Source organism: Salvelinus alpinus, chromosome 2, assembly GCF_045679555.1.
Source record: "Salvelinus alpinus chromosome 2, SLU_Salpinus.1, whole genome shotgun sequence".
Lineage (NCBI taxonomy): Eukaryota > Metazoa > Chordata > Actinopteri > Salmoniformes > Salmonidae > Salvelinus > Salvelinus alpinus.
This window is the reverse complement of record NC_092087.1, coordinates 14,298,433-14,370,521: the sequence shown is the minus strand read 5'-3', so window position 1 is coordinate 14,370,521 and position 72,089 is coordinate 14,298,433. Positions and strand designations below refer to the sequence as shown.

The 72,089-nt window shown below is 42.1% G+C and overlaps 2 protein-coding genes across 2 annotated transcripts; both read right to left on the bottom strand.

Moving 5' to 3' along the window:
• Positions 1-34,625: 34,625 nt before the first annotated feature.
• On the bottom strand, positions 34,626-52,155 carry LOC139554462 (troponin I, slow skeletal muscle-like). The gene is made up of 7 exons (XM_071367276.1): positions 51,880-52,155; positions 48,444-48,476; positions 48,077-48,118; positions 47,843-47,974; positions 47,659-47,748; positions 46,130-46,306; positions 34,626-35,112 (listed from the first exon to the last, which is right to left on the bottom strand). Exons 3-7 carry the CDS (start codon positions 48,083-48,085, stop codon positions 35,008-35,010), a joined length of 513 nt encoding a protein of 170 aa, XP_071223377.1. The 5' UTR covers positions 48,086-48,118; positions 48,444-48,476; positions 51,880-52,155; the 3' UTR covers positions 34,626-35,007.
• An 8,375-nt stretch (positions 52,156-60,530) lies between these two features.
• On the bottom strand, positions 60,531-68,634 carry LOC139554451 (cysteine and glycine-rich protein 1-like). The gene is made up of 6 exons (XM_071367264.1): positions 68,309-68,634; positions 65,610-65,719; positions 62,342-62,510; positions 61,857-61,986; positions 61,533-61,626; positions 60,531-61,207 (listed from the first exon to the last, which is right to left on the bottom strand). The coding sequence occupies exons 2-6, from the start codon at positions 65,716-65,718 to the stop codon at positions 61,131-61,133; spliced, it is 579 nt and encodes a 192-aa protein (XP_071223365.1). The 5' UTR covers position 65,719; positions 68,309-68,634; the 3' UTR covers positions 60,531-61,130.
• Positions 68,635-72,089: the final 3,455 nt, after the last annotated feature.

The following is a 72,089-nucleotide window of genomic DNA, read 5'->3' as shown; positions in this document are numbered from 1 at the left end:
CCCCCAGGGCTCTGTTCTAGGCCCTCTCCTATTCTCGCTATACACCAAGTCACTTGGCTCTGTCATAACCTCACATGGTCTCTCCTATCATTGCTATGCAGACGACACACAACTAATCTTCTCCTTTCCCCCTTCTGATGACCAGGTGGCGAATCGCATCTCTGCATGTCTGGCAGACATATCAGTGTGGATGACGGATCACCACCTCAAGCTGAACCTCGGCAAGACGGAGCTGCTCTTCCTCCCGGGGAAGGACTGCCCGTTCCATGATCTCGCCATCACGGTTGACAACTCCATTGTGTCCTCCTCCCAGAGCGCTAAGAACCTTGGCGTGATCCTGGACAACACCCTGTCGTTCTCAACTAACATCAAGGCGGTGGCCCGTTCCTGTAGGTTCATGCTCTACAACATCCGCAGAGTACGACCCTGCCTCACACAGGAAGCGGCGCAGGTCCTAATCCAGGCACTTGTCATCTCCCGTCTGGATTACTGCAACTCGCTGTTGGCTGGGCTCCCTGCCTGTGCCATTAAACCCCTACAACTCATCCAGAACGCCGCAGCCCGTCTGGTGTTCAACCTTCCCAAGTTCTCTCACGTCACCCCGCTCCTCCGCTCTCTCCACTGGCTTCCAGTTGAAGCTCGCATCCGCTACAAGACCATGGTGCTTGCCTACGGAGCTGTGAGGGGAACGGCACCTCAGTACCTCCAGGCTCTGATCAGGCCCTACACCCAAACAAGGGCACTGCGTTCATCCACCTCTGGCCTGCTCGCCTCCCTACCACTGAGGAAGTACAGTTCCCGCTCAGCCCAGTCAAAACTGTTCGCTGCTCTGGCCCCCCAATGGTGGAACAAACTCCCTCACGACGCCAGGACAGCGGAGTCAATCACCACCTTCCGGAGACACCTGAAACCCCACCTCTTTAAGGAATACCTAGGATAGGATAAAGTAATCCTTCTCACCCCCCCCCTTAAAAGATTTAGATGCACTACTGTAAAGTGGCTGTTCCACTGGATGTCATAAGGTGAATGCACCAATTTGTAAGTCGCTCTGGATAAGAGCGTCTGCTAAATGACTTAAATGTAATGTAAATGTAAGTGTTTCCTTTATTTTGGGAGTTACCTTAAATCTAGGTTATGTCTTTGTACTCACACTTTCTGATGATCACTGACTCGATTCCTCAGCACAGAGACTTACATAATGAGTTTTGACAGTGAATACATACATCTATCATATTTATAACATACAGTGCATTTGGAAAGTATTTAGACCCCTTGACTTTTTCCACAATTGTTACGTTACAGCCTTATTCTAAAATAGATTAAATAAATACAAATTCTCATCAATCTACACCCAAAACCCCATAATGACAAATCAAAAACAGGTTTCTAGAAATTTTAGCAAATGTTTTAAATATATAAAATGTAAATACTTTATTTTCATAAGTTTTCAATCCTTTTGCTATGAGACTCATGAGACTCAAAATTGAGCTCAGGTGCATCCTGTTTCCATTGATCATCCTTGAGATGTTTCTACAACTTGATTGGAGTCCACCTGTGGTAAATTAAATTGATTGGACATGATTTGGAAAGGCACACACCTGTGGTTGACAGTGCATGTCAGAGCAAAAACCAAGCCATGATGTCAAGGGATTGTCTGTAGAGCTCTGAGACAGGATTGTGTTGAGGCACAGATCTGGGGGAAGGGTACCAAAACATTTCTGCAGCATTGAAGGTCCCCAAGAACACAGTGGCCTCCATCATTCTTAAATGGAAGAAGTTTGCATCCACCATGACTCTTCCAAGAGCTGGCCGCACGGCCAAACTGAGCAATCGGGGGAGAAGGGCCTTGGTCAGGGAGGTGACCAAGAACCCAATGGTTACTCTGACAGAGCTCAGGAGTTCCCCTGTGGAGATGGGAGAAACTTCCAGAAGGACAACCATCTCTGCAGCACTCCATCATTCAGGCCTTCATGGTACGCCGGCCAGACAGAAGCCACTCCTAAGTAAAAGGCACATGACAGCCCACTTGGAGTTTGCCAAAAGGAACCTAAATACTCCCAGACCATGAGAAACAAGATTCTCTGGTGTGATGAAACCAAGATTGAACTCTTTGGCCTGAATGCCAAGTGTCACATCTGGAGGAAACCTGGCACCCTCCCTACGGTGAAGCATGGTGGTGGTAGCATCATGTTGTGTGGATGTTTTTCAGCGGCAGGGAGTGGGACTAGTCAGGATCGAGGGAAAGATGAATGGAGCAAAGTATAGAGTGATCCTTGATGAAAACCTGCTCCAGAGCACTCAAGACCTCACACCTTCCAACAAGACAACAACCCTAAGCACATAGCCAAGACAACGCAGGAGTGGCTTCGGGACAAGTCTCTGAATGTCCTTGAGTGGCCCAGCTAGAGCCCGAACTTGAACCCGATCTAACATCTCTGGAGAGACCTGAAAATAGCTGTGCATTAACACTCTCCATCCAACCTGAGAGCTTGAGAGGATCTGCAAAGAAGATTGAGAAACTCCCCAAATACATGCGTGCCAAGCTTATAGCGTCATACCCAAGAAGACTCAAGGTTGTAATCGCTGCCAAAGGTGCTTCAACAAAGTACTGAGGAAAGGGCCTGAATACTTATCTGAATGTGATATTTTTATTTTTTATACATTTGCAAAAAAATCGAAAAAGCAGTTTTTGCTTTGTCATTATTGGGTGCTGTGTGTAGATAGATAGATAGATAGATTTTAGAATTGGGATGTAACGTAACAAAATGTGGAAGAAGCAAGGTATCTGAATACTTTCCGAACGCACTGCATGTCTATGTATTTCTCTTGGATCACAGCCAACAGACTTTTCTATGTCTCCCTGTCAAGTCCATTCAAGTGAGATATACAGTAGTTCCAGTAATGAAGAGGGTGTGGTTTTGTGGTATTGTGTATGCGTGTTAATTTTATGAGAAAGCAGTATATGTACTCATGTCACTTTATAGTACATGTGTTAGCAATGCTGTTGTAAAAAGAAAATGACCTAGATCCCCACTTTCTCTTTCATGTGAATCGTATGCACATACTATTTACTCAGTTTGACACTATGGCCTAAAGTCTAGAAAGAAAAGTAAGTGTCAACCTTACATCATATTTCTGCCGTGAGTGTTGGTTCTGCAGATCAATTTTCTCTGCCTCAAGTTGATATATCCACTTCCACAGTTCAGTAGCCTTCTCCCTATATGAGGGAGAGAGTGGAAATCATAGAACAAAGGGGAAATTAGGAACACCCTATAATTCTGCTCAGTGGTTAACTGAACATCTGTGGCATAATAATAATAATAATAATAATAATAATTTGGTGGGAGTCTTATATTTGTCCTATTTCACACATATACAAGTGTGTATAATTAATAATGAGAGAGTAGTCTTTCATCTAGTTAGAGTAAGATTTTAACATGAATTATTGGAGAATGTCCCTCATACTGTTATCAGAACTACCTGACTGTGTAAAGTTCTTCTGAACCTAGTTACATAGAGAGGATTTAATTCTAACTGAACCCAGTTACATAGAGAGGATTGAATTCTAACTGTTACATTAGCTTGTCCTCTTTGAGATGGTCAATATTCAGATCCTTTTGTCGTCCACTTAAGATCGCTCTCTTCTTCTCTCACTGTTTTCTTTTTTGGCCTGCCATTCTTTTCTGTCTTTAGTTATAATAAAAAGAACAGACATTAGCTCTGATAACACTTCATTAAAACTGCCGCTGTAATGGTGTTTGAAATGTGCTCCTGAACCTTTTTTGAGTTCAATTTATCGAGTATAATTTTAGTTCAGTATACTTACTTTGGTTTAGATTTTGCTCCATCTTCTTCCCAGGTGGGAAAAGGGAGAATTCAGTTATTGACACAATTAAATTTAGGTAGAACATTGCAAAACTGGTTTCCACAACCCAACAATATCTGTTTCAATTTCACACGAAAATATACCCCTCCACCCATAATAAGGTATTGATTAACAACTGTTCCAGTTCTACTACCCGCCTCCCCCAGCCAGTTCTACTACCCCCCCCCCCCCGCCCAGTTAGCCCTACTACCCCCCAGCCAGCCCTACTGCCCCACCCCAGCCAGTCATACTATCCACCCAGTCAGTACCACCCCCCCAACAGCCAGTACTACTTCGCCCTCCCTAACCAGTCCTTCTACCCCCCAGCCAGTCCTACTCCCCCCCAGCCAGTCCTACTCCTCCCCCCGAGCCAGTCCTACTACCCCCCAGCCAGTCCTACTACCCCCCCAGCCAGTCCTCCTACCCCCCAGCCAGTCCTGCTACCCCCCAGCTCACTTCTCTCCTCTTCTGGGTGTTCTGTCCCTTGTCCATATACAGGCTTTTCGAACACAGGCTCTGTCATGCATGTCAAGCAGTTGCTGTCAATAGTGATGGAGTTAGCCAGTGAGGTATTTAACCCGCGGGTTATAGACCTATGACTTGCCATGTTGTTGTTTTAGATAATCAGAAGAGATGAGACCACTGCATTGTCTGGTTCAGCCTGAATCTGTGTGAGTCATACTACATAAGGAAGGTGTGCAGGTGTGGTTTAGGTGTGTCCATACCTGCATCACTTTTACCTTCCTGAGCCCCTAGGGACAGAAACAGATCCTCCAGTCTTTTACCACTCTGCTTAAACACTCTCTTACACACTGTAAACACTCTCTCTTTCAACTCAGGGCAGATTCAATTAATATAGGGACACACCCGCCTAACAAAAAAAGTACACTTTTAACAACACACCACATACAGTAGATACCATTTTCTGAATAAGGTTTTGGCGCTCACTTTGTTATGCTGAATTTAACCAGACCTTTTTTATTTACGCTCAGATCGGAAGCATTTAAGGCCATTTGTCTTGAACTCAGGTTTCAAGAGCCATAAACAGAGTTGAATTCTACTATCCTATATCCTATTCTACTGTTCTATATCCTATTCTACTGTCCTATTCCAGATTTAGAATATATGGAATTGCATTTCACTGAAACAGCCACACATGTTGTCATGATCAACACACATGGGTGCATGAAACGAGTATGTGTGTGTGTGAACACGAAGTGAACAAAACATTAGGAACACCTGATCTTTCCATGACATAGACTGACCAGGTGAATATAGGTGAAAACTATGATCCCTTATTGATGTAATTTGTTAAATCCACTTCAATCAGTGTAGATTAAGCGGAGGAGACAGGTTAATGAAGGATTATTTAAGCCTTGAGACAATTGAGACATGGATTGTGTATGTGTGCATTTCAGAAGGTGAATGTGCAAGACAAAAGATTGAAGTGCCTTTGAACAGGGTATGGTGGTAGGTGCCAGGCACGCCGGTTTGAGTGTGTCAAGAACTGCAACTTTTCTGGGTTTTTCACGCTCAACAGTTTCCTGTGTGTATCAAGAATGGTCCTCTACCCAGAAGATATCCAGCCAACTTGCACAACTGTGGGAAGCGTTGGAATTAACATGGGTCAGCATCCCTTTGGAAAGCTTTCGACACCTTGTTGAGTCCATGTACCAATGGACTGTGGCTGTTCTGAGGGCAGAAGGGGGTGCAACTCAACATTAGGAAGGTCAAATCAAATAAACTGTTATTTGTCACAATACCTTACCGTGAAATGCTTACTTACAAGCCCTTAAAACCTCTTTGAGCCAGGCATCTAGCTAGGACAACGGGACAACTTCCGGTTAAACTGGAGGGCACGCAATTCAAATAAATAATCATCACCATTATGGATATTAAACATGTATGTACATACAAGTGTCTTATATCGCTTTAAAGCTTAAATTCTTGTTCATCTAACTGCACTGTCCGATTTACAGTAGGCTTTAGAGCGAAAGCATGCCATGCGATTGTTTGAGGACAGCGCCCCACATCAAAATATTTTTCCACGGCACAGGTTTTATAAATTCACAAATAGCGATTAAAAATTCACTTACTTTTTGAAAATCTTCCTCTGATTTGTCATCCAAAGGGTCCCAGCTATGACATGTAGTTTCGTTTTTTTAGATTAAATCCTTCTTTATATCCCCAAAAGTCTGATTCGTTAGCGCCATCGATTTGAGAAATCCACTCGTTCAACATGCCAAGATAGGATTCCGAAAATCTACCCCTAAACTTTGTTTCAACAAGTAGAAATACATTTCTATTTAATCCTCAGATACCCTAAAATGTAATCAAACTATAATATTTCATACGGAAAGAAGTATGTTCAATAGGAAAGTGATATTAGCAGGTGTGCGTTGTCTTCATGGCGCGGCCACACACGAATATCCAAGCAGATGTCCTTCTACTAAAACTCATTATTCTTACTCGTTTTGGAAGAAACAAGCCTGAAACATTGAACAAAGACTACTGACACCCAGTGGAAGCCATAGGAATTGCATACTGGGAGTTAGATGTATTATTTCCCTATACTTTCCATTGGAAGAGCATGGGCTCTCAAAAGAAAACATTCCAGTTGGTTTTTCTTTGGAATTTCTTCTACCATATCGATTGTTTTATAGTCTCCTACATTATTTTAACATTTCTACAAACTTCCAATGGTACCAATTATATGCATATCCTGGCTTCAGGGCCTGAGCAACAGGCAGTTTACTTTGGGCACATCAGTCAGGCGGAAATTTAGAAAAAAGGACCCTAGCCCTGCAGTTCAAGAAATAGAGTAAAGAAAATATTTACAAAATAAATAAAATAAAGTACAAATAAAAAGTAACACAGTAGAAATACCAGTACCGAGTAAATGTGAGGGTTGTACAGGTTAGTCGAGGTAATTTGTACATGTAGGTAGGGGTAAAGTGACTATGCATAGATGATAAACAGCGAGTAGCAGCAGGGGGGGGGGGGGTGTCAATGTAAATAGTCCGGGTGTCATTTGATTAATTGTTCAGCAGGCTTATAGCTTGGGGGTAGAAGCTGTTAAGGAGCCTTTTGGACCTAGACTTGGCACTCCGATACCACTTGTCGTGTGGTAGCTGCGAGAACAATCTATGACATGGGTGACTGGAGTCTTTGACAATTTTGACACCGCCTGGTATATAGGTCCTGGATGGCCCCAGTGATGTATTGGGCCGTACGCACTACCCTTTATAGTGCCTTACGGTTAGATACCTAGCAGTTGCCATACCAGGCGGTGATGCAACCGTTCATGATGCTCTCGATGGTGCAGCTGTAGAACGTTTTGTGGATCTGGGGACCCATGCCAAATCGTATCAATCTCCTGAGTTGGAAAAGGTGTTGTCGCGCCCTCTTCACGACTATCTTGGTGTGTTTGAACCATGATAGCTTGTTGGTGATGTGGACACCAAGGAACTTGAAACTCTCAACCCGCTCCACTTCTGCCCGGTCGATGTAAATGGGGGTCTGTTTGGCCCTCCTTTTCCTGTAGTCCATGATCATCTCCTTTGTCTTGCTCACATTGAGGGAGAGGTTGTTGGCCTGGCACTACACTATAGGCTGTCTCATCATTGTCGCTGATCAGGCCTACCACGGTTGTGTCATCAGCAGACTTAATGATGGTGTTGGAGTCGTGCTTGGCCACACAGTCAAATCAAATGTATTTATATAGCCCTTCTTACATCAGCTGATATCTCAAAGTGCTGTACAGAAACCCAGCCTAAAACCCCAAACAGCAAGCAATGCAGGTGTAGAAGCACAGTGGCTAGGAAAAACTCCCTAGAAAGGCCAAAACCCAGGAAGAAACCTAGAGAGGAACAAGGCTATGAGGGGTGGCCAGTCCTCTTCTGGCTGTGCCGGGTGGAGATTATAACAGAACATGGCCAAGATGTTCAAATGTTCATAAATGACCAGCATGGTCAAATAATAACAACAGTAGTTGTCGAGGGTGCAACAAGTCAGAGAAATACTCCAGATATAACAGACTGACCCTAGCCCCCCGACACATAAACTACTGCAGCAGTTGGTTTGTGGTGGTATATAGACGGCTACGAATAATACAAATGCAAACTCTCTTGGTAGATTGTGGTCTACAGCTTATCATGAGTTACTCTACCTCGGGTGACCAATACCTCGAGACTTCTTTAACAATAGACGTCGCGCACCAGCAGTTGTTGGCAAATAGACACATACCCCGCCCCTCGTCTTACCAGACATACCTACTCTGTCCTGGCGATACACAGAAAACCCAGCCAGCTCTATATTATCCGTGTTGTCGTTCAGCCACGACTCGGTGAAACATAAGATATTACAGATTTTAATGTCCCGTTGGTAGGATAGTCTCGACCGTAGATCATCGAGTTTGTTTTCCAGTGATTGCACATTGGCCAATATAACCGATGGTAATGGTGATTTACTCACTCGCCTACGAATCCTAACAAGGCATCCCGACCTTCTCCCTAGTTATCTCTGTCTTTTCTTCATGCAAATGACTGGGATTTGGACCTGTTCTTGGGAAAGCAGTATATCCTTCACGTCGGACTCATTAAAGAAGAAATCTTCATCCAGTTCGAGGTGAGTAATCGCTGTTCTGATGTCCAGAAGCTCTTTTCAGATATAAGAGACGGTAGCAGTAACTTTCTGTACATACAAAGTTACAAACAATGTGAAAAAACTAAATAGCCCAGTTGGTTAGGAGCCCGTAAAACGGCAGCCTTCCCGTCCGGCACCATTATTTTTGTTCCTAATGTTTTGTACACTTTCAGTGTTACTAAGCTAGCTAGGATGCATGCATGAGCACAAACAGTATTACCACAGATAGGACAATGAGACAGATTTGTTTATTTATTATTATTTTAAAAAATCCCAATATATTTTCTGGGTAAATATATATATCCATATACATACATACATACATACACATTCATACCAATATATATATGTGTGTGTACATAATCATTCAAACATATACACATATATACATACATACATATACATATTTTTTTTTTGAATATACCTTTATTATTCCCCACAAACCCTACCACCCCTCCCCCAATTGGAGTAAACTAATAAACAATAACACTTAGGCTTCTACTTTTTTATACATATTATCCACATTTTTCATACACAATCTATTTTACAATAGTTATATTTGGTTTGTTTTTAGTCCTTCCTCTATTTCTGATGCCCATCCAGTTTGATTTCTATTTGTAACTGTGCTATTTCCCAACATTTCTGAACCTATATACATTGTACAGACCCTGTATGTTTTACATTGGTTATCTTGCTATTAGTCCCACCCTTCAGCTCCATTCAACCCCTCCCATGTATCTCTTAACACCATCCATTTTGGATTTCTATTTGCCATATATTTTTCAACTGTGCTGTGACACTTCACAAAAATACTGAACCTCTCTATTCTCATATCTTCTACAGATTGTAAATTAAAGATAAACATTTTGCTAAAATTATTATTAAACTATTGATTAATTGACTATGACTTTTCAAATCACCCAGAGACAGATATTTTACTGGATGTATAAATGTGAAGCATCCGCTTGGCGTTTCCACTCACTACCAAATATGGTAAAGAGAGGAAGCCCAGTGGCCGGTAGTGGGAGAAGATGGAACGTGATGGATTTTGGCCAATATTCTACTAATGTTCTCATCGATGAAACATTCGATCTCAATGTAGTTTTCTGTTCACAAAACTAGAATCTGTTATGAACAGAGTGGACTAAGATGTGTAGACTTTACATTTTGCCAAAGTTTTAAAAATGTAGTTGTGTAGAAGAAATGCAAAAGCGAATTGAGTTATTGCCTACGCGCACTTCACCGAGTAGGGGTTCCCTAATGGAAATATGCAAATGCTACCTCCTCCTCTACCTCCTCCTTCTCCTCTGCAAACTCCTCCTCCTCTATATCCTCCTCTGTAACCTCCTCTACCTCCTTCTCCTCTGCAACCTCCTCACCCCCTACCTCCTCTACCACCTCTTCTTCAACCTCTTCTCTTCTACCTCCTCCTTCTCCTCTACAACCTCGTCCTCCACGGCCTCCTCCACCTCCTCTGTTGCAAAACAAGCACATATTGTGAGACAGCAGAGCATTCTCCAACCAAGACAGTAGGGTCCTAACTAATGTACTAACAGAAGAGCAAAGTCATAAATCTAAATATTCTATACAGTATTCTATTATTATGTTTCAATCAATGGATCAAAGCAATTCTTTTGTGTCAGCCCTTTTCTCACACAGCTTGATGGAGTGCAACAGCACAGCTGAAATGTATCTTCTCATTGGATTGGTGTCCTCAATATGAGCAGCACTCCAGGGAGAGTGATACAGCTCGCTACAGCTCTCTCATTGTTGCAGTCTGTGCATTTCAAGGCTGAAAATCAAAGGTCACCATTGATTCCCCAGTCAGAGTGCCAGTGACAGTGCAGTGGTCGGCAACACTAACTCTGTGGCTCTGCCTAGAGGGAAACATGAACCACATCAACAAACCAAGAGTGGCATTGTGCATCTTTTCTCTAGGGTCCCCTACTCTGGACTAATAGCACTATAACACCAGTTCTACAGTCTCTAGCTCGACGTGGGGTTGAGACAAAAACAGGTGCTGGTTGAAGTCAGGCCTAGCTGGACCACGCTCTAGCCCAACAAGATGGCCACAAGATGGGAAAGGAACAGAGATAGGACCCAAGCACCAGCAAACTTTTGAAGTCAATGACAGAAAGCATCCCCCAGGGAACATCCTTATGAGGCAGTCAGAGACAGAGAGGCAGGCTAGGGTGACCACTTGTCCCGGGTTGTGTGGGACAGTCACCACGCTTTTGACCCACGTCCCACGTCCCGCAACTCAATCAATCTTGTCCTGCAGTTTATTAACAAATTAAAACACCACAAAATTACAAGAAAAATATTGATTTGTCCAACATTTCAGTCAGACTTCCTATTAATTTCAGGATAATTGATTTTCCAATCTGCCTCTTTTGCAGTTCAGGTGTGCTTTTGACAATATACAGTGGGGAGAACAAGTATTTGATACACTGCCGATTTTGCAGGTTTTCCTACTTACAAAGCATGTAGAGGTCTGTAATTTTTATCATAGGTACACTTCAACTGTGAGAGACGGAATCTAAAACAAAAATCCAGAAAATCACATTGTATGATTTTTAAGTAATTAATTTGAATTTTATTGCATGATATAAGTATTTGATACATCAGAAAAGCAGAACTTAATATTTGGTACAGAAACCTTTGTTTGCAATTACAGAGATCATACGTTTCCTGTAGTTCTTGACCAGGTTTGCACACACTGCAGCAGGGATTTTGGCCCACTCCTCCATACAGACCTTCTCCAGATCCTTCAGGTTTCGGGGCTGTCGCTGGGCAATACGGACTTTCAGCTCCCTCCAAAGATTTTCTATTGGGTTCAGGTCTGGAGACTGGCTAGGCCACTCCAGGACCTTGAGATGCTTCTTATGGAGCCACTCCTTAGTTGCCCTGGCTGTGTGTTTTGGGTCTGGAAGACCCAGCCACGACCCATCTTCAATGCTCTTACTGAGGGAAGGAGGTTGTTGGCCAAGATCTCGCGATACATGGCCCCATCCATCCTCCCCTCAATACGGTGCAGTCGTCCTGTCCCCTTTGCAGAAAAGCATCCCCAGAGAATGATGTTTCCACATGTGTTCTTGGGGTTGTTCTTGGGGTTGTACTCATCCTTCTTCTTCCTCCAAACACGGCGAGTGGAGTTTAGACCAAAAAGCTCTATTTTTGTCTCATCAGACCACATGACCTTCTCCCATTCCTCCTCTGGATCATCCAGATGGTCATTGGCAAACTTCAGACGGGCCTGGACATGCGCTGGCTTGAGCAGGGGGACCTTGCGTGCGCTGCAGGATTTTAATCCATGACGGCGTAGTGTGTTACTAATGGTTTTCTTTTTTTTCCTGGTCATTGACCAGGTCCTGCCGTGTAGTTCTGGGCTGATCCCTCAACTTCCTCATGATCATTGATGCCCCACGAGGTGAGATCTTGCATGGAGCCCCAGACCGAGGGTGATTGACCGTCATCTTCAACTTCTTCCATTTTCTCACCAAGCTGCTTGCCTATTGTCCCGTAGCCCATTCCAGCCTTGTGCAGGTCTACAATTACCCCTGATGTCCTTACACAGCTCTCTGGTCTTGGCCATTGTGGAGGTTGGAGTCTGTTTGATTAAGTGTGTGGACAGGTGTCTTTTATACAGGTAACGAGTTCAAACAGGTGCAGTTAATACAGGTAATGAGTGGAGAACAGGAGGGCTTCTTAAAGAAAAACTAACAGGTCTGTGAGAGCTGGAATTCTTAGTGGTTGGTAGGTGATCAAATACTTATGTCATGAAATAAAATGCAAATTAATTACTTAAAAATCATACAATGTGATTTTCTGGATTTTTGTTTTAGATTCCGTCTCTCACAGTTGAAGTGTACCTATGATAACAATTACAGACCTCTACATGCTTTGTAAGTAGGAAAACCTGCAAAATCGGCAGTGTATCAAATACTTGTTCTCCCCACTCTATATATACATTACCAGTCAAAAGTTAAGAACACCCTCTCATTCAAGGGTTTTTCCCTTGAATTTTTACTATTTTCTACATTGTAGAATAATAGTGAAGACATCAAAACTATGAAATAACACAAATGGAATCATGTAGTAACCAAAAAAGTGTTAAACAAATCAAAATACATTTTAAGTTTGAGATTTTTCTAAGTAGCCACCCTTTGCCTTGAAGACAGCTTTGCACACTTTTGGCATTCTTTCAACACCCCTCACCTGGAGTTTTTTTATACATTGTATTCCTTTATTTGACTCAGGAAATTAGTTAAGAATAAATTCATATTTTCAATGACGGCCTAGGAACATTGGGTTAACTGCCTTGTTCAAGGGTAGAACGACAGATTTTTACCTTCCCAGCTCGTGGATTCGATCTTGGAACCTTTCGGATACTAGTCCAACACTCTAACCACTAGGCTACCTGCCACCCCACAATATCTAATGCTGGAATGTTGGAATGCTTTTCCAACAGTGTTGAAGGAGTTCCCACATATGCTGAGCACTTGTTGCCTTCTTTTCCTTCACTCTGCAGTCTGACTCATCCCAAACTTTCTCAATTGGGTTGAGTTGGGGGATTTTGGAGGCAAGGTCATCTGATGCAACACTACATCACTCTCCTTCTTTGTCTAATAGCCCTTATACAACCTGGAGGTGTGTTGGGTCATTGTCCTGTTGAAAAACAAATGATAGTCCCACTAAGCCCAAACCAGATGGGATGGCGTATCACTGCAGAATGCTGTAGTAGCCATGCTGGATAAGTGTGGCTTGAATTCTAAATAAATCAAAGACAGTGTCACCAGCAAAACACCCCCACACCATAACACCTCCTCCTCCATGCTTTATGGTGGGAAATACACATACAGAGATCATCCGTTCACCCACACAGCATCTCACAAAGACACGTCGGTTGGAACCAAAAATCTCCAATTTGGACTCCAGACCAAAGGACAGATTTCCACCGGTCTAATGTCCATTGCTTGTGTTTCTTGGCCCAAGCAAGTCTCTTCTTATTATTGGTGACCTTTAGTAGTGGTTTCTTTGCAGCAATTTGACCATGCAGGCCTGATTCACGCAGTCTTCTCTGAACAGTTGATGTTGAGATGTGTCTGAACTCTGTGAAACATTTAACTGGGCTGCAATTCCTAAAGCTGGTAACTCTAATGAACTTATCCTCTGCTGCAGAGGTAACTCTGGGTCTTCCATTCCTGTGGCGGTCCTCATGAGAGCCAGTTTCATCATAGCGCTTGATGATTTCTGCGACTGCACTTGAAGAAACTTTCAAAGTTCTTGATTTTTTTGGTATTGACTGACCTTCATGTCTTAAACTTCTTGCAACTATAGGGGGTGCTGTTCTGCATTAGCATTTTTTGGTCTCCAAATTAAACTGCCTCGTGCTCAATTCTTGATCGTACAATATGCATATTATTGTTATTATTGGATAGAAAACACTTTCTAGTTTCTATAGCCGTTGGAATTCTGTCTCTGAGTGGTACAGAACTACTTCTACAGCACTTTTCCTGACAGGGAGTCAGATTTCAGAAATGTTGACCCCTGATCTGGGGTCGGTTTTAAGGTGCCTGAAAATGCTATGGAGAAACCGACACTGCCTACGTCTTCCTCTGGGTGTCAGTACGTCATGACGTTTTGAATGGAGTCGATTGCGCAATCAGAGCCACTATAAAACAACAAAACGTGGAAGTACCGTTCTTTTCCTTCGCGCGTCTTACGCAAGATGGACATCGGACTTGCCTCCTTCCAAATGGTTGTTTAGCCAGTAATATTTTCTCCGGTCATGTTTTTACTCGTTATAGTTGTTAAAAACATCATAATGTAGTTAATTTGAACCGTTTTATAGCAATTTATATCCGTTTAGTGCGATTTTGAGGAATTTCTTTGTCGTGCACTTTGAAGCTTTGGGCACGTTTCGGGGTCTCGGTCGATGTTAGTGGACATTTCGAAGGACAGAGGACATCTATCGACCAAAAGAAGATTAGACCCAAGAAAGGATACATTGCCCAAGAATCTGATGGAAAATCACCTCATAGTAAGAAATATTTAATATGATAAATCGTTGTTCTGTCGAAATATTTTAAACGCATAATCCGCCATTTTGTTTGTTATCGCTTCACTTGGCGAACCCTCTATTGCACAGTAAGGATAATTTTAGAAATGTAAATCAGCGGTTGCATTAAGAACTAATTTGTCTTTCGATTCCTGTCAACCCTGTATTTTTTAGTCAAGTATATGATTAGCTTTCGATTAAACTAGATCACTCTGAAAGATGACGTCCGACATTTTGAGGCTTGATTTGCTACTATTTTCATTGTATAACCACGGTTTTGTATGGCTAAATATGCACATTTTCGAACAAACTCTATATGTATGTTGTAAAATGATGTTACAGGAGTGTCATCGGAAGAATTCTGAGAAGGTTAGTGAAAAAATTAATATATTTTGGCGATGATTACGTTATAGCTCTCTTTGGCTTGAATCGATGCTCTGGTAACGTTTGCACATGTGGTATGCTAACTTATCGATTTATTGTGTTTTCGCTGTAAAACGCTTAGAAAATCTGAAATATTGTCTGAATTCACGAGAACTGTGTCTTTCCATTGCTATGCTTTGTCTATTTTTATGAAATGTTTTATGATGAGTAAATTGGTCATACACGTTGCTCTCTGTAGTAATTCTAGTCGAGTTGTGATGGTGGGTGCAATTGTAAACTGTAATTTCTACCTGAAATATGCACATTTCTCTAACAAAACCTATCCTATACCTTAAATATGTTATCAGACTGTCATCTGATGAGGTTTTTTCTTGGTTAGTGGCTATCAATATCTTAGTTTAGCCGAATTGGTGATAGCTACTGGTGGAGAGAAAAAATGGTGGACAAAGAAATTGTGTATTTTGCTAACGTGTTTAGCTAATAGATTTACATATTGTGTCTTCCCTGTAAAACATTTTAAAAAACAGAAATGATGGGTTTATTCACAAGATCTGTATCTTTCATCTGGTGTCTTGGACTTGTGATTTAATGATATTTAGATGCTACTATCTACTTGTGAAGCTATGCTAGCTATGCTAATCAGTGTGTGAGGGGGTGGGGGGTGATCCCGGACCCGGGGTAGAGGCTCATGAAAGGTTAAAGTAATGATGGACTGTCGTTTCTCTTTGCTTATTTGAGCTGTTCTTGCCATAATATGGACTTGGTCTTTACCAAATAGGGCTATCTTCTGTATACCACCCCTACCTTGCCACAACACAACTGATTGGCTCAATAAGAAGGAAAGCAATTCCAAAAATTAACCTTTAAGAAGGCACACCTGTTAATTTTGATGTCTTCACTATTTGTCCACATTGTGGAAAATAGTGGAAATAAAGAAAAACCCTTGAAGTGTTCTCAAACTTTTGACCGGAAGTGTATATATGAACACACAGCATGCAGAGTTACCCAGAGGGGTGCGGTGTGGGCTTGAGATAAGGACACAATGTAGGATTGTATTGCAAGATTGTATTGTATGCCAAGCTCTGTGGGAGCCATAGGTTTTTAAACCCTGTTGAGGATCACATGGCCTTCTCTGAATGTCTACAGCCTGTGGACACCAATTCGCTAACAGATGGTAGCCAGCATCACATGCAATGAGTAGTCCATGCCCCTGCTAATACTGTACATGATGACCCGTCCACAAACACAAAAAAGCATTTGCACAGGAACATTTTAACACCTTACCTCAGAACGAAGTCTGACATCACTTTAAATCAAATCACATTGTATTGGTCACATACACATATTTAGCAGATGTTATTGCAGGTGTGGTGAAATGCTTGTGTTACTAGATACAACAATGCAATAATATCTAACAACTCACAGCAATACACACATCTAAAAGTAAAAGAATGAAATTAAGAAATATATAAATATTAGGACGAGCAATGTCGGAGTGGCACTGACTAAATACAGTAGAATAGAATACAGTATATACATTTGAGATGAGTAAACATTATTAAAGTGACTAGTGTTCCATTATTAAAGTGGCAAGTGATTCCATGTCTATGCATATAGGGCAGCAGGCTCTTGTTGTTGCAGGGTTGAGTAACCGGGGGATAGCCGGCTAGTGATGGCTATTTAACAGTCTGATGGTCTTGAGATAGGAGCTGTTTTTCAGTGTCTCGGTCACAGCTTTGATGCACCTGTACTGACCTCACCTTCCGGATGATAGCGGGGTGAATAGGCCGTGGTTCGGGTGGTTAATGTCCTTGATGATCTTTTTTGCCTTCCTGTGACATCGGGTGTAGTAGGTGTCCTGGAGGGCAGGCCGCACCACCCTCTGGAGAGGCCTGCGGTTGCGGGCGGTGCAGTTTCCGTGATACAGCTCGACAGGATGCTCTCAATTGTACATCTATAAAAGTTTCTGAAGATTTTAGAGGCCAAGCCAAATTTCTTCAGCCTCCTGAGGTTGAAGAGGCACTGTTGCACCATCTTCACCACACTGTCTGTGTGGGTGGACCATTTCAAATTGTCAGTGATGTGTACGCCGGGGAACTTGAAGATTTCCACCTTCTTCACTGCGGTCCAGTGGATAGGGGGGTTCCCCTTCTGCTGTTTCCTGAATTCCACGAACAGCTACTTCGTTTTGTTGACATTGAGGGAGAGGTTATTTTCCTGGCACCACTCCGCCAGGAAGAACTCTGCAGGCACCACTCCAACGAGCACTGTTCAACATTAGGCTACCTCTGACTTGTGACCTCTGACCTGAGTTATTGCAGGTCCAGTCTCTTCCAAGTTGTGGTCACCAGATAGCATGAGGGACAGCACAGCATAGCCCTGATACACATCACATACAGTACAGAACTAACTGGACATATCTAGATGTGTGGGTCAATCTACTGTTGTTTCTGATTATGAAATGTGACCCTCATCGAATGAATATTATTGATCTGCTTAATCTGCTCATCTGTTATTCATTGGCAACAATTATCGTATATAATATTTTCCAATTAGGAACAACAGTAAGAAAGAATCAACTGTCAGATTAGGAAATAAATGTGCCGACAGATGTATGATCTTAATTTGACCACCCCGTTGCAGGAACATTTGCAGTGTATTTGAGGTGTAAAAAGGCTTCTGAAGTTTGGAATTTCCACTTTTTGAAATTTCAGACTTGATTTTCCCTTACGGAAAATGTATCAACCCCTGCAAAAACGTCCATTAATTATAACCCATGTAACAAATCACATTTCCTGTTGCTACAGGATTATTTTGGAGCAAACTGTCTCAAATTCCAAATCAAATTACATTTTATTGGTCACATACACATGTTTAGAAGATGTTATTGTGGGTGTAGACAAATGCTTGTGTTTCTAGCTCCAAGAGTGCAGTAATATCTAACCAGTAATATCTAACAATTTCACAACAATACACACAAATCTAAGTAAAGGAATGCAATTAAGAATATGTAAATATATGGACGAGCAATGTCAGAGCGGCATAGACTAAGATACAGTAGAATAGAGTAGAATACAGCGTATACATATGAGATGAGTAATGCAAAATATGTAAACATTATTAAAGTGACTAGTGTTCCATTATTAAAGTGGCCAGTGACTTCAAGTCTACGTATATAGGCAGCATCCTCTAATGTGCTAGTGATGGCAAATTAAAATCTTACATCTGTATATTCCCATTGGATATAAAAGTATTGTTACACAACAGTTGAAGGGTATAGGCCTATTTCCATTCTTCAGACTCTTGAACGGCTGCTCCCTCTGCTGCACCTCCATTGTTCAGTGTCTTATTCCTCTGGCCTCACTTGCATCAGCATGTTAGCAGCACTCTTTATCTCCCTGCCAAACCTTTTAAAACACCCCAGCGTTCTCTGTGACCCCACACGTATCATATCTGATGTGACATTATGATTCAGAACATGCCTCCACAGCCTTTCAACGTTTTTTATAGCTACCCATGTTGCCACAAATATTTACAGTGTGTTTCTGGCCTGTAAATGTAGTGTAATATAGAACACCCCCATCAACTGAATGAGTCACCATATAGTGTGGTGGAAATTGCCCAACCATTATGTGGGTTGGTGGATGGGTTGGTGGAAATTGCCCAACCATTATGTAGTTGGTGGAAATTACCATCAGTTGAGGATGACGGGGTCTCCTTTATGTAGACGTGTAAAAATGATGTTGAATAATAATAAACAACGTTTATCAACCGGACTCCATTACTATGTGAATGCTATAGGTCCATAATCATATCCAGTGGGTATAGCCAAGGTTGTGAGCCTTGCGTCACCACTCGGATACTATAAGATGCATGTGTCTAAGTTTACCGTTTTGCAGTTATTAAGCCTGCTGTTGTGTTCGTTTCATGTTATTTCATTCTGTGTTCCCGGTCCAAAATGACCGCCCCATTATAGCTGATTATAAATCCATAATAATACAAATATTGTCACCTTCCTTTGTGTTAGATCTTTTTATCAACTTAAGTTCTTGTGAACATTACAAGTTTTGAACTTCTATTTTCTATTTATGGCCTGTAGGCCTCATTGACCTGAGCTCATACAACTCGTTTTGAAGTAAAAAAACATAATGCATGGATTATTTTGACTATAACAAATACTCAGATGAAACATATTGTGCTATTTATCACAGACTGTTTTCTGTCAAAGTTTAACAAGGACGCTCTCCTCCTCACCAGTGTCATGATCAAAGATATGATCAAGAGCCTCACATACAGTATATCTATATATTATTGAAACAATGTTGAAATTGTTTGTGAGAATGCCAACAGGTTTGGTTCCCGTGGTGGAAAGATTCTATTTGGGAAAGGTTCCCGTGGGAGTTGCCATGGAAGCCAAGAAGGGGAGTGAGGTGTGTGTGCATGTGCTCAAACACACATGCATTTTTATTTCATTTTTTACCTTTATTTAACTAGGCAGGTCAGTTAAGAACTAATTCTTATTTACAATGACAGCCTACCAGGGACCAGTGGGTTAACTGCCTTGTTCAGGGGCAGAACGACAGATTTTTACCTTGTCAGTTCGGGGATTCAATCCAGCAACCTTTTGGTTACGGGTCCAATGCCCTAAACGTGGCTACCTGCCGTCCCAAATGCATCTGGGAGCTCTGGGAGAGGAAGTGTGTCCATCTGATGAATGGGCATGTGCCTGAACTCAATTTTATACACTAATTGTAGTCTCACCCATTCATTTCTAATGACTGGTCATTTTTGACCGGGAACACCACAGGTGTACAAAAGTTAAATAAAACACCCAAAAGGTAATGAAAATCATCAAAATGTATCTTGTGTTTTCAGATGCCCTGTGTGGACAGAGTCATGGAACCTTAAATGAACTACATTTTTTAGAGAGAAAACTAAATTGGTCCAATTGACCGGAACACAGCAGGAGGGTTAAGAGGCTAAGGCTCAAAGAGCCAATATCTCCAAATCAATGTCCAAGCATTAAATGACTGAGTTACCCATAGCTCAGAGATGCACAGTTAGAGACCGAGCATATACTCTATGTATATTATGAACAACATTTCACCAAATAATAATTCAAGGAATATTACTCAGAAATGTGAGGACTACGGTTCATGTACATTTAAAAGTAATCATATGTATTACAGTTACAGAAATTAGAATACAATTAACAGATGGCACATACCAGAAATCTTCACAATAAAAATAATACAAAATATCTTAAATCTTAACAGCATAGAAAATTCACCACTAAGACATAGAAATGTTTACCAATAACTCCATGATCTAAGTTAATACCCTGCCATCATTCTTCCAAGAGCGTCCCAGTATGTCCTACTATCGAGTTAAAATCACTTTGCATGGCCCAAAACATGACAAAATAAATAAAACTTAACATGCATTCTCCAATCTAATCAGCCACCACACCTCAACACTTTATGATAGGAGCACACCCCGTGTGTTGCTCCTTTTTGAACTATCCTTTGTCCGACAAACAGAATAACACAGTGTTTCTGTAACAATAAATCCATAGCACTTAAAGTACACTGAAACATATCAAAATGCATAGCTCTTTATGAACTCTTGAAACAATCCAAACAATTTATTTCAAACAATAACGTTAATTCTGAATTATGTATGCAACAACACACAACCCGTTATCAGGGAACAAGTGTCCAAAGGGTATTTTCGATAATACTGTCACACCTTCTTCACAGAGAATTGTTAGGCTTTTATGGTGGAATTGATCCGTGGTAATAAAACTGAGATCAGCACTACAGTAAATGAACATCCACATATGCTAATGTGGTTATAGAAAAACAGTCCTCTTGTCTTTGTAACTGAACTGGGTAACACTTTATAATAACCTTCATGAATAAAACTGCCCTTATGCATACATACCTGGCCTTATCATGACAGACATGAGGTTAAATGCTAAATTAGATACAAGTGATATTACAGTATCTAGTGATACTGCATATCCCTCCATACTTGTACTGAAGGACTTGAGGACAAAGCCTGACTGGAAAGCCATGTACTCTTCACAGAAATATCCCATTGAATGAAAAGTCCAAGTTACAGACGATTCAAGTTAGGATGCAGTGCACAGTTAATAAATTCCTTTCAGCTACTAATGCAACATTGTCAGGCCTACTACAAGTTTGAATGGAAATCTGAACACAGACTATCCTACAGCATTGATCGTTCGTTCCGCACTTAGGTAACACTGCCCTCTACCCTCACTGCAGTTACTGCTCTGAGACTGAGGTGGGCCCTGTCGAGACATAACCCCTTAACCCTAATCAAACTCCCTCTGCACTTGTGTAGAGATATGAGAGGAGTGGATGGGTTTGAGCACTATTTCACAAGTAATACCGAGGTTGGTAAATAGGTTAATACCTGGTAACAATAATTGTAACAAAGCACACCCTGTCATGACGACCATTTACATGTTATGACTATGTTTCATTATTTGGGTGTTTTTGGAGCCTTTGCTCATGTTTTTTTTTTCAGAGCACCCGTACTGCACAACGAGGATGAGGAAAGGAATCGCTCATTGGGGTAAGTCTGGACCCTTCTATAAAATACCATTTACATAAAAAAAAAAGATTTGGTTCTGAAAAGCTTACCTTCTGTAATGTTCCACCTGGCCTATCAAAGGGAAAGGCAAGGTGAAACATAAGATATTACAGATTTTAATGTCCCGTTGGTAGGATAGTCTCGACCGTAGATCATCGAGTTTGTTTTCCAGTGATTGCACATTGGCCAATAGAACCGATGGTAATGGTGATTTACTCACTCGCCTACGAATCCTAACAAGGCATCCCGACCTTCTCCCTAGTTATCTCTGCCTTTTCTTCATGCAAATGACTGGGATTTGGACCTGTTCTTGGGAAAGCAGTATATCCTTCACGTCGGACTCATTAAAGAAGAAATCTTCATCCAGTTCGAGGTGAGTAATCGCTGTTCTGATGTCCAGAAGCTCTTTTCAGATATAAGAGACGGTAGCAGTAACTTTATGTACATACAAAGTTACAAACAATGTGAAAAAACTAAATAGCCCAGTTGGTTAGGAGCCCGTAAAACGGCAGCCATCCCGTCCGGCACCATTATTTTTGTTCCTAATGTTTTGTACACTTTCAGTGTTACTAAGCTAGCTAGGATGCATGCATGAGCACAAGCAGTATTACCACAGATAGGACAATGAGACAGATTTGTTTATTTATTATTATTTTTAAAAATCCCAATATATTTTCTGGGTAAATATATCCATATACATACATACTGTACATACATACACATTCATACCAATATATATATGTGGGTGTACATAATCATTCAAACATATACACATATATACATACATACATATACATATTTTTTTTTAGAATATACCTTTATTATTCCCCACAAACCCTACCACCCCTCCCCCAATTGGAGTAAACTAATAAACAATAACACTTAGGCTTCTACTTTTTTATACATATTATCCACATTTTTCATACACAATCTATTTTACAATAGTTATATTTGGTTTGTTTTTAGTCCTTCCTCTATTTCTGATGCCCATCCAGTTTGATTTCTATTTGTAACTGTGCTATTTCCCAAAATTTCTGAACCTATATACATTGTACAGACCCTGTATGTTTTACATTGGTTATCTTGTTATTAGTCCCACCCTTCAGCTCCATTCAACCCCTCCCATGTATCTCTTAACACCATCCATTTTGGATTTTTATTTGACATATATTTTTCAACTGTGCTGTGACACTTCACAAAAATACTGAACCTCTCTATTCTCATATCTTCTACAGATTGTAAATTAAAGATAAACATTTTGCTAAAATTATTATTAAACTATTGATTAATTGACTATGACTTTTCAAATCACCCAGAGACAGATATTTTACTGGATGTATAAATGTGAAGCATCCGCTTGGCGTTTCCACTCACTACCAAATATGGTAAAGAGAGGAAGCCCAGTGGCCGGTAGTGGGAGAAGATGGAACGTGATGGATTTTGGCCAATATTCTACTAATGTTCTCATCGATTAAACATTCGATCTCAATGTAGTTTTCTGTTCACAAAACTAGAATCTGTTATGAACAGAGTGGACTAAGATGTGTAGACTTTACATTTTGCCAAAGTTTTAAAAAATGTAGTTGTGTAGAAGAAATGCAAAAGCGAATTGAGTTATTGCCTACGCGCACTTCACCGAGTAGGCGTTCCCTAATGGAAATATGCAAATGCTACCTCCTCCTCTACCTCCTCCTTCTCCTCTGCAAACTCCTCCTCCTCTATATCCTCCTCTGTAACCTCCTCTACCTCCTTCTCCTCTGCAACCTCCTCACCACCTACCTCCTCTACCACCTCTTCTTCAACCTCTTCTCTTCTACCTCCTCCTTCTCCTCTACAACCTCGTCCTCCACGGCCTCCTCCACCTCCTCTGTTGCAAAACAAGCGCATATTGTGAGACAGCAGAGCATTCTCCAACCAAGACAGTAGGGTCCTAACTAATGTACTAACAGAAGAGCAAAGTCATAAATCTAAATATTCTATACAGTATTCTAATATTATGTTTCAATCAATGGATCAAAGCAATTCTTTTGTGTCAGCCCTTTTCTCACACAGCTTGATGGAGTGCAACAGCACAGCTGAAATGTATCTTCTCATTGGATTGGTGTCCTCAATATGACAATGCAGTGGTCGGCAACACTAACTCTGTGGCTCTGCCTAGAGGGAAACATGAACCACATCAACAAACCAAGAGTGGCATTGTGCATCTTTTCCCTAGGGTCCCCTACTCTGGACTAATAGCACTATAACACCAGTTCTACAGTCTCTAGCTCGACATGGGGTTGAGACAAAAACAGGTGCTGGTTGAAGTCAGGCCTAGCTGGACCATGCTCTAGCCCAACAAGATGGCCACAAGATGGGAAAGAAACAGAGATAGGACCCAAGCACCAGCAAACTTTTGAAGTCAATGACAGAAAGCATCCCCCAGGGAACATCCTTATGAGGCAGTCAGAGACAGAGAGGCAGGCTAGGGTGACCACTTGTCCCGGGTTGTGTGGGACAGTCACCACGCTTTTGACCCACGTCCCACGTCCCGCAAACCAATCAATCTTGTCCTGCAGTTTATTAACAAATTAAAACACCACAAAATTACAAGAAAAATATTGATTTGTCCAACATTTCAGTCAGACTTCCTATTAATTTCAGGATAATTGATTTTCCAACCTGCCTCTTTTGCAGTTCAGGTGTGCTTTTGACAATATACAGTATCAAAGTATTTGATACACTGCCGATTTTGCAGATTTTCCTACTTACAAAGCATGTAGAGGTCTGTAATTTTTATCATAGGTACACTTCAATTGTGAGAGACGGAATCTAAAACAAAAATCCAGAAAATCACATTGTATGATTTTTAAGTAATTAATTTGAATTTTATTGCATAATATAAGTATTTGATACATCAGAAAAGCAGAACTTAATATTTGGTACAGAAACCTTTGTTTGCAATTACAGAGATCATACGTTTCCTGTAGTTCTTGACCAGGTTTGCACACACTGCAGCAGGGATTTTGGCCCACTCCTCCATACAGACCTTCTCCAGATCCTTCAGGTTTCGGGGCTGTCGCTGGGCAATATGGACTTTCAGCTCCCTCCAAAGATTTTCTATTGGGTTCAGGTCTGGAGACTGGCTAGGCCACTCCAGGACCTTGAGATGCTTCTTACGGAGCCACTCCTTAGTTGCTCTGGCTGTGTGTTTTGGGTCTGGAAGACCCAGCCACGACCCATCTTCAATGCTCTTACTGAGGGAAGGAGGTTGTTGGCCAAGATCTCGCGATACATGGCCCCATCCATCCTCCCCTCAATACGGTGCAGTCGTCCTGTCCCCTTTGCAGAAAAGCATCCCCAGAGAATGATGTTTCCACCTCCATCCCAACCATCACGGTTGGGATGGTGTTCTTGGGGTTGTTCTTGGGGTTGTTCTTGGGGTTGTACTCATCCTTCTTCTTCCTCCAAACACGGCGAGTGGAGTTTAGACCAAAAAGCTCTATTTTTGTCTCATCAGACCACATGACCTTCTCCTATTCCTCCTCTGGATCATCCAGATGGTCATTGGCAAACTTCAGACGGGCCTGGACATGCGCTGGCTTGAGCAGGGGGACCTTGCGTGCGCTGCAGGATTTTAATCCATGACGGCGTAGTGTGTTACTAATGGTTTTCTTTTTTTTCCTGGTCATTGACCAGGTCCTGCCGTGTAGTTCTGGGCTGATCCCTCAACTTCCTCATGATCATTGATCCCCAACGAGGTGAGATCTTGCATGGAGCCCCAGACCGAGGGTGATTGACCGTCATCTTCAACTTCTTCCATTTTCTCACCAAGCTGCTTGCCTATTGTCCCGTAGCCCATTCCAGCCTTGTGCAGGTCTACAATTACCCCTGATGTCCTTACACAGCTCTCTGGTCTTGGCCATTGTGGAGGTTGGAGTCTGTTTGATTAAGTGTGTGGACAGGTGTCTTTTATACAGGTAACGAGTTCAAACAGGTGCAGTTAATACAGGTAATGAGTGGAGAACAGGAGGGCTTCTTAAAGAAAAACTAACAGGTCTGTGAGAGCTGGAATTCTTAGTGGTTGGTAGGTGATCAAATACTTATGTCATGCAATAAAATGCTAATTAATTACTTAAAAATCATACAATGTGATTTTCTGGATTTTTGTTTTAGATTCCGCCTCTCACAGTTGAAGTGTACCTATGATAACAATTACAGACCTCTACATGCTTTGTAAGTAGGAAAACCTGCAAAATCGGCAGTGTATCAAATACTTGTTCTCCCCACTGTATATATACATTACCAGTCAAAAGTTAAGAACACCCTCTCATTCAAGGGTTTTTCTTTATTTTTACTATTTTCTACATTGTAGAATAATAGTGAAGACATCAAAACTATGAAATAACACAAATGGAATCATGTAGTAACCAAAAAAGTGTTAAACAAATCAAAATACATTTTATGTTTGAGATTTTTCTAAGTAGCCACCCTTTGCATTGAAGACAGCTTTGCACACTTTTGGCATTCTTTCAACACCCCTCACCTGGAGTTTTTTTTATACATTGTATTCCTTTATTTAACTCAGGAAATCAGTTAAGAAAAAATTCATATTTTCAATGACGGCCTAGGAACATTGGGTTAACTGCCTTGTTCAAGGGTAGAACGACAGATTTTTACCTTCCCAGCTCGTGGATTCGATCTTGGAACCTTTCGGATACTAGTCCAACACTCTAACCACTAGGCTACCTGCCACCCCACAATATCTAATGCTGGAATGTTGGAATGCTTTTCCAACAGTGTTGAAGGAGTTCCCACATATGCTGAGGACTTGTTGCCTTCTTTTCCTTCACTCTGCAGTCTGACTCATCCCAAACTTTCTCAATTGGGTTGAGTTGGGGGATTTTGGAGGCAAGGTCATCTGATGCAACACTACATCACTCTCCCTATTTGTCTAATAGCCCTTATACAACCTGGAGGTGTGTTGGGTCATTGTCCTGTTGAAAAACAAATGATAGTCCCACTAAGCCCAAACCAGATGGGATGGCGTATCACTGCAGAATGCTGTAGTAGCCATGCTGGATAAGTGTGGCTTGAATTCTAAATAAATCAAAGACAGTGTCACCAGCAAAACCCCCCCACACCATAACACCTCCTCCTCCATGCTTCACGGTGGGAACCACACATGCGGAGATCATCCATTCACCCACACAGCATCTCACAAAGACACGTCGGTTGGAACCAAAAATCACACATTTGGACTCCAGACCAAAGGTCAAATTTCCACCGGTCTAATGTCCATTGCTTGTGTTTCTTGGCCCAAGCAAGTCTCTTCTTATTATTGGTGACCTTTAGTAGTGGTTTCTTTGCAGCAATTTGACCATGCAGGCCTGATTCACGCAGTCTTCTCTGAACAGTTGATGTTGAGATGTGTCTGAACTCTGTGAAACATTTAACTGGGCTGCAATTCCTAAAGCTGGTAACTCTAATGAACTTATCCTCCGCTGCAGAGGTAACTCTGGGTCTTCCATTCCTGTGGCGGTCCTCATGAGAGCCAGTTTCATCATAGCGCTTGATGATTTCTGCGACTGCACTTGAAGAAACTTTCAAAGTTCTTGATTTTTTTGGTACTGACTGACCTTCATGTCTTAAAGTAATGATGGACTGTCGTTTCTCTTTGCTTATTTGAGCTGTTCTTGCCATAATATGGACTTGGTCTTTACCAAATAGGGCTATCTTCTGTATACCACCCCTACCTTGCCACAACACAACTGATTGGCTCAATAAGAAGGAAAGCAATTCCAAAAATTAACCTTTAAGAAGGCACACCTGTTAATTTTGATGTCTTCACTATTTGTCCACATTGTGGAAAATAGTGGAAATAAAGAAAAACCCTTGAAGTGTTCTCAAACTTTTGACCGGAAGTGTATATATGAACACACAGCATGCAGAGTTACCCAGAGGGGTGCAGTGTGGGCTTGAGATAAGGACACAATGTAGGATTGTATTGCAAGATTGTATTGTATGCCAAGCTCTGTGGGAGCCATAGGTTTTTAAACCCTGTTGAGGATCACATGGCCTTCTCTGAATGTGTCTACAGCCTGTGGACACCAATTCGCTAACAGATGGTAGCCAGCATCACATGCAATGAGTAGTTCATGCCCCTGCTAATACTGTACATGATGACCCTTCCACAAACACAAAAAAGCATTTGCACAGGAACATTTTAACACCTTACCCCAGAACGAAGTCTGACATCACTTTAAATCAAATCACATTGTATTGGTCACATACACATATTTAGCAGATGTTATTGCAGGTGTGGTGAAATGCTTGTGTTACTAGATACAACAATGCAATAATATCTAACAACTCACAGCAATACACACATCTAAAAGTAAAAGAATGAAATTAAGAAATATATATATATTAGGACGAGCAATGTCGGAGTGGCACTGATTAAATACAGTAGAATAGAATACAGTATATACATTTGAGATGAGTAAACATTATTAAAGTGACTAGTGTTCCATTATTAAAGTGGCAAGTGATTCCATGTCTATGCATATAGGGCAGCAGGCTCTTGTTGTTGCAGGGTTGAGTAACCGGGGGATAGCCGGCTAGTGATGGCTATTTAACAGTCTGATGGTCTTGAGATAGGAGCTGTTTTTCAGTGTCTCGGTCACAGCTTTGATGCACCTGTACTGACCTCACCTTCCGGATGATAGCGGGGTGAATAGGCCGTAGTTCGGGTGGTTAATGTCCTTGATGATCTTTTTTGCCTTCCTGTGACATCGGGTGCAGTAGGTGTCCTGGAGGGCAGGCAGCGTGCCCCTGGTGATGCGTTGGGCAGACCGCACCACCCTCTGGAGAGCCCTGCGGTTGCGGGCGGTGCAGTTTCCGTATCAGGTGGTGATACAGCTCGACAGGATGCTCTCAATTGTACATCTATAAAAGTTTCTGAAGATTTTAGGGGCCAAGCCAAATTTCTTCAGCCTCCTGAGGTTGAAGAGGCACTGTTGCACCATCTTCACCACACTGTCTGTGTGGGTGGACCATTTCAAATTGTCAGTGATGTGTACGCCGGGGAACTTGAAGATGTCCACCTTCTTCACTGCGGTCCAGTGGATAGGGGGGTTCCCCTTCTGCTGTTTCCTGAATTCCACGAACAGCTACTTCGTTTTGTTGACATTGAGGGAGAGGTTATTTTTCTGGCACCACTCCGCCAGGAAGAACTCTGCAGGCACCACTCCAACGAGCACTGTTCAACATTAGGCTACCTCTGACTTGTGACCTCTGACCTGAGTTATTGCAGGTCCAGTCTCTTCCAAGTTGTGGTCACCAGATAGCACGAGGTACAGCACAGCATAGCCCTGATACACATCACATACAGTACAGAACTAACTGGACATATCTAGATGTGTGGGTCAATCTACTGTTGTTTCTGATTATGAAATGTGACCCTCATCGAATGAATATTATTGATCTGCTTAATCTGCTCATCTGTTATTCATTGGCAACAATTATCGTATATAATATTTTCCAATTAGGAACAACAGTAAGAAAGAATCAACTGTCAGATTAGGAAATAAATGTGCCGACAGATGTATGATCTTAATTTGACCACCCCGTTGCAGGAACATTTGCAGTGTATTTGAGGTGTAAAAAGGCTTCTGAAGTTTGGAATTTCCACTTTTTGAAATTTCAGACTTGATTTTCCCTTACGGAAAATGTATCAACCCCTGCAAAAACGTCCATTAATTATAACCCATGTAACAAATCACATTTCCTGTTGCTACAGGATTATTTTGGAGCAAACTGTCTCAAATTCCAAATCAAATCAAAATGTATTGGTCACATACACATGTTTAGAAGATGTTATTGTGAGTGTAGACAAATGCTTGTGTTTCTAGCTCCAAGAGTGCAGTAATATCTAACAAGTAATATCTAACAATTTCACAACAATACACACAATACACACAAATCTAAGTAAAGGAATGCAATTAAGAATATGTAAATATATGGACGAGCAATGTCAGAGCGGCATAGACTAAGATACAGTAGAATAGAATAGAATACAGCGTATACATATGAGATGAGTAATGCAAAATATGTAAACATTATTAAAGTGACTAGTGTTCCATTATTAAAGTGGCCAGTGACTTCAAGTCTACGTATATAGGCAGCATCCTCTAATGTGCTAGTGATGGCAAATTAAAATCTTACATCTGTATATTCCCATTGGATATAAAAGTATTGTTACACAACAGTTGAAGGGTATAGGCCTATTTCCATTCTTCAGACTCTTGAACGGCTGCACCCTCTGCTGCACCTCCATTGTTCAGTGTCTTATTCCTCTGGCCTCACTTGCATCAGCATGTTAGCAGCACTCTTTATCTCCCTGCCAAACCTTTTAATACACCCCAGCGTTCTCTGTGACCCCACACGTATCATATCTGATGTGACATTATGATTCAGAACATGCCTCCACAGCCTTTCAACGTTTTTTATAGCTACCCATGTTGCCCCAAATATTTACAGTGTGTTTCTGGCCTGTAAATGTAGTGTAATATAGAACACCCCCATCAACTGAATGAGTCACCATATAGTGTGGTGGAAATTGCCCAACCATTATGTGGGTTGGTGGATGGGTTGGTGGAAATTGCCCAACCATTATGTAGTTGGTGGAAATTACCATCAGTTGAGGATGACGGGGTCTCCATTATGTAGACGTGTAAAAATGATGTTGAATAATAATAAACAACGTTTATCAATCGGACTCCATTACTATGTGAATGCTATAGGTCCATAATCATATCCAGTGGGTATAGCCAAGGTTGTGAGCCTTGCGTCACCACTCGGATACTATAAGATGCATGTGTCTAAGTTTACCGTTTTGCAGTTATTAACCCTGCTGTTGTGTTCGTTTCATGTTAATTAATTCTGTGTTCCCGGTCCAAAATGACCGCCCCATTATAGCTGATTATAAATCCATAATAATACATATATTGTCACCTTCCTTTGTGTTAGATCTTTTTATCAACTTAAGTTCTTGTGAACATTAAGTTTTGAACTTCTATTTTCTATTTATGGCCTGTAGGCCTCATTGACCTGAGCTCATACAACTCGTTTTGAAGTAAAAAAAACATAATGCATGGATTATTTTGACTATAACAAATACTCAGATGAAACATATTGTGCTATTTATCACAGACTGCTTTCTGTCAAAGTTTAACAAGGACGCTCTCCTCCTCACCAGTGTCATGATCAAAGATATGATCAAGAGCCTCACATACAGTATATCTATATATTATTGAAACAATGTTGCAATTGTTTGTGAGAATGCCAACAGGTTTGGTTCCTGTGGTGGAAAGATTCTATTTGGGAAAGGTTCCCGTGGGAGTTGCCATGGAAGCCAAGAAGGGGAGTGAGGTGTGTGTGCATGTGCTCAAACACACATGCATTTTTATTTCATTTTTTACCTTTATTTAACTAGGCAAGTCAGTTAAGAACTAATTCTTATTTACAATGACAGCCTACCAGGGACCAGTGGGTTAACTGCCTTGTTCAGGGGCAGAACGACAGATTTTTACCTTGTCAGTTCGGGGATTCAATCCAGCAACCTTACGGGTCCAACGCCCTAAACTTGGCTACCTGCCGTCCCAAATGCATCTGGGAGCTCTGGGAGAGGAAGTGTGTCCATCTGATGAATGGGCATGTGCCTGAACTCAATTTTATACACTAATTGTAGTCTCACCCATTCATTTCTAATGACTGGTCATTTTTGACCGGGAACACCACAGGTGTACAAAAGTTAAATAAAACACCCAAAAGGTAATGAAAATCATCAAAATGTATCTTGTGTTTTCAGATGCCCTGTGTGGACAGAGTCATGGAACCTTAAATGAACTACATTTTTTAGAGAGAAAATTAAATTGGTCCAATTCGACCGGAACACAGCAGGAGGGTTAAGAGGCTAAGGCTCAAAGAGCCAATATCTTCAATTCAATGTCCTAGCATTAAATGACTGAGTTACCCATAGCTCAGAGATGCACAGTTAGAGACCGAGCATATACTCTATGTATATTATGAACAACATTTCACCAAATAATAATTCAAGGAATATTACTCAGAAATGTGAGGACTACGGTCCATGTACATTTAAAAGTAATCATATGTATTACAGTTACAGAAATTAGAATACAATTAACAGATGGCACATACCAGAAATCTTCACAATAAAAACAATACAAAATATCTTAAATCTTAACAGCATAGAAAATTCACCACTAAGACATAGAAATGTTAACCAATAACTCCATGATCTAAGTTAATACCCTGCCATCATTCTTCCAAGAGCGTCCCAGTATGTCCTACTATCTAGTTAAAATCACTTTGCATGGTCCAAAACATGACAACAAAATAAATAAAACTTAACATGCATTCTCCAATCTAATCAGCCACCACACCTCAACACTTTATGATAGGAGCACACCCCGTGTGTTGCTCCTTTTTGAACTATCCTTTGTCCGACAAACAGAATAACACAGTGTTTCTGTAACAATAAATCCATAGCACTTAAAGTACACTGAAACATATCAAAATGCATAGCTCTTTATGAACTCTTGAAACAATCCAAACAATTTATTTCAAACAATAACGTTAATTCTGAATTATGTATGCAACAACACACAACCCGTTATCAGGGAACCAGTGTCCAAAGGGTATTTTCGATAATACTGTCACACCTTCTTCACAGAGAATTGTTAGGCTTTTATGGTGGAATTGATCCGTGGTAATAAAACTGAGATCAGCACTACAGTAAATGAACATCCACATATGCTAATGTGGTTATAGAAAAACAGTCCTCTTGTCTTTGTAACTGAACTGGGTAACACTTTATAATAACCTTCATGAATAAAACTGCCCTTATGCATACATACCTGGCCTTATCATGACAGACATGAGGCTAAATGCTAAATTAGATACAAGTGATATTACAGTATCTAGTGATACTGCATATCCCTCCATACTTGTACTGAAGGACTTTAGGACAAAGCCTGACTGGAAAGCCATGTACTCTTCACAGAAATATCCCATTGAATGAAAAGTCCAAGTTACAGACGATTCAAGTTAGGATGCAGTGCACAGTTAATAAATTCCTTTCAGCTACTAATGCAACATTTTCAGGCCTACTACAAGTTTGAATGGAAATCTGAACACAGACTATCCTACAGCATTGATCGTTCGTTCCGCACTTAGGTAACACTGCCCTCTACCCTCACTGCAGTTACTGCTCTGAGACTGAGGTGGGCCCTGTCGAGACATAACCCTTTAACCCTAATCAAACTCCCTCTGCACTTGTGTAGAGATATGAGAGGAGTGGATGGGTTTGAGCACTATTTCACAAGTAATACCGAGGTTGGTAAATAGGTTAATACCTGGTAACAATAATTGTAACAAAGCACACCCTGTCATGACAACCATTTACATGTTATGACTATGTTTCATTATTTGGGTGTTTTTGGAGCCTTTGCTCATGTTTTTTTTTTCAGAGCACCCGTACTGCACAACGAGGATGAGGAAAGGAATCGCTCATTGGGGTAAGTCTGGACCCTTCTATAAAATACCATTTACATAAAAAAAAAAGATTTGGTTCTGAAAAGCTTACCTTCTGTAATGTTCCACCTGGCCTATCAAAGGGAAAGGCAAAGCTACTACCATATTGCTTATACCTCTCAAATTATTTCAGATCTAAATCTGGTGTTGTTTCCGGACAGAGCCAATGTTTAGTACCCTGGCCTACAAAAAGTTCTCAGTAGACAAAGAGCTATGGTAATATTTTTCATTTTCTATTTGACTCTGATACAAAGGAGTACCATCTGTCTATTGAAAATAATGATGCCATGTTTGAGTCCATGTCTGAGTCCATGTTTGAGTCCATGTTTGTTCATGAATGTATAATGTCCTACAGTATTGCTTTCTGATGATTGGAGTAAGGTTTTGAAATATTTAGTTATATTCTTTTACGTCAGTCATTTCAAGACAATCATAATTTAATTTACCCATTAATGTTTTCTTTCTGATCTGGTTGTTACTTTCGTAAGGACACCACCAGGAGAGTGTAGTTGTTACTTTCGTAAGGACACCACCAGGAGAGTGTAGTTGTTACTTTCGTAAGGACAGCACCAGGAGAGTGTAGTTATTACTTTCGTAAGGACACCATCAGGAGAGTGTAGTTGTTACTTTCGTAAGGACACCACCAGGAGAGTGTAGTTGTTACTTTCGTAAGGACACCACCAGGAGAGTGTAGTTGTTACTTTCGTAAGGACACCATCAGGAGAGTGTAGTTGTTACTTTCGTAAGGATACCACCAGGAGAGTGTAGTTGTTACTTTCGTAAGGACACCACCAGGAGAGTGTAGTTATTACTTTCGTAAGGACACCACCAGGAGAGTGTAGTTGTTACTTTCGTAAGGACACCACCAGGAGAGTGTAGTTGTTACTTTCGTAAGGACACCACCAGGAGAGTGTAGTTGTTACTTTCGTAAGGACACCACCAGGAGAGTGTAGTTATTACTTTCGTAAGGACACCACCAGGAGAGTGTAGTCGTTACTTTCGTAAGGACACCACCAGGAGAGTGTAGTTATTACTTTCGTAAGGACACCACCAGGAGAGTGTAGTCGTTACTTTCGTAAGGACACCACCAGGAGAGTGTAGTTGTTACTTTCGTAAGGACACCACCAGGAGAGTGTAGTTATTACTTTTGTAAGGACACCACCAGGAGAGTGTAGTTGTTACTTTCGTAAGGACACCACCAGGAGAGTGTAGTTATTACTTTTGTAAGGACACCACCAGGAGAGTGTAGTTGTTACTTTCGTAAGGACACCACCAGGAGAGTGTAGTTGTTACTTTCGTAAGGACACCACCAGGAGAGTGTAGTTGTTACTTTTGTAAGGACACCATCAGGAGAGTGTAGTTGTGTGAATGGTATGCACTCTAGTAGATACTTTACAGTTATCATTTGGTGTTGAACACTAACAACAATAGTCGGATGAACTAAATAACACATTTGCATAAACAATAATATTTTTATTGTAGTAGAAGGATATGCCACAATGAATGTACAGCAAGCAAAACATCTACAGATGGCTTACCTTACTTTATCATTTATTCCCAGGCCAATATTATCAGTAAGGAGCAGAAATTGTCTTCATGCCCTTTTTCACCCATAACAAAATAACATAAAATTGTGATTAGCTTACAGCTTGTGCTGTATAAACCATGCTGAACAAAGAATAAAACAATTGTATTAATGGCAATGAAAGACAAAGTAGATACACTCACAAGAGATAAAAAGGCCAACCGTTCGTACATTTTGAATGTCCGGGACTAATAAAAATTAAAGAAACACGAAACAAGGAAACCAAATGTTTAGTATTATCTTCTGTGTCTATGGAGCGGGGCCTTTGGCTGCGTCAAACATCTTCTTTCTGCCCTCCATGCCAGACATGGCCTCCACATTCTTCCTCCAGTCACTGACCTCTACTGTCTTCTCCTGCAGGCACACAGACAATGGCAGTCACTATCATGACAGTAGGATTTCAGTTTGTCAGCCCTACGGCTGGTCAGCTTCAAGGTATAGAACAAACTGTTAGATTGTGTCATATATGTACAGACTCAGGGAAACATTGACCTGACAATTTAAACAAAACTCCAAACAAAACTCCAGACAGTATATTATTAAAAAAATAACAGCAAAAGTCATCGTTGCATCACACTATTTGTAAAAACGGCTAGCAGGAACTCGTGAGAGCGATCGACTGTGAATGACCTTACCCATTATTAACTTATGGGGATTGCTTAGGTTCTGCTCACTACAGTGTTGTCCGGTTAGAACACCATGTTGAGGCCCATTACTCTCTTGATAGTCACCAACACACACACACACACACACACACACACACACACACACACACACACACACACACACACACACACACACACACACACACACACACACACACACACACACACACACACACACACACACACACACACACACACACACACACACACACACACACACACACACGTGCGCACACACACACACATACACACACACACGTGCACACACACACACACACACACGTGCACACACACACACACACACACCCGTGGACACACACACACACACACATGCACACACACACGTGCACACACACACGTGCACACACACGTGCACACACACACGTGCACACACACACGTGCACACACACACACATGCACACACACGTGCACACACACACACACACACACGTGGACACACACTCACACACGTGGACACAGCTGCTTCTATTGAAGGTAGTTCTTTAGATGTGATAATCCAAATGACTTGGAATCGTATTTTTTGTGGTTGTATAAGGCAAAGGCATTTGCACACATGTAAACAGTATTAGTTAACTATGCAATATATATGTACATGAATAAATGGCAAATGGCAATGCACTTTAAGACATCTACGAAGGGCTATAAACCCAGCGTGAATATAAGCATATAACTAAACATTCACCTCTTGGAGCGAGGAACTAATTGCTTGGCTTGAGAAGGGACAATATTTATGGCACTCTCTCTCCAGCCTGTTGTGAGAATCTCCAGGGCTGAGATCTTATCTGATCTGCCGCCACAAGGTCGTAAATTACTTTGCGCATGAGCAAGCTTCAAGAAAATCTAATCAAATCAATTCAGTAGTGTCTGGGATGACTCTGGATGCTCACCTTAATAAAGGCCACTATGGAAAACACTGCTGTAGCGTTTTCATGCAAAAGACTATGTTTACCAATGCAACAATTAAACAACTTCTGTAAAAGAACTTGTGCAACCAATGTAATAATAACACTGATGGCAGTACGGAATAATACTACATACGATAAATAATACACAAAGCCAGTGGCGTGCCGTGGGCCTGGGGCCTGGGCCTTCAGTGAGGTCCTACACAGTCCCACCCGAATTAATCCACCTCTCATTACCATCATTATGATGCCATGGCTCTAGACACTATACATTTAGACAGAAACGCAGTATAACCAGGCGTTGCGTCACCTTTGGGTAAACAGTGTTTACCCAAAAACATGACACAATCAATGAGTCTTTTCAATATTTCCCTATTTTTCTTCACCTTTTCATTGTGCAGCTCCGTTGCCCTGCGCGCTTGTTCGTTGAGCTGTAGATCCACTCGGATGTCTCGTTGCTGCCTTGGTTAGACAACTCAAGTTTGCAAAGCCAGTGTGGCTCCAAACACCAAATCGATCACTTGCAAATAATAGGCATTCCCAGCAGTACAGTGCTTCTCGGAGCCTGTGAGCCATTGATAGCGCTCGTAGTTGGAACTTTGAAAGTGGCGGACGAACCCCTTTCCCGCCTGTGACAGGCTTTGTAGCGTCGGTGTTGGGCGACCTCTCCTTACAATGTCTAACTTTTCTTGAAAAGTTCGTCTTGAGAATGGCGTTATAATTATATCCTGGACCAAATCGATATCTTCTCCTCCTTCCGCCATTGTGGGTTGAAAAAACAGCTTAGTAGTACGCAAATTAATTTGTTTATCAAATTCAGTTTCCTAGTTCTGAAGTTCTGCATAGACCTGCCCATAGGACCTGCCTCTCAATATTGGTAATCCAATCAAAAGACGTGCACTCACTACGCCTGCTAGCTGGCTCCTGTGTAACACTGGAGCCAGCCAGCAGGCGTACAATAGCCAACACTAAAGCTGATTGGTTGACACTAAATTTTCATTTCCATTCACTTTAAGCTACAAGCGCCCGCACTGTTGATTCTGAAGGCCTGAGGGCAGATTTTAGACCCCTGGCAACACATGATGGCTGAATATGATTGGATAAAAGATCTAACATAAAGACCAGCCCTCCAAATCTCAACCTGGGGCTGGAAGCAGTGCAACCAAGAGGAAAGCTATGAAATGAAGAGTATAACTCTTACTCTGGGGAATAATTTAATACATATTTGTGGGAAAATATATTTAAAAAAAAATATTATATTCTGATGATGTTTAGGCCAGCAGAGAAGGCCTTGCTGGCCCTGGCGGCCCACCACTGCACAAAGCAGCATCGGCAACTCTAACAATAAAGAATAGTTACAGCCATACAGTAAAACATATGGCTGAAACTTATCAAAATACATTTAACTTCTTGAGGGCAGGGGGCAGCATTTTCACTTTCGGAAAAATAGCATGCCAAAATTCAACTGCTTGCTACTCATCCCCAGAATATAAGATATGCATATTATTAGTAGATTTGGATAGAAAACACTCTGAAGTTTCTAAAACTGTTTGAATCTGATTGGTTGGGAATGGCAGGGCCATGATGGGTGAGGGATAACTAAGGTAGGCTGAACAGCCAAACTAACGGGACTTAAGGGAAACTGAAGGAACTATAAGGGAAACTTCGGTACAGAGGAGAGGAGCAGGAAAGCCTTTATTTTACAGCCACCACAATATTTCTTATGGAAATATGTGACCCGATTCAGGAAACTAGGCTTATGTCGCAAGTCATGACTTTACAGGAGAGCCGTTTGAACATAAAAAATATATTTTTATCAAATGCGTTTTTTGGGGGGAGAAATGCCTTCTCGAACATGTGAACTTTCATGTGCTTAAATAACAAATTTTTATGTTTATCTGTAAATACGAATAAAGTTGTTAACTTCTCTGGGATAGGTGGCAGTATTTTCAGCCCGGATGAAAAGCGTGTCCAAAGTAAACTGCCTGCTACTCAGGCCCAGAACCTAAGATATGCATATTATTAGTGGATTTGGATAGAAAACACTCTGAAGTTTCTAAAACTGTTTGAATCATGTCTGTGAGTATAACAAAACTTATTTGGCAGGCGAAACCCTGAGGACAAACCATTCAGAATGTATTTTTTTCAATGAGTTTTCATTGGGAATCCATATTTTTAAGGGACCTTCTTGCAGTTCCTATCGCTTCCACTGGATGTCAACAGTCTTTAGAAATTGGTTGAGGTTTTTTTACCTTGAGAAATGAAGAAGTAGCCATGTTCAGAATGAGGCTCGAGGGAAGTGTACTCTTTGTTAGAGGCGTGTGACCTGAAAGCTAGCTACACTTTGTTTTCCTCCGGTATTGAACAAAGTATATCCCGTCTTCAATTTTATTGATTATTTACGTTAAAAAATCCCCAAAGTTGTATTACAAAAGTAGTTCGAAATGTTTGGACAAAGCTTACAGGTAACTTTTGAGATATTTTGTAGTCACGTTGCGCAAGTTGGAACCTGTGTTTTTCTGGATCAAACACGCCAAATAAATGGAAATTTTGGATATATATCGACGGAATTAATCGAACAAAAGGACCATTTGTGATGTTTATGGGACATATTGGAGTGCCAACAGAAGAAGCTCATCAAAGGTAAGGCATGAATTATATCTTAATTTCTGCGTTTTGTGTTGCAGCTCCAGGCACCAGGCTTCCAGTACGTCTCCTCAGTCCGGTGAGACCTGTTCCGGCTCCACGTAAGAAGCCTCCAGTGATGATCCATGGCACGAAGCCTCCAGTGATGATCCATGGTCCGGAGCCTCCAGTGATGATCCATGGCACGAAGCCTCCAGTGATGATCCATGGCACGAAGCCTCCAGTGATGATCCATGGCCAGGAGCCTCCAGTGATGATCCATGGCACGAAGCCTCCAGTGAGGATCCATGGCCAGGAGCCTCCAGTGATGATCCATGGCCCGGAGCCTGTAGTGATGATCCATGGCACGAAGCCTCCAGTGATAATCCATGGCCCGGAGCCTCCAGTGATGATCCATAGCACGAAGCCTCCAGTGATGATCCATGGCCCAGAGCCTCCAGTGATGATCCATGGCACGAAGCCTCCAGTGATGATCCATGGCCCGGAGCCTGTAGTGATAATCCATGGCACGAAGCCTCCAGTGATGATCCATGGCCCGGAGCGTGTAGTGATGATCCATGGCACGGAGCCTCCAGCTACGGTCCCCGGTCCAGAGCCTGCAGCAACGGTTCCCAGTCCGGAGCCTCCAGCGACGGTCCCCAGTCCGGGAACCTCCAGCGACGGTCCCCAGTCCGGAACCTCCAGCGAGGGTCTCCAGTCCGGAGCTTGCAGCGACGGTCCCCAGTCCGGAGCCTCCAGCGACGGTCCCCAGTCCGGAGCCTCCAGTGACGGTCCCCAGTCCGGAGCCTCCAGCGACGGTCTCCAGTCCGGAGTCTCCAGCGACGGTCTTCAGTCCGGAGCCTCCAGCGACGGTCCCCAGTCCGGAGCCTCCAACGACGGTCCCCAGTCCGGAGCCTGCAGCGAAGGTTCCCAGTCCGGATCCTGCAGCGATGGTTCCCAGTCCGAAGCCTCCAGCGAGGGTCTCCAGTCCAGAGCTTACAGGGAGTGTTCCTAGCCTGGAGTCCCCGACGACGATCTACGGTCCGGAGATCCCGGCGACGATCCCTGCACCAGAGGCACCACCGAAGTGGGGGGAGCCTCAAGCAGAGCAAGGGTCTGCGTCCCGCACCGGAGCCTCCACCGAGAGTAGATGCCCACCCGGACCCTCCCCTATAGGTTCGGGGGGGGGGGGTACTGTCACTCCCTGACCTTAGAGATCCTTATTATTCTCTATGTTTGGTTAGGTCAGGGTGTGACTCGGGTGGGAAAGTCTATGTTTTCTATTTCTTTGTTTTTGGCCGAGTGTGGTTCCCAATCAGAGGCAGCTGTCTATCGTTGTCTCTGATTGGGGATCATATATAAGTTGTCATTTTCCTTTTGGGTTTTGTGGGATCTTGTTTTCTGTTTAGTGTCTGTGCCTGACAGAACTGTTCGCTTTCGTTTTTTTGTCTTTGTTATTTTGTTTTGGTGTCATCAATAAAAAGACAATGTACGCCTACCACGCTGCGCCTTGGTCCACTCTTTCTACCACAAACAAGAGCCGTTACACCAACAATTAAAGTGACATGTCTAAACAAACGACCCCAAGTTAAAGCTTGCTGTTAGCTAGCTAACGTTAGCTGATGTTAGATGGCTGGCTTGCTAGCTAACATTAGCATTGAACCTAACTTATTTAGTTAACTTTAGCCATGCCAATCGGTTTGTATTGCTAGTAACGTTACTCTATGGATTGGGACTATAGCACATTTTTTAGCTAGATAACGTTAACGTGACATGTCTGAACAAAAGACCCCAAATTAAAGCTTGCTGTTAGCTAGCTGAGGTTAGATGGCTGGCTTGCTAACTGATGTTAACATTGAACATCATTTATTTGGTTAACTTTAGCTCTGACAATCGGTTTGTATTGCTAGTAGCGTTACTCTATGGATTGGGATTATAGTTAATTTTTTTGCTAGCTAACGTGACATGTCTACACAAAATACCTCAAGTTAAAGCTTGCTTTTAGCTAGCTAACATTAGCTGAGGTTAGATGGCTACTTGCTAGCTAACATTAATTTACGTGTATGAATTGTGTGTAACTTTAGTGATATTTTCTCAGAATACCATTTCACATTGCTAGTTATAGTCTAATGTTAGCTAGCTAACATTGAACCTATTTGGTTAACTTTAGGTAGCTATGACACTCGGTTTATATTGCTAGTTAAAGCTTTCTGCTAGCTAGCCAGCTGACGTTAGATGGCTGGCTAGCTAGCTAACATTACGTGTTTGAAGTGTGTGTAGTGATATCTCAGAATGCCATTTCGCATCTATTGTATAATAATGCTAAAATATTTGTCTGGATTTTGTCTTTCAGCATCAGTAGAGCACGCCTGACTCTCCTCCACGAGTCATACAGGGAGAATAGTTTAATGCCTCCCATCAAATAGAAAGCTGGCCCAAGCAAGCAAAGGCAGCAGCGCAGTCATCAACTACATGCACCATTTTTTCACCAACTACGGAGTTGGGGAAACACGTGTGGACCTGAATTGTGATAACTGCAGTGGCCAAAACAAGAACAAGTTTGTGCTCTGGTATTGTGTGTGGCGGACCATGCACAAGCTCCACAACAGTCTGGATCTTCACTTCCTGATCACAGGCCACACCAAGTTTGCCCCCGACTTGTGCTTCGGCCTCATCAAGCAACGCTTCAGATAGACCAGAGTGAACACTTTGTCTGAGATTGCTGGTGTTGTGAAGGACAGCACTGTGACAGGGGTCAACATTCCACAGCTGGACTTGAGGATGGTATGGTGCTGGTGGAAAGCTATGGCTGGCAACAACACCCGACACGATACTTCAGGCCGCTGCCACAGATCAAGCAGTACCAGCACTTCAGGTGAAAATCCTTTTCATTGCACTGCATGACGTTATTCTTCTTATCTAAACTTGGGAGGTGAATTGATGTTTTGCAGGGTTGTAATGTCTTCTGAGAGCTTCTATGCTCTGGAGCCTGGCGTTGTTGTCGCCAAGGAGCGTTCGGACTGTCGGGACCAGGTTTCAGATGCTGTGCAACGCTGACATCCTTCCTGCCATAGATGGTCTGCCTGTACTTGCACCACCTGGACTGGACACAGCTAGACAAACATATATTTGTGAGAAGATCAGGGAGTTTGCGACAACGAGGCTATGGACATCACATGCCCTGCACCAAAGTTTTACTGCTAACCTACAAAACATTACATGGGCTTGGTCCTGCCTATCTTTCCGATTTGGTCCTGCTGTACATACCTACATGTACGCTACAGTCACAAGACGCAGGCCTCCTTACTGCCCTAGAATTTCTAATCAAATAGCTGGAGGCAGGGCTTTCTCCAGTAGAGCTCCATATTTATGGAATGGTCTGCCTACCCATGTGAGAGACGCAGACTCGGTCTCGACCTTAATGAAGACTCATCTCTTCAGTAGGTCCTATGATTGAGTGTAGTCTGGCCCATGAGTGTGAAGGTGAACGGAAAGGCACTGGAGCAACAAACCACCCTTGCTGTCTCTGCCTGGCCGGTTCCCCTCTCTCCACTGGGATTCTCTGCCTCTAACCCTATTACAGGGGCTGAGTCCCTGGCTTACTGGTGCTCTTCCATGCCGTCCCTAGGAGGGGTGCGTCACATGAGTGGGTTGAGTCACTGACGTGATCTTCCTGTCTGGGTTGGCGCCCCCCCCCCTTGGGTTGTGCCGTGGCGGAGATCTTTGTGGGCTATACTCGGCCTTGTCTCAGGATGGTAGGTTCCCCTCTCTCCACTGGGATTCTCTGCCTCAAACCCTATTACGTGTGCTGAGTCACTGGCTTACTGGTGCTCTTCCATGCTGTCCCTACGAGGGGTGCGTCACTTGAGTGGGTTGAGTCACTGACTTGGTCTTCCTGTCCGGGTTGGCGACCCCCCCCTCTTCGGATTCATGCCAAGGGGGAGATCTTTGTGGGCTATACTCGGGCCTTGTCTCAGGATAGTCAGTTGGTGGTTGAAGATATCCCTCTAGTGGTGTGGGGGCTGTGCTTTGGCAAAGTGGGTGGGGTTATATCCTACCTGTTTGGCCCTGTCCGGGGGTATCGTCGGACGGGGCCATAGTGTATTCCGACCCCTCCAGTCTCAGCCTCCAGTATTTATGTTGCAATAGTTTATGTCGGGGGGCTAGGGTCAGTCTGTTGTATCTGGAGTATTTCTCCTGTCTTATCCGGTGTCCTGTGTGAATTTGGGTATGCTCTCTCTAATTCTCTCTCCCTCTCTTTCTTTCTCTCGGAGGACCTGAGCCCTAGGAACATGCCTCAGGGCTACCTGGCCTGATGACTCCTTGCTGTCCCCTGTCCACCTGGTCATGCTGCTACTCCAGTTTCAACTGTTCTGCCTGCGGCTATGGAACCCTGACCTGTTCACCGGATGTGCTACCTTGTGCGGAAGAGATTGTGATTATTATTATCTCACCCTGCTGGTCATCTATGAACATTTTAACATCTTGGCCATGTTCTGTTATAATCTCCACTTGGCACAGCCAGAAGAGGACTGGCCAACCCTCATAGCCTAGTTCCTCTCTAGGATTCTTCCTAGGTTTCGACCTTTCTAGGGAGTTTTTCCTATCCACCGTGCTTCTACACCTACATTGCTTGCTGTTTGGGGTTTTAGGCTGGGTATCTGTACAGCACTTTGTGACATCAGCTGATGTATGAAGGGCTTTATTAATACATTTGATTGATTGACACAAGTCAAGGGCAGGACAGAAACATGCTCTCCGAATATAGATTCCCTGTTCATGCGTGGTTCAGACGGACCAATAATCAGCACTATCTGCAGTGCCTCTATTCAAATGACTCTCTCCTAACCCACACGCCATATGTTGCTGCTACTATTTTTTATTTATTTGTATCCTGCTGCTCAGTCACTTTACCCCTGATTGTATGCATACAACTACCTTGTGTATCACTGATATCTTTATTGATATTGTTCTTGTACATACTGTATATTATTTTATTTTGACACAATATACTTCTAGTATTGCTACTATGCAAGTAACCATTTGGCTGTACCATTTACACCTTCTGCAGAGACCCATTCACTTAGCAAGACTTAGCAAAATATTGATATGTAAAATTACTATTGATATGTGTGGTTGTAACATGATTTTGTGACATACTACAACAATATCATTTGACCGTATCAAGTGTCCACCACATACATATATGGCTGCATGGCCTTAACTTATGTATGGAATACTATGTGATAAGTGTGCATGTAACAGTATATAAAGCATGTGAATGTACTGGTGTGAAGGCATGGGCAGTGGTCAAAGTTACTTAAGTAAAAATACTTTAACTTCTTGACTCACGGATCCCTTTAGCGGGATCATTTTCGTAAACAACCGCTGAATTGCAGAGCGCCAAATAAAAAAAAAATACTTATATATATTTATAATCATGAAATCACAAGTGAAATATACCAAAACACAGCTTAGGTTGTTGTTAATCCACCTATCGTGTCAGATTTTGAAAATATGCTTTACAGCGAAAGCAATCCAAGCGTTTGTGAGTTTATCAATCACTAGACAAAACAGTAAGAACAGCTAGCCGCAAATTAGCTTGGTCACGAAAGTCAGAAAAGCAATACAATTAATCGCTTACCTTTGATGATCTTTGGATGTTTGCACTCACGAGACTCCCAGTTACACAATAAATGTTATTTTTGTTCGATAAAGATGATATTTATAACCAAAAACCTCCATTTGGTTTGCGCGTTATGTTCAGAAAACCACAGGCTCGTGCCGGTCCTGAAGGGCAGACGAAAATTCCAAAAAGTATCCGTAATGTTCGTAGAAACATGTCAAACTTTTTTTATAATCAATCCTCAGGTTGTTTTTAACATACATAATCAATAATATTTCAACCGGACGGTAAACTATTCAATACTACAGAGAAAGAAAATGTCGCGCTACAACTCTCGCGCGCAGGAACTAATCAAAGGACACCTGACGCGTTTTGATAAATCTCGCTCATTTTTCAAAATAAAAGCTTGAAACTATGTCTAAAGCCTGGTCACAGCCTGAGCAAGCCATTGGAAAAGGAATCTGGTTGATACCCCTTTAAATGGAGGAGGGGCAGGCAATGGAACAGGGATTTTCCAAATAAAAGGCACTTCCGGGTTGGATTTCCTCAGGTTTTCGCCTGCAAAATCAGTTCTGTTATACTCACAGACAATATTTTGACAGTTTTGGAAACTTTAGAGTGTTTTCTATCCTAATCTGTCAATTCTATGCATATTCTAGCATCTGGGCCTGAGAAATAGTCTGTTTACCTTGGGAACGTTATTTTTCCAAACATAAAAATAGTGCCCCCTAGCTGAAAGAGGTTAAAGTACCACTTAAGTATTTTTTTAGGGTATCTGTACATTACTTTACTTTTTATATTTGTGGCTACTTTTACTTTTACTTCACTACATTCCTAAATAAAGTAATGTACTTTTTACTCCATACATTTCCCCTGACACCCAAAAGTACTCGTTACATTTTGGCAGGAAAATTGTCCAATTCACACACTTATCAAGAGAACATCCCTACTGCATCTGATCTGGCAGACTCAATAAACACAAATGCTTCGTTTGTAAATTATGTCTGAGTGTTGGAGTGTGCCCCCTCATCTTCCTCAGGTGCATAACGTTTTTTTGTGGCGGTCTGGGCTGAGGTGGGTAGTGACAGGCGTCTCTTGGCAAGAAACACAGACTCATCTTAGCGACATCTCAACATGTCAACTATAGCAGGCCAGAATCCGGTGATTCTCAGGGCCATGTTAAAACATCTAGCTGGAGCCGTCTGGGCGGTTGGCTGTAGATGCCCTCACACACTAGTGACTTAATGCTACTTTGGTCAAACTCCACTACAAGCGGTCTGGCAAGAACCAATCAGATGTTCCAAATCCATAGTTTTATTCTATAGTTCACCAGCACACATTAGTACACACAAAGATCACTTCTTTAAAATAGACACTGAAAACTTGGTTGTGAGCCAAACTTGCATGACTTAAGGGAAACTGAAGGGACTGTGAGGGAAAGTCAGGTAGAGAGGAGAGGAGCAGGACAGACTTGCTTGCTACCTTTGGTCTGATGAGGACCCACTAAATATACCACGGCAAACAAAACATACCTTCTCTGTGTCCTCCTTCTTGACTGACTTCAGGTTTGTCCGGAGGTCCATGGAGACCTTGTGTTTGGAGCCTAGAAGGGAGCGCAGGATGGCATCAGCAGAGACCCTCACCCTCCTCAGGTTGGGCCGCTTGAACTTCCCCCTCAGGTCCAGAACCTTGATGTTCAGGTCCTTTATCTGTGGGACAGAAGAGGTGGACCATCATAGAGATACAACTAAAGTTTCTTCAATCTTTATGGGCTACACAACAGGCATCTGGGACCACAATGGAAATAAGTATTAGACTTTGTTGTGCAATCTCTGCAATTTTTTTCTTATTTAAGTAAGTATTCAGACCCTTTGCTATGAGACACGAAATTGAGCTCATGTGCATTCTGTTTCAATTGATCATCCTTGAAATGTTTCTACAACTTGAATGGAGTCCACCTGTGGTAAATTAAATTGATTGGACATGATTTGGAAAGGTACATCTTTCTATATAAGGTCCCATAGTTGACAGTGCATGTCAGAGGAAAAACCAAGCCATACGGTCAAAGGAATTGTCCGTACAGCTCCGAGACAGGATCGTGTCAAGGCACAGATCTGGGGGAAGGGTACCAAAAAATGTCTGCAGCATTGAAGGTCCCCGAGAACACAGTGGATAATAGTCTGTCCTCGGTTGCAACACTCACTACTGAGTTCCAAACTGCCTCTGGAAGCAACATCAGCACAACAACTGTTGGTCGGGAGCTTCATGAAATGGGTTTCCATGGCTGTGCAGCCACACACAAACCTAAACAAACCCAAACCTAAATCACCTTGCGCAATGCCAAGTGTAGGCTGGAGTGGTGTAAAGCTCGCCGCCATTGGACTCCGGAGCAGTGGAAATGCGTTCTCTGGAGTGATGAATCACGCTTCACCATCTGGCAGTACGACGAATGAATCAGGGTTGCCAGGTGAACTCTACCTGCCTGAATGCACAGTTACAACTGTAAAGTTTAGTGGAGGAAGAATGGTCTGGGGATGTTTTTAATGGTTCGGGCTAGGCCCCTTAGTTCCTTTGAAAGGAAATCTATAGCATACAATGACATTTAAGATGATACTGTGCTTCCAACCTTGTGGCAACAGTTTGGGGAAGGCCCTTTCCTGTTTCAGAATGACAATGCCCGTGCACAAAGCGAGGTCAATACAGAAATGGTATGTCAACATTGGTATGGAAGATCTTGACTGGCCTGAGCCCTGACCTCAACCCCATCGAACACCTTTGGGATGAATTGGAACGCAGTCTGAGAGCCAGGCCTAAACGCCCAACATCAGTGCCCGACCTAACTTATGCTTTTGTAGCTGAATGGAAGCCAGTCCCCGCAGCAATGTTCCAACATCTAGTGGAAAGCCTTCCCAGAAGAGTTGAGGCTGTTATAGCAGCAAAGGGGGGGACCAACTCCATATTAATGCCCATGATGTTGGAATGAGACATTCGATGAGCAGGTGTCCACATACTTTTGGTCATGTAGTGTATGATTCAAGCAGCATCATGTAGGCTACGTTACCTCTCTGGTGTTGTGCAGGACTTTGGCTTCAATGTCATATCGCTCCTCATCCACCACATCAACCTTGGCATGTAACTCCTGACATAACTCCTGTTGAGGAAATTAGAATTAGCAATGAGCTACTCAGCAGCCAGGACCATAAACAGTCAACAGGTTTATTGAACGTATGTATGGATGGGAGTACCTGGAGCTCAGCAAAGGACATGCCACCGGTCTGTAAGGGAGGAGCTCTCTCTGCCAGATACCTCTCCTTCTCCTCCTCTTTATCCACTATCTCCTGCTCGATCTCCTCCTTCGCCTTGGCCACCATTAAGCTCTGAAAATACATTTAAGTTTGAAAATGTATTGCCACATATGATAGGTAGTTCCCAAATAGTCAAGTGTTATTGCTGTAGTCATAGTGTGGATATAGACTCACCTTTAGCATGAGCTTACGGGAGGCAGAGATCTTCGACTTTTGCTTCAAAAATATTAAATCAAGTTGATTAATTTAGTTATAGTCAAATTATGATTGACAGTATAATAATGTCTCAATTAATCAGAGTTTATCAGCATTTATGTAATACAATTAGAGCTCTTACCTCTTGTCTGTAAAGAAAAGACACATTTTAGTGTAAACATAATTTGGCATTAGAGATAAAGTATCTGAAATACATATCCGATGTGGCAGACAGAATTTATCAGGCAGTCATTGCTAGTGTTTCTTAAGATAACTGCCATGTGATGTCTGACCCTTCTCTTAAAGGGGACTGCTGGAAAAGAAAACAGAAACATGATATACTTACACTTGATCCGGCATCTTGGCAATGTAGATTCACCTAGAAGACAAAAATAAAACGTATTGTTTCTGAAGTGCTTGATGACAGAGACCACAAATCTACAGCAGTAGTTCCCAAACTTTTTATAGTCCCGTACCCCTTCAAACATTCAACCTCCAGCTAGCACCAGGGTCAGCACACTTTTTTTTGCCATCATTGTAAGCCTGCCACACACACATAAGATACATTTATTAAACATAACAATGAGTGTGAGTTTTTGTCACAACCCGGCTCGTGGGAAGTGACAAAGAGCTCTTATAGGACCAGGGCACAAATAATTAATATAATAATAATCAATAATTGTGCTTTTTATTTAGCCATCTTACATTGCAAACCTTATTTCTTCATCAAAAATCGTGAATAACTCACCACAGTTTAATGAGAAGAGTGTGCTTGAAAGGATGCACAAAACTCTGCAATGTTGGGTTGTATTGGAGAGAGTCTCAGTCTTAAATCATTTTTCACACACCTGCCTGTATTTGGTTTAGCTTGTGAGGGCCAAGAATCCACTCTCACATGGGTATGTGGTTGCAAAGGGAATCAGTGTCTTAACAGCCCAATTTGCCAAGGCAGGATACTCTGAGCGCAGCCCTATCCCTGACAGTGGCTTCTGATTAAATTAAATTTTCACAGGACAGTTTGTTGCAATTTAGATTGAGGCTCTCTTGTTCAGATATCGATAAGTGGACTGGAGGCAGGACATCAAAGGGATAAGCTTGAGTTCATTTGCACACAGAAAATCATACAATGATGGAAAGACCTGTGTGTTAATGCAGACAGAGAAGAGACCTCTTAATCATAGTTTCAATTTTGTCCTGCATATTGAATATAGTTGTGGAGAGTCCCTATAATCCTAGATTCAGATCATTCAGGTGAGAAAAAACCTCACCCAGATAGGCCAGTCGTGTGAGAAACTCATCATCATGCAAGCATTCAGACATGTGAAAATGATGCTCAGCAAAGAAAACTTTAAGCTCGTTTCTCAATTTAAAAAAAAAACATGCCAATACTTTGCCCCTTGATAACCAGCACACTTCTGTATGTTGTAAAAGCGTTACATGGTCACTGCCAATATTATTGCATAATGCAGAAAATACAGGCGAGTTCAGGAGCCTTGCTTTAACAAAGTTAACCATTTTCACTGTAGAGTCCAAAACGTCTTTCAAGCTTCCAGGCATTCTCTTGGCAGCAAGAGCCTCTCAGTGGATGCTGCAGTGTACCCAAGTGGCGTCGGGAGCAACTGCTTGCACACGCGTTACCACTCCACTATGTCTCCTTGTCATGGATTTTGCACCATCAGTACAGATACCAACACATCTTGACCACCAAAGTCCATTTGATGTCACAAAGCTGTCCAGTACTTTAAAAATATCCTCTCCTGTTGTGTTGTTTTCCAGTGGTTTGCAGAACAGGATGTCTTCCTTAATTGACCCCCCATAAACGTAACAGACATATACCAGGAGCTGTGCCAGGCCCGCCACGTCTGTTGACTCATCCAGCTGTAACGCATAGAATTCACTGGCTTGTATGCGAAGCAGCAATTGTTTCAAAACATCTCCTGCCATGTCACCGATGCGTCGTGAAACAGTGTTGTTTGATGAAAGCACTGCCTGTATAGTTTATTTGGCCTTTTCCCCCAGCATTGTCCCATGTGGCTTGCCTGTCCTAGCCACTCGGTAGCTCACCATATAAGACGCTTCCAGACCCTTCTTATTAATGTTATCTGTTGCTTTTATACATGTCTTACTACTCGAAAGTCGTCTTAATTCTCGCTCAAAAAACTCCTGTGGCTTATTATTCAAATTGGCATGTTTCATTTCTAAATGTCTGCAGAAGAGTGAAGGTTTCATTGAGTTGTGAGATAGTACATTTGCACATATATGTCACGCCCTGACCTTAGAGAGCCTTTTTATGTCTCTATTTGGTTTGGTCAGGGTGTGATTTGGGTTGGGCATTCTATGTTTTGTTTGCTATGATTTTGTGTTTCTATGTTTTGTCCGGGTATGGTTCTCAATCAGGGACAGCTGTCTATCGTTGTTTCTGATTGGGAACCATATTTAGGTAGCCCTTTTTCCCTCCTTTCGTTGTGGGTAGTTGTCTTTGTTTGTGGCACTATAGCCCTTAAGCTTCACGGTCGTTTTGTATGGTTTATTGTTTTGTTGGCGTCATTTTAAATAAAGGGAAAATGTACGCTTACATTATCACGGCTGTTATTACATGTTATTCTCCACCTTCTACAGCACATTATCATGGTTGTTATTCTCCAGTAACTACATAACATTATCATGGTTGTTAATCGAGAACCTACTAAAGTACATTATCATGGCTGTTATTCTCCACCAACTACAGTATATTATCATGGTTTGATATTCTCCACCTACTACAGTACATTATCAACAGGTTAAAAGTGGTCACTCAGGGCTCCAAGTGGTTTACTTCACCAGACCCTACTACTACGGCTCACCCTCTGGCCTGGGGTCTGGAGCCTGGGTTATGGAGCCTGGTGTCTGGAGCCTGGTGTCTGGAACCTGGGTTATGGAGCCTGGTGTATGGAGTCTGCGGTCTGGAGCCTGATGCCTGGGGTCTGGAGACCGTGGCCCGTGGCCCGTCCCCCTTCTGCTGACAATGGCTCTCCCCCAGAAAATAAAGTGATGGCAGACAGAGGGAGAGGCGTTCATCGGCTCTGGCGTGGTAACTATTCCAGACAGATAACAATCCCAGCTTTCTCCTGCTCATTTCCACTGGATAACGCTCCACAAATAGACCTGTCAGGCTGCCTTCTCCTTAAAGGGACCAGGAGGTTGGGATTAAGAGGTTCTTTTTTAGAATTTCCAAATCCATGAGGAATGTCGCAGTGTCCAGTTTAGATGGGAACCCAGTTTGAATTATTAGTAATATGAAACGATGTGGAATACTTAGAGGTTATGGAAATAACTGTTAAACATTTAAAACCTGTACAACTTCTTTAGTTCTGTTGGAATTTATTGTCTGAGTCAAATCTTTAATGTCACAGTCAAATCCCATAAAGAATATACAATTAATTGGAACAAAAGATCAATTGGAAAACTCAAATCAGTTGGAAACCTGAAAACAAATTGAAAACAAATTAATTGTAAAAAGAAAATAAGGAAAACCTATATTTTAATTCCAGATTTTTCTAATAGGCCTATCCTTAAAATGTTTAATTTTGCCCTTATGTAAATTGTGTCAATATCTAAAAAGTTAAATAAATAGTAAATTACTCAATAATGGCCGATTTTCTACATACTGAAATACACAGATAATTATGATAATACAATTAATAATGTTCTGCAATTATACCTGAACCTCAAATTCAAAGAATACAGAAAAGCTTTAAATATTGTCTCCTCAATATCCGAATGAGAGAGGAGTCCTGTCTTACCTTCCTGTGCTGAGGTGGGAGATGTTCCGTAGAGGCTCAGAGTGCTGGGAAGTAGAATGCACCAGAGTATTTAGCTGTCTCCCATTGTCCTTCCTGCCCGTCACTGGGACCCCAGAATAGAACACACCCTAGGCTGGTCTCTCTTATCCACTGCTTATAATGCTGAACTTTCCAGTCATACCTTTGGTTAGGAATGTTGGGGGTTGGACATTGTTATCTTATCTCAGTCACAGTGACTGACAAGCCAGCAATGAAAAGTATGTAAAGGAAGTTGTCCAAATAAACATAGCTCTGTATTTTATTCTCTTCAGACCATATGATGTAGCTTTGCTAAGTGATCCAATAGGTTGGTTCTGCATGCAGTTTGGTTGCTGTGTTCTCTGTTGGCTGGTAATGAAAGAGATTCTGATGGCAATTTGGTTGCTGTGTTCTCTGTTGGCTGGTAATGAAAGAGGTTCTGATGGCAGTTTGGTTGCTGTGTTCTCTGTTGGCTGGTAATGAAAGAGATTCTGCAGGCAGTTTGGTTGCTGTGTTCTCTGTTGGCTGGTAATGAAAGAGATTCTGATGGCAGTTTGGTTGCTGTGTTCTCTGTTGGCTGGTAATGAAAGAGATTCTGATGGCAGTTTGGTTGCTGTGTTCTCTGTTGGCTGGTAATGAAAGAGATTCTGATGGCAGTTTGGTTGCTGTGTTCTCTGTTGGCTGGTAATGAAAGAGATTCTGATGGCAGTTTGGTTGCTGTGTTCTCTGTTGGCTGGTAATGAAAGAGATTCTGATGGCAGTTTGGTTGCAGTGTTCTCTGTTGGCTGGTAATGAAAGAGATTCTGATGGCAGTTTGGTTGCAGTGTTCTCTGTTGGATGGTAATGAAAGAGGTTCTGATGGCAGTTTGGTTGCTGTGTTCTCTGTTGGCTGGTAATGAGAGAGATTCTGATGGCAGTTTGGTTGCAGTGTTCTCTGTTGGCTGGTAATGAAAGAGATTCTGATGGCAGTTTGGTTGCAGTGTTCTCTGTTGGCTGGTAATGAAAGAGATTCTGATGGCAGTTTGGTTGCTGTGTTCTCTGTTGGCTGGTAATGAGAGAGGTTCTGATGGCAGTTTGGTTGCTGTGTTCTCTGTTGGCTGGTAATGAAAGAGATTCTGATGGCAGTTTGGTTGCTGTGTTCTCTGTTGGCTGGTAATGAAAGAGATTCTGATGGCAGTTTGGTTGCTGTGTTCTCTGTTGGCTGGTAATGAAAGAGATTCTGATGGCAGTTTGGTTGCTGTGTTCTCTGTTGGCTGGTAATGAAAGAAATTCTGATGGCAGTTTGGTTGCTGTGTTCTCTGTTGGCTGGTAATGAGAGAGATTCTGATGGCAGTTTGGTTGCTGTGTTCTCTGTTGGCTGGTAATGAAAGAGATTCTGATGGCAGTTTGGTTGCTGTGTTCTCTGTTGGCTGGTAATGAAAGAGATTCTGATGGCAGTTTGGTTGCTGTGTTCTCTGTTGGCTGGTAATGAGAGAGATTCTGATGGCAGTTTGGTTGCTGTGTTCTCTGTTGGCTGGTAATGAAAGAGATTCTGATGGCAGTTTGGTTGCTGTGTTCTCTGTTGGCTGGTATTGAAAGAGATTCTGATGGCAGTTTGGTTGCAGTGTTCTCTGTTGGCTGGTAATGAAAGAGATTCTGATGGCAGTTTGGTTGCAGTGTTCTCTGTTGGCTGGTAATGAAAGAGATTCTGATGGCAGTTTGGTTGCTGTGTTCTCTGTTGGCTGGTAATGAGAGAGATTCTGATGGCAGTTTGGTTGCTGTGTTCTCTGTTGGCTTTTAATGAAAGAGGTTCTGGTGGCAGTTTGGTTGCTGTGTTCTCTGTTGGCTGGTAATGAGAGATATTCTGATGGCAGTTTGGTTGCTGTGTTCTCTGTTGGCTGGTAATGAGATAGGTTTTTCAGGCAGTTTGGCTGCTGTCAGTGCTTCATTTGTAAATTGGGAGGTGCCGGAACAAAGCATGAGCCCGGGAGGGTGGTGACCTGGGGGGCTCTGATGTACCAGAAATCAGAAAAAAATTATCAGCTTTATAATAAAGTATTGCATGCGTTATCATCGCTTTTGTGAACAGGCATAGATAGAGCAGTAGAGTAGAGGCGCTTGCAGAAGTTGCACACATGGGGGGAAAAAATTGTAGCCTAGGGTCTGGGAAAATGTATGCCTTTTATAAATGCATTTCATACACTTCTACATCATTTTAGATGATGCAGACTTTAGCAGAATCTTTTTTAATACCTCACAAATGATCGAAATGACAGGATACTTTGACACTGACAAACTGACAATCTGAGATGAATAAAAATGACCTTGTCTTGAGTACTGTACATCAGTAGCTCGGTTCTGGGTATGTGGAGACACACATATTGTACAATATGAGGAGGAAATTATAGTTCTAAAAAAGCTTTCCAGTTTCACTGACTCACCAAATGATGTGCAGCTCACTCACCGGCAATTGGCCGATGCACCAGTACCAAAAACGTATCTCTCTCTTGTTTTACATTGCTGTTCCCTCAATAGGCCTATTTTGAAGTTGATACCACAGACAGATAAGAGTTCTCTTTTCAGCAGGAGATATTGCTTTCCAACCTGTGTTTTCACGCTATTGTATTTGAAATATTCCGAAGGCTTATTTTGGCTTCATGCTGTTCACAGACAGATCTGCAGCGTGTTCCCGACTGTAGGAATGCCTTGTGATTGGGCTACACACAATCCACAGCTTGGCTATAAACTATTGATCCTCTGTGGCTAAATTATAGGCCTACTCCTGGTATAGTATTCTGAATTATTTCATTTCTTTCTGAACAGACAGCAGTAGTTATATAACTGTGGCAAAAGTATTTCAATTCATCAGAGGTGCTGCAGCAACTCCAGCACTCTTCTTGCGGCTATGACTCTATAAGGAAATAAATGATGAAGTTCAACGCTGGAGAGATGAGAGTTGCAGGCTCATGTTCATCAGAGCAGATAGAGAGAGATCATAGAATGGAACGCTTTTCTCTCTCACCACAGCAATGGCCACTCGTTGGTCTATATAGGCTACAATGTTGCACACACCGTAAACCTGGGCCGGCCCAACAAAAAATTTATCAGGCACTTTTTCACATTACATTCTTTAAGGGGCAGGAGCATTACAAAGGAGTCAACATTAATTAACTCTGATTGCCTTTACTATAATTTTTTACATTGCAAACAGTGACAATTATTTTTCATGCCACAAGAGGTACCAGAGCCTGGCAAATGGGTTCCGGAACGATACAGTCCGAAAATGAGAGGCTCAAATTAAGCACTGGTTGCTGTGTTCTCTGTTGGCTGGTAATGAGAGAGGTTTTACAGACAGGCACTGCCCCCTGAGAACAGCAGCCCCCCCCCCCCCCCCCCCATGGCCTGATTAGAATATTAACTGCAGACAATGTTAAGCCCTGGAGTTGATTAAAGGAATGCGATCATATCCACCATACAATAGCATCTGATCCTGCTACTCTTTGATCGGGTTATTGCATGCATGTGCTTGTTTGTGTGTGTGGTCGTGTCCGTGTGCGTGTGTGCAAGCATGCATGTGTGTGTGGATGTGTGTGTGTGCTTCACAAGGACAATAAATCCCCAAGGTACTTCAGTAAATCAGATTGGACTGGTTTGTGCTTGTCTTAAAGATCCAGTCCTGTCTACACTTATCCCTGCCGGGATTCTGAGACAGAATTATAATTCAACTGAGAGTAGTTTTGAATAGAATGGCATGGTCAATTGAAGTAAATTAAAACTGTGAGGAGGCCATTAAGGACAGACTTCAATGTCTTAAGTCTAAAGATGTTTATCCAAGTTTATATAGCCTCTGTTTAAATCATAAAAAGCTTGTTTGGACAGGTATATTCTCTAACACCACACCCCTCTATCTTGCCATTTGAATCAGTGACCATTACTGTGGTTCAATTCACGGTTGAGCTCTTGTTCTCATGAACCAAATTCTAAACCATGATGCCCGCCATGGTTACTGTCCAGAGTCAATAACGAATTAGGCCTGTTGTCACTAGCACACCCTGCCATATGAAACAGGTGCTGACATTCTGGTCTGTAGTGTCACCATGTCAACTATGGGTGCGTTTGTAAATTCACCCCGCCAATCTAAGCCGATTTCAGAGCACTCTCTTCTGAGTGTACCAGAGCGCTGAATAACTGATGAATTTACGAACTCACAACACCCCTTTAATATGACCGGTGTCAGTGAACGTAGGTAAAAAACATGTAATTAAATTGTTGCCAGCAGCACAGTTACAGTCACTAACGTCCTAAATAAAATGAAAACATCCTAACCAGCTCTGCCTGGGCCAGTAAAATTGTCAGAGTGAGGTGTTTTCTCAGTTGTGTCTGGAAGTAGATAGCAAGCTAGCCAACTTTAGCATGCTAACTTGGGTGCTTGATAGCGGTTGTACTGTCTGAGTGCTCGGATCAACCTCTTGTTGGTCTATTTTTGTTTTATTTGTACAGATAAGAAGCAAGGGTCACACTTTATGTGGATAGTCCATCTGTAGATGCTTTTCAGATATGCTCTACAGATGGTCATACTATCAACAAACTATCTGTTGATAAGCAACTGCTTGCTAAGGTTACGGTTAGGTTTAGAATAAGGGTTAGGGGTAAAGGTTAATGTTAGGCTTAGGGCTAGGGTTAGGGTAAGGGTTAAGTTTAGGGTTTGGATAAGGGTTAAGGTTTAGTAGATAGTTAGTCGAAATGTTACTGATAGTCTGTAGAGCAGGGCTCTCTAACCCTGTTCCTGGAGAGATAACCTCCTGAAGGTTTTGAATCCAACCCTGTTCCTGGAGAGCTACCCTCCTGAAAGTTTTCAATCCAACCCTGTTCCTGGAGAGCTACCCTCCTGAAGGTTTTCAATCCAACCCTGTTCCTGGAGAGCTACCCTCCTGAAGGTTTCCAATCCAACCCTGTTCCTGGAGAGCTACCCTCCTGAAGGTTTTCAATCCAACCCTGTTCCTGGAGAGCTACCCTCCAGAAGGTTTCCAATCCAACCCTGTTCCTGGAGAGCTACCCTCCTGAAGGTTTTCAATCCAACAGCTCATCAACCTGCTAATTATTAGAATCAGGTGTGCTAGATTAGGGTTGGAGCGAAAACCTACAGGATGGTAGCGCTCCAGGAACAGGGTTGGAAAACGTTGCTGTAGAGCACCTACAGTTGGGCAATACCAGAGGTGTCAAACCCATTCAATGGAGGGCCGAGTGTCTGCAGGTTTTTGGTTTTTCCTTTCAAATAAAACCTAGACAACCAGGCGAGGGGAGTTCCTTTCTAATTAGTGATCTTAATTCATCAATCACGTACACGGGAGGAGCGAAGACCCGCAGACACTCGGCCCTCTGTGTAATGAGTTTGACATGTGGACTATACAAATAAAGTTTTACCGAAGCAAGTATCTCACATTTATGGTTGCCTGTTGGTACAATGGGAAGACTGTCAGTTGTGATGTGACACTTGAGAACTACTGCTGAATGGCATGACATTTTATTCCCCACTTATAAATGGCAGCATGATCAGTTATATATGGCAGAAGGATCAGATCATTCCCACTTATCTATGGCAGGAGGATCAGTCTATTCCCACTTATCTATGGCAGGAGGATCAGTCTATTCCCACTTATATATGGCAGAAGGATCAGATCATTCCCACTTATCTATGGCAGGAGGATCAGTTAATTCCCACTTATTTATGGCAGGAGGATCAGTTAATTCCCACTTATCTATGGAAGGAGGATCAGTTAATTCCCACTTATCTATGGCAGGAGGATCAGTTAATTCCCACTTATCTATGGCAGGAGGATCAGTTAATTCCCACTTATATATGGCAGGAGGATCAGTTAATTCCCACTGTATATGGCAGCAAGATCAGATCATTCCCACTTATCTATGGCAGCAAGATCAGATCATTCCCACTTATCTATGGCAGGATGATCAGTTAATTCCCACTTATATATGGCAGCAAGATCAGATCATTCCCACTTATCTATGGCAGCAAGATCAGATCATTCCCACTTATCTATGGCAGGATGATCAGTTAATTCCCACTTATATATGGCAGCAAGATCAGATCATTCCCACTTATCTATGGCAGGAGGATCAGTTAATTCCCACTTATCTATGGCAGGAGGATCAGTTAATTCCCACTTATTTATGGCAGCAAGATCAGATCATTCCCACTTATCTATGGCAGGAGGATCAGTTAATTCCCACTTATATATGGCAGGAGGATCAGTTAATTCCCACTTATCTATGTCAGGAGGATCAGTTAATTCCCACTTATAAATAGCAGCAGGATCAGTTAATTCCCACTTATATATGGCAGGAGGATCAGTTAATTCCCACTTATCTATGGCAGGAGGATCAGTTAATTCCCACTTATCTATGTCAGGAGGATCAGTTAATTCCCACTTATAAATAGCAGCAGGATCAGTTAATTCCCACTTATATATGGCAGGAGGATCAGATCATTCCCACTTATCTATGGCAGGAGGATCAGTTAATTCCCACTTATATATGGCAGGAGGATCAGTTAATTCCCACTTATCTATGTCAGGACGATCAGTTAATTCCCACTTATAAATAGCAGCAGGATCAGTTAATTCCCACTTATATATGGCAGGAGGATCAGTTAATTCCCACTTATCTATGGCAGGAGGATCAGTTAATTCCCACTTATATATGGCAGCAAGATCAGACCATTCCCACCTATATATGCAGCAGGATCAGTTCATTCCCATTCACTGTATATATGGCAGGAGGTTCAGTTAATTCCCAATTACATATGGCAGGTGGATCAGTTACTTCCCACGTATATATGGCAGCAGGATCAGTTAGTTCCCACTTATCGATTGCAGGAGGATCAGTTAATTCCCAGTTATATATGGCAGCAGGATCAGTTAATTCCCACTTATATATGGCAGTAGGATCAGTTAATTCCCACTTATATTTGGCAGCAGGATCAGTTAATTTCCACGTGTATATGGCAGGAATATCAGCTAATTCCCAGTTATATATGGCAGCAGGATCAGTTATTTTCCACCTATATATGGCAGCAGGATCAGTTAATTCCCACTTATATATGGCAGGAGGATCAGTTAATTCCCACTTATATATGGCAGCAGGATCAGTTAATTCCCACTTATATATGCAGAAGGATCAGTTAATTCCCACTTATATTTGGCAGCAGGATCAGTTAATTTCCACGTGTATATGGCAGGAATATCAGCTAATTCCCAGTTATATATGGCAGCAGGATCAGTTATTTTCCACCTATATATGGCAGCAGGATCAGTTAATTCCCACTTATATATGGCAGGAGGATCAGTTAATTCCCACTTATATATGGCAGCAGGATCAGTTAATTCCCACTTATATATGCAGAAGGATCAGTTAATTCCCACTTATCTATGGAAGGAGGATCAGTTATTTTTCCAGTTATATATGGCAGCAGGATCAGTTATTTTCCACCTATATATGCAGAAGGATCAGTTAATTCCCACTTATCTATGGAAGGAGGATCAGTTATTTTTCCACTTATATATGGCAGCAGGATCAGTTAATATCCATTTATATATGGCAGGGGGATCAGTTAATTCCCACTTATATATGGCAGGGGGGATCAGTTAATTCCCACTTATATATGGCAGGTGGATCAGTTAATTCCCACTTATATATGCAGAAGGATCAGTTAATTCCCACTTATATATGCAGAAGGATCAGTTAATTCCCACTTATATATGGCAGTAGGATCAGTTAATATCCACTTATATATGGCAGTAGGATCAGTTAATATCCACTTATATAAGGCAGCAGGATCAGTTCATTCCCACTTATATAAGGCAGCAGGATCAGTTCATTCCCACTTATCTATGGCAGGAGGATCAGTTAATTATTTTTTGGTATTGTATCTAACTCTGTCAGTATGGATGGGAGAGTTCAGAGTGAGATGCAAGACATACTGTTCAGCTGTAAAACTGAAACAGCAACATTTTGTCCAAATCGTTTTTTTCTTGTAACAATGGAGTTCTCTAGTGCCCTCTTGTGGCATTCTGCAGTGGGTGAAAATAGATCTAGTAACTAACAAAAATCAAATCAAATACAGAACAATTTTGGATACTGTAAAAACACTACTACCTGGTTGACTCTCCTCACGGTTGCTTCCTGATTCTATACCAGCATGTGTGTGAGCAGCAGTTTGTATACAAACACTAATTAACATCCCAGTATCCAGGTCACACGCCACCTACTGGCCGTTGAGATGAGATGGCGTGTGCATGGCATAGTTTTGTATGGAGATACAAAAGACAGATTGGCCACCTGCCAGTCCTACCCACAGCCCCATTCCAGCTGCCCGGTGTGCCAACCCCCGGGAGAGGGCGGTGCCAGGGCTGTGCTTTAGGACCACGCGTAGGCTGTTTGGAGTGTTTATCCGGCTGGATAAAAAAAAAATATATATATATATTATGTCGTCCCCCAACTTCTAAAACCAAAATTGCACCCTGCAAGGAACACCCTGGCAGGTTGTTTCAATTGGGTTTGTTTGTTTCCAAATGTGCTGTTGTCATGTCTCAAACACATAATTTCCTCACATTACCATAATTGAATTAAATACAATGTTTTTTTTCTATTAGAGTTTTTTATTTGGTGTTTAAATGTGCACAGTATTTGATACAGTACATCCACTGTGTTGTAAATATCATAGGATAAGATCAGTGCCAGTTTTCTCCAGAGTTTATAGCCTTGGACAATAATTGTACATTATAACTTTGTTCTTTCATTCTGCCGCTGATAATTTGCTCTGTTAAGTAAACACGCCAACAGCCAAACAACTCTACAAAACCAGGGTGTGTCCATCTGACTGTACATATCACTGACTCACTTTGTGTACATTCAAAATTCTAGAAGGAACGTTCTTGTGAATGGAGTCTATTAGGTCAAAATGAACACGCTAATAAGTCCTTTTTTTCTTTCTCATAGTGGTTAGGAAACATTTGTCATGCAGAGTATTAACCTCATCAATACCAGAGCTTAGATAGAAAACATCAGCAACTTACTCTTCTGGCAAGATAAGCATTTAGGTACGCTGTGCACTATGTGTTGCTGTTGAGCCTCTGTGACTAGCAGTAGTGAAATGGCAGTATTAAATAGAGGTTGATTTGGGAATCCTGGGACTTGCAGTCCAAATGTCTAGGTGTCTATCAGAGGAGGCCATAGCTCTACTGAGCATGTGCCAGAGCCCCTGCCCCCTGGCCGAACCCGAAGCCCTTGGGACCAAAGGATTTGGCATAACATGCTGTGGATGAAAATATGGTAAACTTTATATAAGAATGTATTTACATACAAAGGCATATACATTTATAACAGATGCTAAAGTTGAGCTTTTTCTCCAGTATATTTACATTCCGTTTTGGTGAATTTATTTAGCTAGGCAATCCACGAGTTGTCTACACATGTGTTTATCAATAACTCTAAAACAAGTAGAAGTTCAGAACAGAGTATTTACACTACAGTATGTGCAATTCTCATGTTTACTCTACACTTTAATTGAATGCATTTAGGCAATTGTGTCTTTGCTATTTATTGTACACATTTGTTTTACATGAATAGAGTATACACACCTTTGCAGTAGATTTCTCCATCTTTGTCGGCCACAGTGGTTGACTCCAGCCCCTTGCCGCATTTGGCACAGCGGAAGCAGCTCTTGTGCCAGGACTGAAGGAGAGAGATAAGGAGAAGTAAGTGATGTTCTGTACTAGAACACAGACAGCATATCCCCCTGCATCTATTTCAGTTGACATGAACTCGAAAGCCAAAGATACATGTAGTAATTTAGTACTTTTACATACGGTATACAACGTTTAGTAGAAGCAGGGTTTTGAGATGACAAGATTATGAGCTATTTCCTCTCAAAACAATCTGATTAGCCCAAAACTCAGACTTACATTTCCACCTCCGAGCACCTTCTCGGCAGAGTACACAGCCTTGGCACAGCGCGGGCACACGTCTGAACTGCCAAACTTGGTGGCCAACTTGGAGGCGTTGGGGTTGTTGGTGGGACAGTGGGCTGCTGGCCTGTGGATGACAAGACAGGTTTGTTATGATTACTCTACATGTTCAGGCCTTGATGTCTGTAGTACTGCTGTTTTTCCCTGGTAGACCTATGTCACTAACCAGATTCCACTCACCTGGTTTCCCAGGGCTGATTAGAAGGGAAGGATGAACATCAGCAGTGAAAGCCCTGGGGTGTAATCATTAATCTAAACACTACTAAAACAAGAGTTTCTATTGGACAAATTCAGGCAGGTCCCTTCCAGTCTCATTCCATTTCCTTTTGTTTAAGAAACGTTTTGCAACAGAATTGACGTAATGAATACACCCCTCATATAGAGTGTATACAATATTAAACTCTCTGAGATTCCTTCCTTACTCTTCAGGTCTGATTCCAAGATGTGCCCCCGTGTCCATGCTCAGGGTGCCTGCTCCTCCGCCAAAGCCATAGCCTTTTGGCCCATACTTCTTGCCGTAGCAGGACTTGCAGTAGATCTCATCCACGTGACAGGCCACCGTTGTGCTGTCCAGGTTCTTCTTACATGCCACTAAGAGTAGAGTAGGAGGTAATATAATTAGAAATATAGCTAAGAGCAGCAATGAACAGGGTTCAAACAATGACAGAAAGGACACAAGATCAGTTGGATAACAAAGCAAATCACTATCATGTAGGAACTATCTTCCTTTAAGTACAATCAGTGCATTATGAGAAGAAGACTTGTAAATTATTTTTAGCATTAGCATTAGTGCTAACATGCATCTATAGGTACCGCAATGAATGTCTTTGAATACATATTTGATTAGTTACTTTCATTGATTGTGTCTTAGTGTTAAACAAGGCTTTATGTATTTCATAGCTTGACATTTTTATCCACTTTAGCAGGAATTGTGGGTGGTCTCATCATTGAACATCAATTTGTTCAACGGTTTTTTATATCTGTTCATCATGATCCATTACACCTCATAGCATAACAAATTGTTTGATACTAATATATAAATGAGCTTTTCGTTCTTCTAAACATGCATACAACATACAACAAAGTATCGTAAAGTAAAAAATACCCACAATCCTCTGAAAACAGAGCGAATTCTTACATTTATGGGAAATATGAAAATTCAGTAAGTTAAACACAATTTTCCTTCTAGTTGTTTTTAAACACACATAGTTGTTTAGATTACACTTTTATCTTATATTGAATTCATTTTTTTGGGGTGGGGGGGGTTGGTTGAACAAGTAAAGTACTAATTATATTCAAGAAAATATGACAACTACATTTTTTATGTCAAAATAATTATATTTTCAAGTATAATTTACTAACAACCTGAATTATTTCTGACAGTGTGTTTGTAAGCTTTCAAATTGCATGAAACTCAACCATTTATCTTTTCCTGGGGCGGCAAGCAGCCTAGTGGTTAGAGTGGTGGGCCAGTAACCGAAAGCTGACAAGGTAAACATCTGTTGTTCTGCCCCTGAACAAGGCAGTTAACCAACTGTTCCCTGCTAAGCTGTCATTAAATAAAGGTTACATAACTAATTTACCACCTGGTGATGTAACTAGGCAGGATGAAACTCCATCCCACCAAAACAAGCAGAAATGGCAGGTGGTCATTTCAAACAGCTTACACTGCTCAAAAAAATAAAGGGAACACTTAAACAACACAATGTAACTCCAAGTCAATCACACTTCTGTGAAATCAAACTGTCCACTTAGGAAGCAACACTGATTGACAATAAATGTCACATGCTGTTGTGCAAATGGAATAGACAAAAGGTGGAAATTATAGGCAATTAGCAAGACACCCCCAATAAAGGAGTGATTCTGCAGGTGGTGACCACAGACCACTTCTCAGTTCCTATGCTTCCTGGCTGATGTTTTGGTCACTTTTGAATGCTGGCGGTGCTCTCACTCTAGTGGTAGCATGAGATGGAGTCTACAACCCACACAAGTGGCTCAGGTAGTGCAGCTCATCCAGGATGGCACATCAATGCGAGCTGTGGCAAGAAGGTTTGCTGTGTCTGTCAGCGTAGTGTCCAGAGCATGGAGGCGCTTCCAGGAGACAGGCCAGTACATCAGGAGACGTGGAGGAGGCCGTAGGTGGGCAACAACCCAGCAGCAGGACCGCTACCTCCGCCTTTGTGCAAAGAGGAGCACTGCCAGAGCCCTGCAAAATGACCTCCAGCAGGCCACAAATGTGCATGTGTCAGCATATGGTCTCACAAGGGGTCTGAGGATCTCATCTCGGTACCTAATGGCAGTCAGGCTACCTCTGGCGAGCACATGGAGGGCTGTGCGGCCCCACAAAGAAATGCCACCCCACACCATGACTGAGCCACCGCCAAACCGGTCATGCTGGAGGATGTTGCAGGCAGCAGAACGTTCTCCACGGCGTCTCCAGACTCTGTCACGTCTGTCACAAATTTGCCTTTCTTGGTGTTCTCTGGCAAATGCCAAACGTCCTGCACGGTGTTGGGCTGTAAGCACAACCCCCACCTGTGGACGTCGGGCCCTCATACCACCCTCATGGAGTCTGTTTCTGACCGTTTGAGCAGACACATGCACATTTGTGGCCTGCTGGAGGTCATTTTGCAGGGCTCTGGCAGTGCTCCTCTTTGCACAAAGGTGGAGGTAGCGGTCCTGCTGCTGGGTTGTTGTCCTCCTACGGCCTCCTCCACGTCTCCTGATGTACTGGCCTGTCTCCTGGTAGCGCCTCCATGCTCTGGACACTACGCTGAGAGACACAGCAAACCTTCTTGCCACAGCTCGCATTGATGTGCCATCCTGGATGAGCTGCACTACCTGAGGCACTTGTGTGGGTTGTAGACTCCATCTCATGCTACCACTAGAGTGAGAGCACCGCCAGCATTCAAAAGTGACCAAAACATCAGCCAGGAAGCATAGGAACTGAGAAGTGGTCTGTGGTCACCACCTGCAGAATCACTCCTTTATTGGGGGTGTCTTGCTAATTGCCTATAATTTCCACCTTTTGTCTATTCCATTTGCACAACAGCATGTGAAATTTATTGTCAATCAGTGTTGCTTCCTAAGTGGACAGTTTAATTTCACAGAAGTGTGATTGACTTGGAGTTACATTGTGTTGTTTAAGTGTTCCCTTTATTTTTTTGAGCAGTGTATTTAAAACACCGGTAAATCACGTTTTGGACTGTGCTTGGCCTTTAAGTGGTCAATGCTGTGCCATATCAGCAGCAACACCAGCAGTTTAGACACTACAGTACAACACTAACAATCTTAGGTCCTTTTGTAGGTAAACAGACCTTGCCGTTTAAGGTTTCAGTCCTTTCATGACATTGAAATGACACTGTGACATCACCACAGTCTGTGTTAGTTAACATTTGATCTTCTGACTCTGCGGGTGAGAGATGAGCCTCGTTAGCTCACACAAACACATGCTGTGTACCTTTTCTCCCATATAAGGGCTACAAGGCCTGTGACACATCCATTTCTCTCTCTCCAAATAAGGGCACACAAACGAGAACCGAGAACCTTTGGATGCTCTGCTTCCTCTCTCGGTGCCAGAATACTTCACATTCCATCCTGAGCTCTGAATATCAGCTCAGAGTAATTGGTGCATTGGTAGTCACAGTGTGGTTTATGAAAGAACGGGATGACCTCACTCCGTTCACTTACTGCACAGAAAGCAGCACTTGTGGAAAAATTTCCCTTCACACTGCACTTCTTCAGCAAAGTACACCGTCTTCTGGCAGCAGCCACACTTATTTCCTCCTCCCAAAGGCATCCTGCGGAGTCACAGTGGAGACTTAGTTCCATACATAGAAAAAGAGCAGCAGGTCTGTACTTCCTGTTGTTTAACACTCACTCAATGGGAATAGATCCTTACATAGAAATTAAGTCTACATCTACAGTCCCTGACACGCATTGGATGGGAGGAGACCTACAGACCTCGTGATTTGACCACAAAAAAACTGTGTGCAAACCCATTATAGACTATACGGTACCTAGGGCCCAGAGCTTTTCTGGTCAGGTGATCAAGAACTCTTCAAATGAGAGAACATACAGTATTTACAGAACAGAGCCTGATTATCCATTGTAGAGACCCTTTCTAAATGTGTAGTATCTTAGGAATTTACTCAGAAAATGAACTCCTCTGAGTTAAATAAAAAGCATGAGCTGGCATACACCCAGAGAAAAGTATTTAGTGTATACAGTAGGTGCTGACTAACAGTGAATAAACTATAAAAATATAGAGAGTAGCACACTCCATATAAACTCTGTAACGATGTGCACTGAGAGTCAGGAAGCAAGTTCAGGGAGTGAGTGATTTAATCAATAAACAAAACGTAATACAAACTAAGAATATCACACAGACATGAAACAGAAACACCTGGTGAAGGAACCAAAGGGAGTGACATATATAAGGTAGGTAATCAAGGAGGTGATGGAGTCCAGGTGAGTGTCATGAGGCGCTGGTGCGCGTGCCGATGGTGACAGGTGTGTGGGATAATGAGCAGTCTGATGACCTAGAGGCCGGAGAGGGAGCACACGTGACAAACTCCCAGTAATTTATTGAGTAAATCACCAACGTTTCAGCATCACACTGTGCCTTCACAATAAACGTTGGTGATTTACCCCAAAAATTACTGGGAGTTTAAATATTGATTGTGCTACTCTCTTTTTATAGCTTACTCCTCTGAGTCAAAACTGCTGCAGGGCTTGACTACAGTACTTTATTATCTTTTATCAGGAAATGCAAAGTTCCTCCTGATGTTCAACAACTGCTAGGGAGGTTCCAGGCCACTCATACAGAACACTCATTGTATCAGCTGAAGGGAGGACGGCTCATAATAATGGCCAAAACGGAACAAATGGAATGGAATCAAACACATGGAAGCCATGGGTTTGATGTATTTGGTACCATTCCATCAATTCTGCTCCAGCCATTACCACAAGCCTGTCCTTCTCAAATAAGGTGCCACCAACCTCCTGTGCTTTAAATAGAGAACTACTGCTGAATTGAAATAATACATTGCTGTTGAGTGTATTGTACTCGACTCCATCTTGTTGAAATATGAATCCTATGATGTCACCCAGACAGGTTCCAATCTGCCATTTGGGTAAACAGGAAATGGTCTGCATTTCATTTTGTAATTACACCACCATGTTAGTAGCCACTTCATGGCTTTAGACAGTCACTGACCCGGGCAGGCATTAGACAACAGAGATGAATGCAATAGAACAATTCAAATGCTGAAAAATGTCTATTGTAAAGAACTGCATTTGACAATTTAGAGTATTATCCGACATCACCTCTATCACAGTAATCTCCTGGTTACCACAATAACAAGATAATTTATTGCAACATCGCCTTTCCTGTATAAAGGGTTGAGAGTGAAACTTGAGTACTGAGAAACAAAGATAATTTTGATCAACACATTGCATAGGAAGCTGGTCTTGCAACATACAGATGTAGGATCCTAATTTGAGCCATTTTGCTACAGCAGGAAAATGATCCTGCAGAAATAGGAAATGTGAAATATTATGTGGATTATAATTAATGGACATTTTTTGTAGGGGTTGATACATTTTTCATTAGGGCAATTCAAGTCTGACATTTTAAGTGGAAATTACAAACTTTAGAAGCCTTTTTAAACCTTGAATACACTACACGTTTGCATTTCCTCAAATTAAGATCTTACATCTGTATTGTACATACAGTACAGTACTCTACACGAATGTTACTCATCATATCATATCCTGAGTTCTGAGACTCATTTCCTGCAGATTCTCAGGAAATAGAACCCTTAACTCACCCAGCCAAACCTCTACCCAGTTCGGTGTTTTTACATCTACTGGCCTTGTGTGCTGCTGTCATCCATCATGTTCTGAACATGCTGTCATCACTCCTCAGATTACATATACACTACCATACAGAATATAGCAGTCACCACACACCCAGTGTATGGAATTATGATCAAGCTAATAAGTTAAAACAATTTTTTTTATTTTTTTACATTCTTTCCCTAAATGACCATAGCTTCTTTACCCTGTGTTGGACACAAGTCTTTTTGAGAAAATTCTGTTTTTAGAGCAACAGATGTGATCTACCCTTCAAACTTCAAACTCACATAGATACAGTTCTCAAAGTTATACTCTTGGCAGGAACTCAGCAGTCTGAAAACGTTTCAGAATACACTCACTGCTCACACACCCACACATCAGGCTTTGAAAGTGAAAAAGCAGAAGAATGTGCAGTCCCGGATAGGAATAAAAGTTTTGAATGTGTTCTCTGTGGACTGTAACTGTATTCTATACATCATGAAAGCAGTGGTTACAGTTGCTGGTAGATGTTGAAGATGGTCCCATCTTACCTGTGTTTCTTTGTGTGTCTGTGTGGCCTGGCAGATACTCCCTGGCCGTAGAGTGATCTCTGATGAGTGGAGTTCAGACGAGTTCAGGACAGGCTTCAGTCTAAGACAGCAGCAGAGAAAGAAGCCAGGCTGGGACTGAGGGAGGAGGAGTCTGCTGGATACACACGTAGACTAAAAGAGAGACATGGAGAGCGGGAGGAGAACGAGAGGATGAAGGAAAAGAGGAAGAGACATGAGAGATAAGCATGTTTGTGAGAGAGATGGGGAGAGAGGTAGAGAGATGCAGAAACAGGGTTAGAGAGAGGCTAAGAGAAAGAAAGAGAGAGAGAGTAAGATAGAGAGCGAGAGAGAGTGTAAGAGAGAGAGAGAGAGAGAGAGAGAGAGAGAGAGAGAGAGAGAGAGAGAGAGAGAGAGAGAGAGAGAGAGAGAGAGAGAGAGAGAGAGAGAGAGAGAGAGAAGCCCTGTTTATATCTGGTGCTGACATGCAGCCCTTTGTCCTGATCTTGTCCACATTCTGATTGTGCCCACGTTTTTAGACAGGAGTAGATTATTAAAAGACACATTGTGGTCTGATTGTGTCTTCCTGACTAACTCCAGAAGTAGTCAGGCACGCATTGTGTCTGGATATCAATCAAGTGTAAACAGACCTGGATGGTCAAACCATTTAAATCATTATCATGGCCTCTAAAATCATTGAGAGTAAGCACTATTGACTTATGGCATCAGTAATAGTCTTAAAATAAATACATTCATATTATTTTGAAAGAATGTCTATCAAATAATTTGCGTACGGGGAGTCATTAGATAATCTGGTCACAATGAGGACACAGCGGACGGATAAGACACATTTTAATAATGGGTGTAGGCACGTCAAACCTTATTGATTAGATCACGAAAGTCACGTTAGGGCAAGGTGTAAACGAGGCAAGAGAGAGAGGGAAAGAGGCAGAAAGAGAGGGAAGGAAAAAGGATGGTATGATGGAAAGAGGAGATTAGACATAATATACCAGCAGGCCAGTGAAGCCAAGACAGCCTCCTTCTAAAATCTGGTTTTACTGCCCTCTTCCTGTGATAGGTAGCAGTACCATTAAATTACCTAGCTACTCTATCTTCTTCAAATCCAGTAACCTACAATCAGTCAAATCCACAATGGCCTGGTAACATTTACTGAGGTATAACACAGCCAAGATGATTTTCCCAGGCAGCATGTGAGACTCATGCTGTAAGGACTTCTTCTTACCAAGAGCGAGCTATGATATGCAAAGAAAAACATTGCATTTTATGGCTTGAAGATAAAACAGCTTCTCCAGTACTAGATTGGTTTGTGGAGTTCTCCAGTCAGTGAAGTGCTGAGTGCTGGCCACTGCCTTACAAGGTGTTTGTTATGATGATTGCAGACTGCAGGCATGTTTGCTGAAAGGATTACTCACTTTCTCCAGGGGCGGGGCTATTAGGTAAAGCTCAAGTTTAAAAGTCTAGGCCTACAATTATTTGGGGATTTTGGAGCATGAAGATAAATAATGTTACCTAGCCTAAATATGTTTGTTGGGACAAACGTGCTATGAGAGAGACATTTTTAGAGAGCGAGAGAGAAGTTAAATTGATTCAATAACTCTGTGAAAGGGTAGGAGGCAAAATGAAAGGAGGGAAATTGATGTGAAGGTTGATTAAATAAAAGGTGATACAAAATTAAGCAAAATTGGCAAAAATATTTACAAATATGAACAAAAAGAATGTAGAAACACTGAAAACCCTAAGCAGGCATTCCTGCCAATATAACTAACAGGTAGTGTCTTCCTGGCTCTGTCCAGTCTCCCCATGACCAAACTCAGACACCAGCCTGCGCAAAATATAGTCACCTCCCTCATAGCATGCGTTTAGACAGGCAGCCCAATTCAGATATTTTTCTCTCCACTCATTGGTCTTTTGAACTGTCACATCAGATCTTTTCACATCAGATCTGATCTGATTGGAACAAAGACCAATTTGTGAAAAAAAGGTAATATTTGTTGGGCTGCCTGTCTAAACGCAGGCATAGTAGCGCACACCTTTGAGTATACCAGGGCCGGACTGGGACCAGAAATTGGCCTTGGCATTTCTAAAGGCGTTTTCACACATAGTTCTGAGCTATAGTTCAAATCAGAGTTAGATTATTTGTTACATTGTATTTTTTATTTTTTTTGTCCAGTTGGTTTGAAATGGCCAAATGTCAAACAAACTAAATGCCTAAACAAAACTATGTGTTCATGCAATTGATTTGGTTATTGGAGAAAAATGTTCACGTTAAATCCATCTATGATTATCAAGCATAAACACTCCAGAGTTGGGAAATACCGCTTCAAACCAATTTGGTATGAAAGCTCCATAACACATTGGCCCATTTTGTCACTTGAGGCACTCAGTAACACAGTGTACCAATACCAATAATGTGATTACGGACCGCAATTTGGGGCGTTCCTGCATGTTTGCATTCCTGCATCTGCATCACTTATAATTTGTGCAAATAAATACAATTAATTAGAATCTATAGAGCAGCTTGAAGTGATACAATCCTCTGTGTGCTCAACCCACCTCAGTTCTCTCTCCATCTGCCCTCTTCTGTCACTTTCTCTGTCTTTTCTCTTGCTGTCTCAGGTTCTTGTTTGTTACTGTCTCCTTTGTCTGTCCTCTTCTGTTATGGCCTGTTCTGTTCTTCTGGTGTCTCTTTCCATCATATCCTATTCTTCTGTTGCTGTCTCTATGTCTTGTCTGGTGTCTCTCTCCATCATATCCTGAGTGGCGCAGCGATCTAAGGCACTGCAGCTCAGTTTCAGAGGTGTCACTACAGACACTGGTTTGAATCCAGGCTGTATCACAACTGGCTGTGATTGAGTGTTGCGCAATTGGCCTAGCGTCGTCCGGGTTTGGCCGGTGTAGACCGTCATTTAAATAAGAATTTGTTCTTGACTGACTTGCCTAGTTAAATATCCTATTCCTCTGTGTCTTGTCTCACTCTTCTGTTGTTGGGTCTTGTCCTACTCTTCTGTTGCTGTGTCTTGTGTGTATTTTTAGTTTTGCAATCCAGAACGGTCAAGGGCATACTAGGGTATCTTAACTTGTTTTGGGCCTGGGTCACCTAAATCATCATCTTCCCTACCAGTTGCCCCTGCCTGCTGCTGTTCTAAGTGCCCCACTGGCCTGTTGTTCTTATCTGTCATCCTTGACTCATCTGAAAGGTAGAAAGGTATTTTATTTATTTTACCAGGTAATTTGCCTGAGAACACATCCTCATTTACAGCAACGACTTGGGGAATAGTTACAGGGGAGAGGAGGGGGGATAAATGAGCCAATTGTAAGCTGGGTGTGATTAGGTGACCGTATGAGGGCCAGATTGTGAATTTAGCCAGGACACCAGGGTTAACACCCCTACTCTTACGATAGGTGCCATTGGGTCTTTAGTGACCACAGAGAGTCAGGACACCCATTTAACATCCCATCTGAAAGACGGTACCCTACACAGGGAAATGTCCCCAATCACTGTCCTGGGGCTTTGGGATATATATTTATTTATTTTTAGACCAGAAGAAAGGCCACCTCCTACTGGCCCTCCAACACCTCTTCCAGCAGCATCTGGTCTCCCATCCAGGGACCAACCCTGCTTAGCTTCAGAAGCAAGCCAGTAGTGGGATGCAGGGTGATATGCTGCTGGCCAGAGCTGCAACATGTCATTTGTTTGTTTTAACGGGTGACTGAACTTCCTGATTTGACCTAGTTTTAGATTTGGTTCATTAAGAAATGCTAG

Excerpts from the sequence above, each read along its gene's own strand:
- LOC139554451 (XM_071367264.1), bottom strand. The coding sequence starts at position 65,718 with ATGCCTTTGGGAGGAGGAAATAAGTGTGGCTGCTGCCAGAAGACGGTG. Across the intron at positions 61,627-61,856 it reads AGGTGCTCGGAGGTGGAAAT|TCCTGGCACAAGAGCTGCTT; the intron begins GTAAGTCTGAGT and ends TCTCTCCTTCAG. Across the intron at positions 61,208-61,532 it reads TGGAGAAATCTACTGCAAAG|CATGTTATGCCAAATCCTTT; the intron begins GTGTGTATACTC and ends TTTCATCCACAG.
- LOC139554462 (XM_071367276.1), bottom strand. Across the intron at positions 47,749-47,842 it reads TGTCCTTTGCTGAGCTCCAG|GAGTTATGTCAGGAGTTACA; the intron begins GTACTCCCATCC and ends TTTCCTCAACAG. Across the intron at positions 35,113-46,129 it reads AGAAGGAGGACACAGAGAAG|GAGAAGACAGTAGAGGTCAG; the intron begins GTATGTTTTGTT and ends GTGTGCCTGCAG.